Genomic DNA, 60948 nt, shown 5'->3' on the forward strand with positions numbered 1-60948 from the left:
CTGAAACTGAGTTTGAACAAAATGCCAGGCTATAAATTAGAAGAACTGATGCTCTACAAATGGCAAATGCTATTACGAGGTGGTAACCTCCAGCAGAATAGCCATGTTGACAGCTGGTGATGAGAATGTCTTAAACTACTGCAACAAGATTTGCTGATCTTTCAAAGACCTTGAAGGAATTAAATAACAGGCTGAATGGGGATAAGTCACCCTTCACAACAATACAGCATTTAGCTTCACCAGCTGAGTACCAAGCTGCAATCTATTCCCACTGTAAAATATCATTCCCTGGAGCTATCAATTCTGAACGTCACATAAGCAATGACAGTGTTAGATCAAGGATATTTACCGCAGTCTGGTTGAGGCTTGGTTTAGTGATGGAGAAATTGTCCAGGAGCAGGATGGCATACAGTGAAATGAGGGGAGGCATTTGTTTCCCTTCGCTGACCAGTTCTTGGAATCAGGAGAGAGCTGCAAAGAGCAGGGAATGCATCTATATACATTAAATGGTGACAATTAAGATGCTTTATGAAAAAGGAGGACTACTTGTGAAAGTGGTACTGCTGTTATATACAAAAGGACAAGCACACAAGCTTGTTCAGTGAACTTGAAGTTTAAGAATATTAGCCCTGCGCAGCAACTCAGAAAATCCAAATGCAGATGTGGTTTGCCTCTCCCACATATCCATCTCCCCACTCCAGCTAGCTGTGGTTAAAAGTTGTGGTCATTAAGGTGTCAAGTGTTAATGCCATAACATCATGTGGTTTCATTATGGGTCAGTTCTCTAGGAACAAAAAAAAAGTGACCTAATCTCATCTAAAACAGAATCACATTTTTTAAATAAATGTCATAGATGGCAACAACTTGGATTCATGATGTTGTCAGCTATCACCTGTCATATACTGTTAATACTAACACTGTCAAAGCCAAATTGCAAAATTAGACCCCTGAATTCACACATACACACAGAAATATGTATATATATATATAAATGTAATTAGTATATGCATATTCTAATACTAACTTTTAAATAGAGACTTTGCTTCCAGTACTCAGTATATTGATAAATAGGAATTCCTTAGACATAAAATCTTATTCCAATTTATGTATTCTAGATCCTAACTCCAAAACCTTTAAATAGCTTTCCATGAATTGTTTCACATTCTTGTGGTATAACAGAAGCAGAAAGCATGTGAAAAGAGAGACTGGCCCACTAAATATTTAATCAAGCAGCAATCAACCATAAGGAGAGTTTTAATGAGAAATGATGGTTTCTTTGTCAGTCTTTTTTTATAATTATTTTTCCAAAGATCACTTAAAGGCCCAAATAACTGTCAAAAGGATACTTTTTACAGGTATCTCAAGCAGCAGAAAGGAACTGTCAGGTTTGAGTCAATATATTCAGAGTTCTGAAACAGAAAAACTAAAATGACTTATCTTAATTAAAATTTGAAGTATCTAATAAAAGACAATTGCTGCTCCAAAGTACAGAAGAGTAGCAATTTTTATAATATATGTTTAAAATTCCTCTTACTCATTCAAATGGAAAAGAGAAGAGATATTTACATCTGTACCTGGCTGAAACTGTCATTATTAACAATATAGTAGAATGCCTGTGTGAGACGATGGGCTATAACTGCTATATTCTCTGATGCTTTGAACATCTACCTACAGATATAGCATATATATAAGAGAGATTTGATTACTAGTTTCTTTTCATCTCCAAGGTACTTCCAGGGGAACTAGTCATAGGGCAATATATAATTAGAGAAAGATTTAAGGATGTTACAACAACATGAAAATGAGGTGTTGTACCAGTCAGTAAAAGTAAGGTGTTTGAGAGATGAGGTGGAGAATAATTAAATGCATAAACACTTTGTAGGAATTTATAATAATTCCAGTGATCTGATGTCAATGCAGCCGATTAAATGAAGTCCTCTGTTCACAATGAAATTCCAAATGCAAAGGAAATACTATGCTAAGTACACACACAGAACAGGACAATCAGCAGTATAAAGAACGTAATAATGATTTTATATGCAAAAAAGATGCAGTCTTTCTATTATTCTTGCGTGGAATAACATGTAAAGTATGCATAATAAAAAAGCACATAGGGTTCAGAGAAGAGCGATAAGAATAACTGGGTAAGAAAAAGCTCTCGCAGACTCGCAGACTTTGAAAAGACTAAGAAAGCTTTCAGAGTATTTTAAAAGCAAATTTTCCTAATGCAAGAGTTACAGAACATTCGTGCAGCCAAACTGAGGAACCCATTACATACATAGTCATTTTTACTAGAAGTAACAAAGATTCAAAAAGCAGTTAAGGTTTTATGTGTGTACAAATAGTGTAATACGCTGCAAGAAGGAGGTCAAACCATTGCATCAGGATCTAATCCTTTCTAATCATCTCCAGCTCAGACAAGGCCAGAACTGGGTTGAACCTGTATGAGGTATGCAGTTCCGCATCTATTTGCAAGAGGGCTTGCATACCTCTCTGATCTAATATGGCCCGAAGTCAGAAGAAATATGTTACTTTCTGTCATATCATATGTAATAGGACCTACCCACATTTTTTTTCAGGACTCTCTGAAAGCTGTTTTAAGCCTTCTACATTTGAAAAGGTTGGCCATGAGGAAAAAAACCAAACAGCTCAAAAAAACACCAAAATAACTCAACCATATTAGTAGATGTTTCTGTATCAGAAAAGAATTTCCTCTGGGAAATATGTAAGATTTATGCATTACAACAAGCAACAGCCAAAACAAACTGGTTTTCAATACATCAATAGTCTGAATGAGATTTAAGAACAATTAAGTATTGTTCAAAATAAATCAAAAGTACTAAACAACATCAAGATGAAATTCAAAAAGAAAAGGGGTATCTCTTTGAGTCTAAGTAGCAAGCTGCTAGACAGTCTGCTGGCACTCCTTTCCTGAACACACATATGATCATAAAAATGAATGTGTTGGCTGCCTACAGTCATGTCTGTGTTTTCAGATGGCACACAGCCTGTTCACAGATTGGTTGGGAGGTTTGGTATAGGAATAGTTGCCAAGGTATTTTGAGTTTAGATGGGCAGCTTGAGTAAATAACATTGCTGATGCCATATCATTCACAGAAAATCCTGTGAATGTGCCAAAAATTCATAACACCAGTTGGCATTATATTTTATGGAAAGAATAGTCTGCGTTAGACAGGAAACAGAAGGTGAGATTGTTGCATAGTAGCAATTACATGAAAAGCCTACTTCATCACTGGGTTTAGTCCTGGAGCCAAACATGCCTAGGGATGTGTAAGCTTCCATTGCATGACGAATGTTTGCATGGGAAAACTGAATCACCCTCTCTCCAAACAGTGTTGTTTTCTTCAGATCCTTGGCACTATCTAGTATCTCAGTAAGATTTTTGAATTGCTTGTGTCTTTCCCAGTTCTGCATGACTAAGGCCAACTACCATGCAACTACAAAGAATTATTTATCTATTGCCTGTTTGGATGCATTCTGTAAAGGAATGATGTGGGAATGGACCTCGAGAAAATAATACTGGTCATAGAATCATAGAACTGTTTGAGCTGGAAGGGAACCTTAAAGGCCATCTAGTACAAATCCCCTGCAATGATCAGGGCCACCCATAGATCAGGTTGCTCAGAACCCGATCCAGCCAGACCTGAGTGTCTCCAGGGATCCACCACATAGCGGTGACCTCTCCTCTGTCAGAGGTACATGCTATCCCATAACTACGTTACATAAAAACTCCTTTAGCATTTGAGACATGATTTAGTAAGGACTGACTCAGTTAATAGGTAATCAGCTATGCCTTATCACAGCAGCTCACAATTCTGCTAGGAAGGCAAAGAAGAAAAAAAAAAAAACAACAAAAAAACAACTTAATAAAGAGAAGGTGGTTCCTCTGGCACAGACTATGGAAAGGGAGGTTTAGGAGCAGGAGGAACCACACTGCAGGGTTTGACCTGTAGATTGTAGAAGGAAGACTGCTGAGTGGAGCACAGGCAGAAGGAAGGCAAAAGCCATTTAGTTCTTCTAAGTAAATCACACAACTACTAGTAGGTTAGATGTTGACATTTCACAGTTTACAGTTTATATTTTATTTTATTTGTATTGAGAGGATTCAATTATATTTTTCTATAAAATTAGGTATCTGTGAATTGTAGTGAGTTAACTTGAACTTGTATAGTTGCAGTAGGCAGTGATGGAACTTATTTTCCCTTTTCTATTATTTTTTTTCTCTGATATTTCATATTCACACTGATATTTTGGTTTTCATTTTCTCATGTTCCCCACTTTTTCTGAGATCAGATGAGCTGAGGCAGAAATTTCCTCTTTTAGGCTGAGGCAGGAGAGGAATGAATTTAAGTATTTGAAAACATCCAACTTTTTTTCTTTCACTCTGGATATTATTCACTCTGACTGTTATCCTCCCTCACTATTGCTATGCTTACTTTTTTATTTTGTCATCTTCACAGCATAAAATCTCAATCTTTGTGTTATTTTTAGGGGGGGGGGGAGGGGTATTGATTGTTTGTTTGCTTGTTTTTCTTCCCAGACAACAAGTAATTTTTAACAAACTCTTCTCTGAACAAGTGTGTGTTCATGACAATTCTTAAAACAATCCTGGTTCTCACAGATTGTCTTTGTGATCAAGTACCATGCACTTGGTACAAGAGAGCAAGACTTAATGTTAGATCTTGAAATCAGTGGAGTAATCATTTTTAACTTAGTGGAAGTAGGATCACATAGGCTGCTTGCTCTAGTACTCCAAAGATCATGGAACAGAATTGTGAGAGCCATTTTTGCATGCAGGAATTTAAGTTGTCAAAAATCAGGATTTTAGAAATAAATCAGTTCAATACTGGTAATGAAGTCCTCAGAACAGTGCCTTTTACTACTATTTCTTTGTATGAAATCCTACTTATCTAATGATTGTTATTTTCTTTGCCGCAGCACAAGGAGGATACTTATTAAATGGAAGTTTTGGATGAAGATGGATAAGAAGGTCTTATTTTATTAGTCCGGGTTGTTCTACCCCCTTCTTTTCGTTTTTCACTGGAGAATAGATAACCAGTAGTGTTTAACACACTTATTTTTAAAAAACTACACAATGCTCAATATTGTTTGAGGAAGAAGCATTTACTGATTTAGGAAAGAACAAAAAAATCTTCTGGTCTCATGGCCTTCTTAGCAGTTAGAGATATGAAGTAGGACAGACTTGAATTCTTACTGGGATGAGTGCAAAATGAATCACAGTGGCTTGCCTATAAACTCATAATTATGCTATTTATTTAGGTACAGGTTACATTGTCCTAGTTTCAGTGGTGGAGGCAGTCATTTTTCAGAGCGCACTGCAATTAGCATGGTTGACAACTGATTTGTCTGTCTCCAAATCTTTGTACTGACATGTGATGTCTATCTTAGAGACGTGATCATTGTGGCATATGATTTATGTACCCCTACTTTGCATTTAATTGCTGTGACACATCACAATCAAAATCAGAAACCGAAACTTTAATCAGTCTCAACAATATATTCCCCCACAAAATTTATCATTTTTCTAACACTCGTGCATGGGGAATGATGCAGAATCTCAGAAGTGCAATTTAAATGAATGTGACTGCTAAATTTTTTAACTTATTGTCTGAATTTTGTGTACTAGCTGATGTATAAAATCCCTAGCACTCCCAGAAGTGAACGTACTGTTAGTCTGAAGGTAGGAGGCTTCTGAAAGCCACCTCTGCTGCCAATATCTGCATGTCATTAATAGTGACAGACTCCTTCAGTCCCACTGGGACATGTTGTCAGAGCAAGTAGGGCTCAGAAGCTGGTGTACTGTTACCACATTATGTCTCCAGCTGATTTGCCTTCTGGATAGCTAGAACCATACACAGTCATTCTGACCTTTTTTTTCTTTCTCTGCATAAAATGGACCAAATTAGGTCTGAGGTAATGCAGGTGAACTCCGAAGGATGCACTGCGTCTAAGAGAAAGAGGAGAGCTGGATAGAGTTCTGCAGTTTTTCTCTCTGTGAATAATCAGTAGCAGTATCAAGAGAAAGGGAAGCAGCTTTATGAATTGTGAAGTAAATTGGGATGTGATTACCAAAAAATAAGCAGCAGATTTCTTCACATAAAAAGCCATAATAGTGATAATAGTGATACTATAGTGATAATAGTGATACTATTTAGACACAAACATATAATATAGCACAGCTTCAAGTAGCTTTCAGATTTGTTAAGGCTGGCTTGATGTGTGCAAGAAGCAGAGGTGGTCAGTGAATTAATATAACACAGTGTTTCGGGTTTTATGTAAAGATTGTGAGTTTACTTTTTCTGCTGAGGAAAATTTGGAACTCAGGAAATTAATTTAAATAACAGGAGGAGTTAATAAGTAAAGTAGATAGTTAAAGTACCTACACTGGATAGGATTACGCATGCTTGCCAAAATCAAAGCTAATCAAGTCAAATTAACCCTTTTCAGAGATACAAAGCAAGACTTGTGGTTAAAATACAAGTGAACTGAAGTATACTTGGTATCAGGAAGAGATTCCACAGAACAGATTAAATAAGAAAGTAGAAGAATGGGAATTAGATTGTGGTCTTGAAGATAGATACCTTGTGAAAAGAAATCACACACACACATGTGCAAATCAATTCAACTCTTCCCATGGAGAAGAAATATTTTCAAGTGGAGAATCTGAACTACACATCAAGAAGGATGTAAGTTAACAGTACCACAGCATGTTTCAGTTTTATAGTCTGCAAAATGAACTTAATGCCTGCGCTCTGAAGCTGTGTAACACTGATTTCTGACAATCAATGCACTTGACAGAAGGATATCTTCATTTTTCATAAAGGATAAAACCAAGTGTACAGATTTAAAGAGTTTTTCAGAGAGGCTATGTGGCCTGTTAGATAAAATATGTTTCTGTGCTGACAAAGATTGGCAGTTCTAGCTTCCTAAAAGCTAATCAGTGATTTGCCATTCACTGCAGCAAAAACAGAATTTCTTCTGAATATCCTGTGCTCTCTTGCAGAAGTCATTTAAATCTGAATACTCCACAGAAACGGAAGAACCTCTGAAAAGTCATATGAGTATTAACTAAAAAAGAATTAAAGCATAAAGAGAAATTAGAAGAAACTTTATTCTGCTCTCATTTGTGTTGATGAGCCTTAGTTAGATATGCTAGGCCTATTAGCAATCTTAACATTTAGTTTTGTAACAAAGGCACTAATATATGAGGACTGTGATGTAAATCTAGAATGGCTTCAGTTCGGGAAAAGGTATTGAAGGCATTCATGAGCTTCTGCCAGATCTGCTGAAACTGCTCTAAAGACATCTAATGACACAATACTGGGTCAGATTAAAATTAAGGTGGTGAAGCTTTTTTTTTTTTTTTTTTTTTTTGTCTTTTTATGGTGGGAAAAGATTAAGTTTAGCTCTCTCTCTGTTAAAAGAAAAAAGACTATTTTTGTTCTAACTTTTTTAATTGCCCCTGAACAGGAGCAATGGAGAGTGACATTAGAGGCTGTCAGTCAATTCTAAAAGCTCAGTGTTAGAGCCCTTCCACAAGCATGGATTCCATTTTGCCTTATTTTATACTTTTATGTAAGCTCATAAGTACATAATGTGTAACATTATTTACTGTACTCAGTAGTTAGGACTGGCTCCTTTGCTTATGCTCTCTTGGCAGAAATGAGTTGTATCCAGTTTCATAAGAAATAAGAAAGACAAAAATAATAAGAGGGTTTTTTTCCTACTGATATCATCCTATTTCTAGTGTAACAAGAAATGGCTGGAGCACAAAGTGAAAAACAAAAGTTGTCAGCAATTCTGTGTTATTTCCAAGGTCTGCACTGTGCCAACTGTGAGTTAAAGCAAGTTAAATATGAGTGTTACAGATGTATATATCTAATTCAGTCATTGGACTGCAGACCATTATTCTTTTTTTCTTACACAAGATTAAAAATTATTTCCAATTACTACAATGCTTGGCTGAAATGAATCTTCAACTTTGTGTTATTGAAGTTTGATAGAAACTTAAGAGAAATATCCTCCCCTAGGAAAACAAGCCTTTAAGTCTGACTTAGATTTGTCCTTTTTACTTTATTTTCTATTACCTTTGTGAGTTTTTTATTTATTTTTTAACTTTTTCTTATTCTTTGTTTTCTTTTTCTATAACTCTGATGTATTGAAGCTGTAACTGCTAGCAGGAGGCAGGACATAGTATCAGCTACTGAACAAAGCCTGGATTCATTAGATAATTTATTGTGGCACTTCTGTTATTGGAGCAAGAACAGATTCTGGATACATCTGGCCAAGATGGAAAGTTTTATGTATGTATATATATGTGTGCACAACTTTTTCCTGTAATTATTTGTCAATCTACCTCTGGTGCCAGAGAAAAAGAAAGTAAGAAGGAACATGCAAGAATAAAGAGAACAGTTATGAGTATACAAACATGTGGGACTTGAACCCACTTGGGCTTGATGTAGGGCGACTGCTTTGCAGGGGGGTTGGACTCTATGATCTCAAGAGTTCCTTTCCAGCCCCTACAATTCTGTGATAGTGTACCTATGATGATGATGTCTGGTGTCCTTTTACTAGGATTTTGAGTTAGACCAGAGCTCCAATCACTCACACAAAGCTGACTAGGATGAAGTACGTATGCTACCCTTGCCCTCCAGCAGTGTAATGAATAGTCTAGCCTAATAAGTTCCTGTGAAAAATATCCTCAAAATGAAGATCTATTCATATACACTCATTAAAATTGAAATAAAAACAACTCTCATAAAAAATCATTTTCCTTTACTGATCAAAAGACCCTACTAACTTACCAAAAAGTTGATATGCAGTGCCTACAGAAATTCATTTGTAGTTAAAAAAAAAACTTCAGTAAAAGCACTAACTTTTTTCTTTCAGTTCACTGTCTGTCTCCAGAAAACCCTGAATATATGTCTAAGCTTCAGCCTTTTCATCAGGAGTAAAGTGTGGGTATAAATAACAGACATTGATTTGATGAATTATAATCATGAGAATGATGGTCTTGAAAGAATAGAAGCAGAATAATTTTGCATAAGAAAACTATTTTCCAAGAGGTAACACAAAATAATACATCTTTCATTGGCATTTTATGATTGCTACTGAGTGTACTGTGTTTTCAGCATGAGGAAACAGAAATGTTAGTGAGTCCCTTTTGGTCTCAGCTCTCTGTTGACAATTTCTCTTTCAGAGGCTTTTTTTTCCTTTTCATTGTCAGTTGGTGCCTAGGTGATTTTGTACATAAAATTCCATTTGACTTATCTGATCCCAGCTCCAGATAAAAAGCACAGGGGAAAATATGCTATTTTAAAACAATGTTGGAAGACAGAATGGATGGGAAAGAAGGTGAGAAGGTGAGAAGTAAGGAAGGACTAAGTGGATCTGTAATATTTAGTACTGATTTTTATATGTTGATTATATGATAAGCAGGATGCAAGTAGAGAAGTTAGATGCGGGATCTATACACTATGATAGAAGAAATGCTTTTGATGAGAAACCTTCCCCGTGAAAGTGCTGCATTTTTAGTAGGTAGTAGTTGAAAAGGAAGAAGGAGAAACTCCAGGCTGATTGGAAGAAACTGGCAGAGAACTCCGCAAGTCATGAGTGATTTTCTGACTAGGCCTGGTTACAGACTGTAATCATTTAAAAAGCTTTCATGGGAAAAGTACATTTATTAGAAACCTAAGGTCTCTCACTGATGCACGTGAAGAGAAAACAGAAAATTCAGACTCTGTGCTGCATATTTTCAGGTAATTGCTGCAGCACATTAGGAGGCAGATTTTCAAACTTATGCTAAGAAATTATATGCCAATGACCTCTCTTCAGAGTCAGTAAGAACTGCTCAGTTAAGTCCTGATGCATTGCTTTCAAAATGTTTGATTTTGGGGAGGTTGAAGACTACGATTTTCTCCACCTTTCTTTGAAAAGTTCTTTTTAATTCTTTAAGAGACTTTTCCATTTCTGCTCTGTATTTCTCGATTTGTCTCCCAAATAAAGAAGTTGCTTCAGAATATTTAATCTCTTAAAATATGTTTGCAATGTCCTTTCAGAAGGCTGTTATGAGATTACAGGATTTTTGCTTTCTTCAGTCACGGCCAAAGAGATTTTTTCCACTGTGTTTTTTCTACCATTAGCTAATGAGTATTTGTTATGCTTGCTTCAAGACAAACGTCTAAACTTATTCCTGAAATGACTATCTGTGCTGTTAGAATAATGCTGTTGAAGCATTTGGATTGAATTGAGCTTGAGCTGCTAAAAGTGTATCAGCATTTTCATTACAAACCACACAATCACTCAGTTGCTAAAAAAAAAAACAAACAAAACAAAACAAAACAAAACAAACAAAAAAACAAACACAAACAAAACCCACCATCATGATAACATATTACAACATTTAAAATGACATAAAAAAATTTATGAAGTTAAAAAATAAGCAAAAACATAGAATTAATGACATTTTATTCTCTTCTCTACTTCACGCTCCTCTCGTAGTAAACAAAGTCATGTTTCCAACAGATTTTCAAACCTGTCATATAAATAAGAATTATAGTACTTTTGTGTATTGCCCTAATTCATTTGAAACTAATACAAAAAATACAAGGAGCCATTTGCCAGGGTGTTGAGGAGATAATAAAAAATCATAATGATCCAACTATTCCATTGAGAATATTAATAATGAAGATGTTTCCATAATATAAGAAGCTGCAGAACTGACAAGTGGCAAGAAATAAATTTAGCTGGGTACTGTATAAACAGGATGGAAAAATTATCAAACATTTGCCTGTGTTTTTAAGGTTTTTATTTGGACTTAATGTGAGGGTATCTCATCTTGCCATTTTAAGCCTCCAATTATAGTTTGGCTTTGGCCTAGCATCTAAATTACAGCCTGATGAGACTTATTTTCATACAAGAAGGTATCATGCAAGGAAAGATCATGCTCCATGCAGTTCCAGCTTTGTTCTACTTCCTCAGCCTATCATGATATGAAATTTTATTGAACTTCAATCATCATTTTGTATTTTTTCACATATTTAAGAGAATAATTAAGGCCAAATATCATACTACTTCAATTAAAGGGAGAGAACATGAACCATTCCTACCTCTACTGCTTCAGGAATTTAGGGTAACCATGATAAAAGTTTGAAATAAAGGCAAAGCACACTGCTCTATTTATGAAAGAAGAAAAACACCACATTTCCACTTTTTTTTAATATATAAGTTACTTTGAACACTAAAAACATTTTTAAATAATCCCTCGCCTGCTTCTTTCAAAGACAGAGATTAATGATCATGGGCTGGGAACTGCTCTCTCCAACGCACATTCAGGATGAAATAATCTTTACAATGAAAATTCCAAAAATTACTGAGATTTAGTGGAGATTAGGTATTTTATAAGGCTATTTTTAAAATTTCATTCCTGTTGCCTTCTATTTCCCCAGGTATCTAACTCTCATGATGACTCCATGTAAGAGAAAGATTGTCTAAGGACTAGCAGTCTGTGTCAGAAACACATTTCCACTGCATTGTGACACACTCTGGGGACACATCAGTTCCACTGATCTATGCTGGTGTGCAACATCACTTTACAACTTGCAGAGATATTAGTTCGGGCCATGTTACTGACCTCCCTCCCTCCATCTTATAAATAACCTCAAGCAAAGTAAGACACATTTTTAAAGAGATATTTAAGAGCCCAAATACGTATTTAAATTTATTGAAGCATTTTGAGGAATTATGCATCTAGATGATGTTGCAAATCTCATTAAATAATGCTCTGCCTTTTAGACTTTGAAAAATTGAAGCCTAAGTGACTTGCCCAAGTCAAACTGCAGAGGGTACTAGCTTACTAGCTCTATCACAGAAGTATGTACTGGTGCTATAAGCTATGTCCAAAACAAGTCAACTGGGTAGGCAGTGACAACACAGAGAATACAAGAGACTTGTGCAGTTCTCCATCAACAGCTGGAGATGAGGATATTCAAAATGGCAGTAGAAACCTGCATTCAAGTTCTTGAATCATTGATCAAAGCCTGTGACAGAATAAATGAGAACAAAATTCTCATGTGAACTAAATTCATTCTGCTATTAGACATCTTTCCTCATCACAGCTAGAAATGGTTAGGAATAGCTACAGTATATTAGTTAGTATCTTCCTTAGTGTTTTCTATTTATTCAGCTACTTACATATGTTTTAAAACACTTACAGAATTATCAACATCTGAAGGAGCCTAGGACTGATATCATGATATATTAACCTTTTAATCTCACAAGACCTTGTTTGTCAATTCAGTCTTGGGGAAAATTATTCATAAGTGTGAGAAGGATGGTAGAACATATTCCCTACTTAGGAAGAAGCAGACTTGCTAGCATAGCTAAGCCAATCCTGTTACTTTCATGCTTCAGTATTTCCACTGAAATGAATGTAGTATTTATCTACTGAAAGCTTATAAAGTCCCTCAATTTCTGTTGAAGTTCAGTAGTTCCAAGAACACTTTTGTACTGAGAATATTAAACTTTTACTGAATTCTCATTCTTCATTAACATAAATAAAACATTTTGGTCTTCTTCCTACATTACTCATGAAAATGAAGCTCGAGATAACACTTAAGAATAAAACAGCAGTGGGTAGCACATATGCATTTGATTACAAATAAGTATGCACAAACTTGCTTACCACTAAAATGAATCCTTCTTTGGTGTGTAAATGATTAGAATGATCACCACAACAGGTAGAGGTATGTGTATATCAAATCCATATCATTTACAGGTAAATCGGTTTGTTTTCAGCTATTCATTACTCCACTGAAATTTTTTTTCCAGTAATCAAAATAGCTGCCACCACTGATGTGACAAACATATTTCCAAGGCAGGCAATTCAGACTTAGATGGAATGCTGTTATATAAACTGTTCAATAAATACTTAAGAAAAATAAATAGTACATAAATCTAGTCCTGTTTTCATATGATTTGTGAACAAAGGAGAACTAGATATATATCTTGACAAATTGTGATGTGAGAATGCAGTTTCTGATTTAGTAAAGCACTTAAATTTGTGTATAAACTACCACATTCTCAGATCTGATTAACTTCTAAGTTAAGCACATGCTTAAATGATCTCAATATCAAAAGTAACACTACATTCCTTCTGAAATGTAAATTAAGTGTGCTGCTTTCTTCAGGTTTTCATTTCATTTTCTTGGTTCAGTGAATTACTCTGACTGAGTTAAAACCTGGTGACTTCAGTTCCCATGGAAATAAGAGAGTGAGTCGGTTTTTCACTACTAGAAGATACTTGATTTACCTTAGATAAACTTCAGCACAGACAATTCAAAGACAACAGCATGCATACAGTTGTGCATAATAGGAGCAGGAGAAAAAAACTGCCTTAGACTTCAGCTCATGACAACACACATACACAAGAAATTGGTGTAGTGATTCATATCAGCTAAGGATCTTACCAGTATTTCCTCCTCTAATACAGACTCAACTACAAATTCAAAAAAGCATATAAAAGAAATATTTAGCAAAAGTAAAATAATCAGATAAATTATTAATAATATAGGGGCTATTAAAATTGTTCAGTAACCCTGGCTTACTTTCTAGACATAAAACTAAATGCATGTATAAATCTACTTGGGCCCAGAATTAACAGCCTCTACAAATGATTTTCAGTTTTTGTCCATTTTCAATTGGCACAATGGATTAAATAGTTGTAATAACTGCAATCTTAAGTACAGACAAGTACAGACAAGATAATGTCTGTACTTAAGAAAAAGAAGGTGGAAGACATTTCTCTAGCATTTATTTTGAATATGTAACTTCTAAGCTATCAATAAAACAGCTCTTGGTCTAAAATGGAATGAACCTTTGCTTCTGCCTTTGTTCGGAATATCTTTGGAAGAGTTGCATGAGCATGTTGATACTGTTAGGCAGGTTTGCATAACTGTAATGCATGGCACATACTTACTATGCCCACTAATCAAATAATATCTACATGGCAGATTTGCAGAGAGTTTGTTGCTTTCATTGGTAATGAGTTCTGCCCAGAGACAGTGTAGTATATCCAGATATTTTCCTTTCCCATGGAATTCAAGATTCTATGCTGTACCTTAATGCCATGCAAAAAACTACTTCCCAATGACATACTACTGTTCCCTGAGTGAGGTCCTGTCAAAAGACATGGTTCTCCAAGTCTGTTCTCTCAGTAGGAGCAGACAAATTGATCTCAGAGTAGGGCTCATTCAGGTGATACATCTGCTGTGAAATTTCTGTAATAGGTCTTGGCTGAGTAACTGACAGAGTGAAATCTTCTGTAGCAATTTAGATAATGTCTCACTTTTGGAACATCCAAAATCTTCTTACTACTTGCATGAGGACAGCACCTATGCCTATAAATGTAATATGATGCAGCTATTATCTTACACAGGTGAAATAAGACTGAAATCTAAACAATTCTATATCCTATCATTTTTAGAGACACTGATATAAATTACAATTCCCTATGTATGCTAAGTGAGATATATGTTCTTGCTATACTGGTGCATCCAAAGAGCCACAGAAAGCAGATGACAACAGGCACAATCTAAGGACAGAGTGAGTGACAATTAAACAAAAGAGGTCTGTATGCATATACACAGATACAGCCAATGTATCTCTAGAAGCATGAAGTACTGTGCAGAAAAAAAATGGTAAAACCATAATAATCCCATAAGTAATTTTCATGGTGATAAAAAGTGTTTTTGTCTTCATAGAATCACAGAATCACAGAATGGTTTGGGTTGGAAGGGACCTCAAAGCCCACCCAGCCCCACCCCATGCCATGGGCAGGGCTGCCATCCAGCAGCTCAGCTGCCCAGGGCTCCATCAAACCTGACTTTGAGCACCTCCAGGGATGGGGCACCACAGCTTCTCTGGGCAGCTGCGCCCTGCACCTCACCACCCTCTGAGTTGCCTTGTTTTAGAGTTTGGAAAGGAAACATCTTCTTTGTGGAAGATAATTTATTTGGAAAACGTATCATTTTTGGATGGTGAGATTGAAGAAAAGACAACTATATCCTTGGTTTATTATACATAGGAAACCACGGTTGGGAAGAGGATGTATGTTTTACTGGAAGCCCTGCTTTGGGTGAAGGAAGCACCATGTAATTTCAAGCAAAAGATCAGAATTGTTTTTTAATAGTCAAGACTCCCACAGCATGAACTTCCTGAGATGACTTTTTTTACTGAGCAATGACTTCCTAAAGAATTTCTGGTCTCTGGGGGGGATCTTTGGTTCATCAATGATTTCTCCAGTAAAAAACTTCATATTTATGGAAGATTAACAGTTCATGCAGTTAGACAAAATTTTAGAGAAGAACTGTAATAGACTCAAAAAATTAATACTTAAGCAGTATAAAGAAACCAGCAATTTTCTCATCACTGCCTTGAAACCACTAATTTAGTCACTGTGATATTATATCTCTCTACAAATAACAATAAAAAACATTCTTTAAAGTGGATACATATTTTACATGTTAAGAATTGCATTTTCTGGAGTGAATTGATCCTGTATCTGTTCCCTTTATGTAGACCTAAATGAGGTTAATATAATTTAATATGAAATGAATCAATAAGCATTTGCCCAGTATCATTTTATGTCTGTCAATAAAATGATGCTATAGCCATTTCTAATTTCCATAGAAAAGCAATATATTATCATCTCCGTATAATAAAAAATCAATTTATTGTATGATTGTTAACTTGATCATTGAAAAGTAAGCTGGCACATGTTTAAGAAAGTGTAAAACTTTGTGAAATATTACAAGCCAAGAGACTTATATTTAGTCCCGGAAAATGAAGTGACTGTACTCTATTTTATGCAAGTATTCATCACTTCATGATTAATGGTTACAGCTGAAACAAAACAGGGAAGATTTATGATGATATACTAAGTAATTTTACCTGTCAGGTACTTAACTCAGAAGATACCCTCTATTGACAATGTGATGAGAATAACGGTGCAATTTTTCTTTCTTGGTGCCCTGGGCAGACCCACCTAAATCAGCAAACGGACACCTGTGTTATATCCTGCCTAGTCACAGAGTGACTAAAGAGTGACTTCTGCTGCTGTAAAATGGATTTGTTAAAGTTGCAGAAATGCCTTATTTTAGAGAGTTTTGTGGCATTTTATATAAATAAGTCTTTTGCTACAGATTGTCTTTTGACACCGTCTATACCTACTGTCACAAGCAAATATTACTTTTCATTCTACATAAATATGGGAAAAATGTTACTATGCTTTTATTTAAAATGCTCACTCACACTCTTTCTCAGAGAGGCCAGATAATTCAAGATGAATCTACAAGTACGTAGAATTTGACTCAAATCATCTTTTCGTACAAAACTGTATACTTAGTGGTGTTAGAGAGCTTTCCTCCTTTCCCAACAGCCAGATCAGCAGCATCTTGCTTAGATCAGATGTTCTTGATGTAGCCCTTTGATTTGCCTTTAGATATTTTCTCAGTGTTCACAGTATCTCACATACATCACAGGGATGACTAAATTTTGTCCCTTCACAAGATTAAAATCACTGTCATTTATGAAAAGATATAATTCCTCTCTCTTTAAATTCATGATGATTTTGGCAGATTGTCTGTCAATTGCATTCCAGTATCACTGTAATTGTTGAGATATGAGCCAGAGAAAGACTTGGAATGCTGTTTTAATGACCACAACTTGCTCATGTAATGGTATTAACCTTTAGCTATAATTACAGAAATAATCATTTATTTTCAAACTCTCTCTTACATTTTTTTCTACTCAACTTCTGAAAAAATAAAAAATCTCCTTTAAATGTGCTTTGTGTTTTCTATTTATTTGTTTTTCTGGAACTATTTTTTCCCCTAAATGATATTCTGATCCCAGTAGGAGAAAAAAAAAAAGTTATTTCTTGACAGGCTATTGTTCAACAGGTTAATTTATCTAAAGGAGAAGCCTAGCAATCTTGTACCTGGGCAAGTTTTCTTCTGAATGGCTTACTGCATTATTGTAAATCTCTGGTTTAAGACATTTATTGTCCTTGGGAGAAGAAAAAAAAAAAAAAGAAAGAAAGAAAAAATGTTCTGGTTAGTGCTATAAATCAATCATCTGGAAAGCTGAACCTAAATGCTGTAAATTACTATGAATTTAATGTTCTTATTTTCTTTGTACAGCTGCCTATTGTATGTCCTTCACTCTCTTCCTTTGTAGATTGAACAAATTCTCAGCAGACTTGCTACAATCCATTAAAATTTATTGCAAAAAGCTTCCTTAAATATGTAACTAATTACATTAAAAAACATAAGCAAGGCTGCTCACAATAACGAACTTCAGGACCCCAAAGCCATATCTATTGTCCCATTTTAAATATGAAATAAACACAATCATTTTTGAAATAGTTCTGGGACAGCAGATTTACCAGACAGCTCTGATGCTACAACAAAATAACTACAGGAGGTGTGAGTGTAGACATACAGCACACTGAGGTTACAACCCATCTTGTGTTCCCTGCACGTGCACCGAGCTTGCAGGACATAAGCCAGGTCCCATTTGGAGGCCATGTAGCTACAGCAGTAGCTGCCAGGGCAGCTGCCCTGAGGCAGTTCTGCTCTATCTGGCTAGGCTGTATTTTTCACACTAAGAGCTGCTGTATCACCATGCAACAGACATCCAATACTGGTCACCCTTTGCCATGATCCCGCCGTTTCAATCAGTGATAATTGTGGAGGAGAGGACTTCTTGGAGAAGTATTACCCTGGACCACCCTCTTCCTCCTCCACATCTGGCTTCTTTTACACAGGAGCCAGACTTGTTGTGGATCACATCCTGTCTCATATGGTATATTTTCAAAGTTGTGCTGTGCTTTTTCCCCTTGCTGCAGCCTGGGCTCATTATACACAGAAGAGCAGGTGCAAGGCAGCCCCGTGCTGGGCTGGTTCCTCTGCTCACCTGCTACACTTAGGAGCTGTTAAGAGAGTGGACACAGGCTGGAAAACAGTGATGGCACACAGAAGTGTTGCGAGATTGAGATGAGCAGAGCAGGCAGTATGAAGGGCAGGAAGGTGGAAGAGGAATAAGGGAAAGACTCTCTTCCATTCCCATCATGGTGTCAGGAGATGGCAAGATTAAAGGCAGTAGGAAGAACTACATGGGAGGCGGTGCTGCACGCTGAGGGCTGTCTCAAGGAGATGGAAAGGAGAATGTGAGACTCTGTCTCTCTCGTCCCTAAAAGAGGAAGAAAATAAACTGCCAGAAACTTTGGTTGTAATACGTATCTAGAGAGACCAAGGAACATTTTTATATTTTGCTTGACCATTCTTCTTAAAGAATCACAGCTTGGCTTGTGTTTCCAGCGACAGGACTGTTTGAAATACTGATGGCCAAATACTCAGACTGATTGCCTAGTAACTGAGCTGCAATTCCTCTGCATGCACTCTCTTCTCAGATCCTGCTACATTTTAAAAATCTTGTAGGCTTACGTGCAATAGCAACTCAGAGATACAAAGATTAGTTTTGGTGCAGTCTGCTGGAGATATGCTTGGAAGAAGCTTAGTTTTTGTTAGATGTTCATCTTCAATCTTCTTTGCAAATAATGTGTAGTGTTTTTTCATTAACTTTTTTTTTCCCAAGTTATATAAGGCATGTCTGTGTTTAGACATCTCTCATCAGAGAGAAACACTCATCAGAGTGTTTTGCATATCTTCTTACTAAGACATTTCAATCTTTACTCAGGGTTTTATAGCTTCAAACTTTTCTACAGAAAAAAAAAATATAAAAAAGAACTCTAAATCAAAAACTGCAACAATGTGTAATGTTTGGAAAAAGGCAGATACCGCAAAGTTCACCTCAAGTACAAATGGTCCTGAAGCGCTCCGCTTAGTGAAGAAATGCAGATGAAGTTTTGAGATATAAAATGAAGCCACATTTACTGACTTTGAATAATACCTTACCCTTCCAGCTGTCCCACTGAAAGAGAAACATAGAAAATGCACTTCTAGCTGAAACAAGTAAAAAGTTTTTACTCCCAAAATAGCTGTAAAGAGGGAAGAGCACAGCACAATGTGCTGATGTGCAGTGTTCCAAGTCATTCTTTAAGAGTCCTCCTGGAATTTGCATTAAGTGCTAGTCTTTGCTTAGCTTTGCTTTCAATTGTATATGTGTCTGATATATTTGAGGAAAAATTCACACCAGTGTCATTAAAATTCTGTGGAATTCTTAAAAATCTGTTTTCTTCCACTGAAAGTGATCTTTCTGCTGTTGAAGGAAAAGTAAACAGACAGAACTGTTCAGCACTTTTGCAGCACCATGAGCATCATCAGACATCCATCTTGGCCTGGTAAGGGGCTGAGTGGCATGAAGTCCTAACAGGCATGAGCAAGGATGAAGCTGAAACAAAAGTAGACATTTTCATTCACTGCTATGATGAGATGCAACAGCAAAGTGAAAGACAAGGAGCTCCCTGATTGGCTGTAGAGCAGGCATAGAAGACTACGATACTATTACAGGCCAATGCAAGAGTCAAGCATACATAGGACTGATGCAGAAAGATGTCTACAATTACCAGAAAAGAAACTGTAGTGAGGTAGGGCTGGGCCTCTTCTCCCAGGTAACACAAGGTAATGAGAGGCAATGGCCTTAACTTGTGCCAGGGTAGCTTCAGGTTGGATGTTAAGAAAAATTTCTTCTTAGAAAGAGAGGTGAGGCAGTGGCACAGGCTGCCCAGGGAGGTGGTGGAGTCACCATTCCTGGAGGTGTTCAAGAACCATGTGGATGTGGTACTGAGGGACATGGTTAGCGAGCATGGTGGTGATCAGTAGATGGTTGGACGTGATGATCTTTTGTAACCTTAATGATTCTATGATTCCATGCCAGATGTGTCAGATGTGAGTCAAATTCAAGATATTTGAACATCTCAGCTCAGGGAACACACAGCAGACTATGGAAATATGCTGGGCTCTGCTTAGACCTCTGTATAGCCCTTTTGCAAATATAAATAGCACCTGAAGAAAACTGAATTTGAAATAAACACTCATTATTAAAATTGCAATAGTATGTGGTCTTATCTAATCTCATGAGTAAAAATGTACTAGGATTTTATAAAAATCAGTATCTGTCATTATTTCACATTAAAGACAACTATGCTCTAAAATTGCTCAGTTCTTTCCCAATAATTTATGTTGTTAATTGAAATATTGGTATGTAACAGAACAGAAATATATTTAATAAAACAGAAAATTATTGAGAATGTAGATCTGAAGCCCTCTCTCCCTCTCTCTCTCTCTCCTTTTCTGCCTCACTTTCCAGAAAAAAGAAGAATTTATTGTTTTTTAAAAAGGGCAAATTACTGCAATATTCCTTCATCATGATGGTTTCAGTCTTCCTATTTTATAGAAAAAACAAAAACAAACAAACAAAAAACAACAACTAAAGAGAGTGGGTAAAGAAAGATCTTCAGTTATTAAAAACAGATTTAAAACATAAGCAAGGTACCCCGTCCACAGCAGGGGGCTTGGAACTGGATAATCTTAAGGTCCTTCCAGTTCAATTCATTTTGTAATTCTTTGGTTCTAAGATAATGTCATCATTCTCTCCTTTGAGAATGATGTTCTCTGACGTTCAAAGGCGAAGAGAGTTTGCTAAGTGGATTCTTTTTAGTTATTTTTACAGTTGCTGGACATTTATCTCTGAGAGCACTCTAAACTTGTTTGATATGTTTATTAGTCCTGATTACCATCAGCTGATTACCATCAGCTTTTGCCTACAGTATCCTCCTAATCCTGAACAGAACAGAACATCTGCAGCACATCTCAGTGCACTGAAGACATTTTGCACTGCTTTACCAGTGTATGGCCTACCTCAATGAGAAATGCATCCCAAGTTGGAGTTGGCATTTATTTTCATTCACATCTACTGCTAAGTGAGTTCATCTTTATGCTGCGTGCACTATAAAGTGTGGTGATCCCAGTAAGTCATACTCAAGTCAGCAGCAGAACTTAGCAATGTACCATTTTTGGTCATTAGGTCCTCTCATGATATAGCCAGCAAGTGTCATCTCTTCTGTGACATGAAGCGTTTTTTAGGAACTCACTGTAGATTATCAAAACAATTTCAGAAAACAAAAGAACTCAGACAAGATTAAGCTGCATCTGACTTGGCCCATCATGAAAGTGAAATGCTCTAAGCTAAGATCCTGAACCACCACATAGTTTGCATGTTTATTCCCTTCATCTAACTACCATATATCCAGCACCCATTATCTTCTAATTTTTTTCTTCTTTTCAGACTTCATGAACTATTTTATGTTGGTCTTTGACTTGTTTTCAGTCTCCGTCAGTATTTCTATGGCAGTATTTGAACCTGACTCTTATTGTACAGTGCAGAGAAGAAGGTGTTTAGAGGGTTGTAATCAAGAGAAGAGACAACAGAAAAATACAGATAGAAAATTTGGAAGGAACATTCAATATCCCGTCAGAACACAGTATGATTTCCCATATAAAACAAGTAATTCTGATTTTACTGTATTTGTATCTGTTTTTTTAGTGCCAGCTTTCTGAGAAGTCACACTTTCAAGTATAGTCTGCATTGCTACTGCTAATGAAAACTGAATGATGATGAGATCAGAAAACCCTGTATACTCCTGTGTTTTAGACTATGTTTTTACCCTCAGGAACAGTGCAAAGGTTTATCTAGAAACAATTTTTTAACAAATCAGCCTTGCATTTTATAAATATTACAGCAAAGGCTTAGCAAGGAGGTTGTGTAGCTCAAGGGCTGGCAGCAGGAAGCTTTCAGGGGAACACCAAATAGACAAGGAGGCACATTCATTATGTAGAGAATATATGAAAGGCATGTCACTGGAATTTAAAAGAGGCAATTTCTGTTTTTTTGCTTGCTGACATACCTCAAGACCTATTGCAAACATTTACAGTACTAAAAGTTCTTCTAAAATGATGGAACTAAATTTGCAGTATTAGCTTTCCTTATTTCCCTGGGCAACCTTTTACCTTAGATATTCAATATCTGTAGCTAATATTACAGATTCTTCAAGAAAGACACCTATTTGCACAGCAAAAGGACAATGTACAATAGTACACCGTTTTATTATTGAATTATAAAAAAATCAAAGATAGTGTGATTCCTAAAGCAAATGTAAATTAAAGAGCAATGATTGTTTTTTTCCCAAATAAATTGAAAAATGTGTTTATTTTAACTAAGGAAAGATTGCTAAATGCATACAGTGTACCATAAAGTTACCTATAATAATTGAATCATAAAGAAACATTATTTTTTTATATTTAGATAATTCAAACAAAAATATCAATCTATTTCTTCAAAAAAATTCACTGAAAGACAAATGTGACATAAAAATATAACCCTTCTCAAAAATTTGTTCTTACTGTTTGTTTTAATCTCTTATTGCTCTAGCAGTAATCTTGGTATCTTCACATGCTTGTATCCCCACTGCAAGGTAGCAGTACTGTGCTGCACTTTAAGCAAAGATGCAAGACTGGGCAGATGCTGAATTCCCTGAACACTTGCATTTCTAACCTGACGCAGTGCCTCCTGCTACAGAACTGATCAGAGAAAAGGCACAGAAAAGCAAGGTTGGGAGGATTCTGAGCATTTCATTGTGCTCATGGTGCATTTAACCTGCAGCCACTTCCTGCAACCACCTCTGATCTGGTGGTGATGTGGTCTGACTCTCCCCGGGCAGATACAAATGGTTCCTCCTAGAGAGAGACTCAGATTTTTCCTGCAAGGGCAGATGATATTTCGTAGCTCAGTCTGTGAAGGAATACAAAGTATCATATGTATGATGTACAACACTCATTCACTGGAGACTTCTTGTTCATTTCCAAGGCTTACCTCTCTGGAGCATGCATGCAGCCACTGACACCAAAAAACTTGCACAGAGGAGAGAAAGAGCTTCCCAAGTATATCTTATAAGTGTTCTTAGGAATATAAGACTCCTTTGTTTCTTCCTGCTGCTTCTTTTCAGCTTCTTCAGAAAGCTGATGGATTCATGTTAGCACCAATACTTAAATTTGATTGAAATTTTAGTAGTAAAAGGCATTCAAAAAAAAAAAAAAAAAAAAAAAGAGGAAAAAGAAAAAGCAGAGAAACGTTTCATGAAAGATGAAAGCCTGAACGAGGGCAAGCTGGCATGGAAGAGACAATAGCTGCTGTAAAAAGAAATAACGAAGACAGCTGACAAGCCAGGAAATGCAAATAAATTGGGTAGTATTCAGCCACTTGGTCACTGCTGCTTCAGGCACTTTAGAAGAAATAAGAGCATCAGAGACAACTCTTGTAAAGAACGGTTGCTCAAATATTGGAACATACAGCAGGGGAGTATATGCTCTGATAGCCTAAGACTGCACGTCCCAGAAGAGACTATTCAATCATCTATTTTATTTGAAATATTTCCTATTAACAGACAATTCCTTGTAGCTTCTGATTCAGATGTGTGATGTAGATAAGCCCCACTAATGAGTAAGATATGGATGGCCTTCCAGCTGCACATTTAGGTAACAACACATTAGGTTCCTCTTGGAAAGAAATAATAGACTTTATTCAAACCATCATACTAAGCAATGTGATGGTGATATCAGGTGGCTCATAAACATAAATTTTAGATGTATCAATGCAATCCAAAGCTTTTTAAAGCATATCAGCCTTGGGTATTGTGCCCAGTCCCCAGTGCAAGATCATTATGTACTGAAAAAGGATGATGACTGAAAGGGTTGAGGAGATAAATGATGCAGCTGAAAATTTTGACTACAACACATTTAACTGGACTCAGTGGGATGTTTCTTTAGAAGATCTGCATTTAAATTGAAAATAAAAATCTACAGAATTAGAAAAGCTGACATCTTTCACCTTGCTACAGCCTAATAACCACAGACTGTAAGAAGAGAACATTGTGATGCATGGGCCAACGTACACAGGTGAGCTGAAAATGTAACAGATGGTGCCTCTGCCACTGCAAAGCTATCAAGGCTCACAAGACCCATACATCTCCTGAGAGTTTCCTGAGGAATTCATGCTGGTTGTCCATTTTCTGTCCCTTCCTACACCAGTAGACTGAATCAGTGTAAAAATTGGCACCACAGCAGCACAGGAGTTTGTTCCAGGGAATGAAGAGATTTTTTGTGCCAGAGATCAGAGCTATAATATGGGCAGCTCTCAACAGCAAAGCTGTGAGACCAGAAACAAGACAGATGCCAGTATTGGCATTGCTACCTTTATAGACTGCAGATGCCTTTACTTACTGTCAGAATGAATGCCAATTTTGTTCATAGTCACAGCTTTAGTTTCTAGCATATGAAGTTCTAAACAAAAAAACTTAGCAATGAGATCTAAGTTAGCAAGAAACTCTGTGGTAAGACTGGGAAGAGTTGATTCCATAGGGAGCATTTCTAATGATTCGAAAGTTACATGTCAGATAACTACCATATACCCTCACTATATCCTCCAAACATGACCCATGTTTCTTCAGTGTTTCCTCGCCTGGGGAAAAGATCTCTCAATCCAGGCTATATCCTGCCTTGCCATCATTGTAATCCCTTTGGAGTTCATTATTCAAGGAAACCAAAAGTTCTTCTCGACCCAGTGTGCAAACAAACGTATACCTTGGTTGAATTAAGTCAGCAATTTACTCCTCAGCCTGTACCTGCAGGCACATCCATCAGCTGTTGCAGAAGGAAAAAATATTTGACTTTTATCTGAGAAATATTTACCAGATTATCCTACCAATTTTCTTCAAATTCTTACAAGCTTTTAATTTTTAACCATGGGACAAACTTGTTTTAAGGGCTGCAACTGCAGTCTCAGGAGGTAGTCTAGGTTTCAACCTGTACAAATCAATGAAATGAAAGTCTCTGTATTCCGAACAATCAAGTTTTTCTTTGTTTGCTTGTTTGTTTGTTTTTCTGATTTCCAAGCCAAGATATTATAGGTGGTACAGGAGAAAGAATGTACTTGAAATTTCTTTCAATAGTGTTACTATTTTAGTGTTTACAAAATAACAAAAATAACATATCCTTTCATTTTTACCTTCTTGATCTTAAGCAGATTTGGATCATAATTCCCATTTAAAAAACTGAGGCATACAAAAGCAAGACTATGTAATCAAAATTACAGATGAAGAAGGGAAAAAAACAAAACTGCATCCCAATCTCGAACATCCTAATGTCGAGAGCACTCTCTGCTAAAAGTACCTGACATAAATATAGTGATTTAAAAACATGCAAACAAAATAAGGATTATTTCAGTACAAGCCCCATTGCTCTCTGTTGACCACAAGCTATTGCAAATATTAAAAGTTCTTCCACTGTCCAATATTCAGTTCTCAGAGTTAAATGAGCTTGTCTGCCCGAGTGCAATTGAGAAGGCCTCAGAGACATGCCTGATATGTTGACTTGTCTGACATTTACTATGAGCAAATACTTCCTTTATTCACGTAAAACTATTGGGGCTGCAAATCTTTATTTTTAGGAGTTGATGGGATCAAAAAAAAAAAAAAAAAAAGAGACATAAAGAGTTGGTACAGAGTTTAAAGTCAATAGACTGTCACAGCTGCATGTGAAAATTTGTATGTATTCAGCAGCTGTTGATGTTCCTATGCAGCAACTGATGTTCAAGAGCATACCATCTGTAGTAATGACATACAGCACTGCATTGACTGGGAAACCACTTTCTTTGTAGCATTTCACAAAAGTCATTTTAGGAATGGGAGGCTAAAGCACACAGAGAAAGTGTGGCTCTTCCCCAAGAGCCACCCAAAGATGCCGAATAAGAAACAGTCCAGAGCTCTTGATTTCCAGTCCAGGCAATTACTCATTAGGCCTGACTGCAAAACTCAGCGTAATAACATGGGCTTATGCACTCCATGATGTTGATTAACACAAATACAGCTACTTTTGTTTAATGCTTCGAGGCTTTGAGACACTGTATCACTGTTACTTTTGCTAGCTATTTGAGGGTGAAAAATTCAAATCAATAGTTACTTCTTCCTGCTGAAAAGAAAATAACCATTTTTCTTGGCCTGCGCAGCAACATAACAGTTCAGTACATATATCAGCAGTTGTAGCAGAGTCCAAAATGACATATAGGCTTCTATTAAGTTCCTTGCTCACACAGCTGAGAAAAAAATATATTTATGCTTTGGAAACAAAGACTCATGATCCTACTACACCAAAAAGGAAGTTTACAAAAGCTGTGTCAACTGACTTCAGAAACGCAGAACACTGTGTTACAGCGTATAAAGAAAGTGATGCATTACAAAGTTCAGGGTGAGGTGAAGATGTGGATGAAGTATACACAAGTCCAAAGGAGAACACAAAAAGGATCAAGAGACAACATGGCTTAGGGGAGTTTATGAATCATGCAAAAAAATGTTTGTGTAGAATAGCTTATGTGTTCCAAAATTCGGTGCAAAACACTTATTATTCATCTACAGATGTTATATAATAGCTGTACGTTACCAAATGAATTGACTTAAGATTGTGTGTTTACTCATATTTTCAGTAATTTCAAGATGACTAACTACCTCCAATTTGCACCTCAAAGGGATTCCTTCTTTCTCTTCTTTTTTTTTTCTTCCTTGTATGTGCACATCTGCTGTCACTTTTCTCAGTACTGCTCAACCTCAAGAAACTTCTGGTTCCACCAAAACAGAAATATTTGTTTCACATTTAACTTTTTTTCTTTCTTACATTGAGATTTTTTATCAGACAATTATCAACATATTTTTCAGAACAAAAACAGGAGGAGGAGGAGGTAAGTCTTGGTCAGACATACAGCGATTAGTCACCTCCAGAAGACAAGGACTGAATTAGATGAACATTTGTTGTAAACCAGTATGGCAATTCTGGATATGGTCATCAGTTAAAATGATATTGCCGCACTGACAGACATGCCTGAATACCATAATTTTAATACTTTTTTAATTGCGCTGGTCTATTTGACAAAGTGCATTGTAAAGTCTGCATGTATTAGCATCTGAGTCTGCCAAACAATTCTTCATTTAAATCTGTCACTGATTAATGGGTTATTTTTCTAGGACCTGGGATTCTTCTTCCTTTATCTTCAAAGATTGGCTGCTCATACATTTTCTCAGAAGCCATTAGTAGATTTTTACATCTCTGTTCTATTTAAATTTGGAATATTCACACTTCAATTGACTTCTCTTCCTGTGGGCAATATGCTATATACTTATTGTCTAGAAACCATCTAGACAAAGCTTAAAACATTTTTTGTGTTGTATGTTATTTATACAAAAGTATCCAAGCACAGGTAGGTCACATTCCATTTTTTGCTCCTTGCCTGGAAAATATGGAAATGATTCTGTAATTTTTTGGTTTGCAGACATTTTAAAAAATAATATTTCACTGACAGTATCTGTTGAACTGATACTGTCTTTTGAACTCCAAAAAAAATGAGTGGCATTTAAGAGTTGATTGTGGTAAACAATAGTGCAGGATATCCTGGTTAGCACCTTGCATTCATGGCAGCTTAGTAAGATAAAATAAATGTTACAAGTGAGTGTAACACAAACGATGAAGATCACACTGCTGGCAGCATAGCAGTGTTTCAGAGGAAGGTTAATTAAGGGCAGAACATATTGTGACTTGCTCCAAGAAAAAGATTATTCCCTCAATGAGTTTGGACAGTTCTTGAACATCGTAATGTATGTCTTTGGAATTCTTTTGTATTTTCTCCTTTCTTTTTCAAAAAGACCACTCTCCAAGCTGGTTATTTCCTTTGGGGCAATTTTGGTAGAATACTAACAACTGTAAAAATGACAGGGTTGCATAAAGATTTTTAGATATCTAAGGATCAATATACCCCAGCCTTGGCTTCTTAAATATAGACTGCTTCTCAAGGAGAAAGGTATTAAGCATTTTGCTAAAAAAAAAAAAAAAACAAAAAAAAAACAACCAAGTATTTAAAACAAACAAACAAACAACAAAACACAACAACAGAAAAAAAGAGCTCAAGTCTGGTTTTTGTTTCCATTGCAAAGCTCTAACTGAGAAAAGCCAGTATCCAAGTGACATTCCACAGAGAGGACTGCTAACCAGAACATCAAACCCACTCACTTGCTGTCCTGGGATTACAATCACACTTAAGTCACTCACACCTAGTAAACTCAACAAAGCTTCCAGGTTGTATCTCAGAATAACACCATTTTTGTTCATTAAGAAAAGCTTTCTGATGAGTAAAGCCTGTGAGTAGAATTCCCAGCAGAAGAAACACTGTTTTAGACAGAGTTACACCAATCTGCATTTACTTGAGGTGATAGCATTACCTGCATACAGTGGTAGACATGTTCTTTGCTACTCAGCTGAGACATTCTGAGTTTATAAAGAGTTCTTGTGGGCAATGTATTCCAAGTGGATTGCACACATACTATGTAAGAGTACATGCACAGAGCTCCTGCAAACAATACCCTGTGGAATGGCTTCTGCACTCTGCCAAATTAGTTTTACATGGGGGAGAGGGAACTGTCTTGAAGTTGGTGAAGTAATATTAGTAGCAAGCCAGTGTAACAGAAAGGAGAATTAGGGTTCTTGCCTCTCACAAAGACTGTGGCATTATGCAGTTCCTTTTTTAGCCACTTTGCTGCTTCTGTGTATGTGAGATTAAACGCAGGATTAATTGCATTCCTGAAAAATGAGAGGAACACATCTGCGACGCTCACAAAGCACAATAATGCCAGAAAACACTGAAAACAAACACTTTATTGGCTGTATTACCAAGATCAGCACTGTAACATACCATTTCCCAAAGCTATGAAGTCCTTTGTGACTGTAGAAATTGTCTAGGTCTGTTCTTAGATGTGCGTGGTGCCTTTTGATACTGAAAACCAGAATTGGTTCTTCTGGGGAAAGATTGCTCATTCTCCAATGGAAGCATTCTGCTGGGGGAGACAGATGAAACCTTTGTGATAAGTTCTAATTTAAGGCATTACAATAGAGCTAATTTAGAGAATTGTAGTTTAGAAACTTATGTTTTATTGCTGTACTATCCCTTTTAAGAGTACAATACATATGGGTTAATTTCTTTCCGCCTTCACAATGCAACTTGCTATACTAAAGTATTTGTCTCATATATCATACAATGCTGTGCATTTGGATTTTTTGCTGCTTCCAGACTAGTCATGCTCCATTGTAAGTTACACAAAATATGCAGCCAAGCTCATTACAGGTACCCTACTGGCCTCCTAGAGAGGAGCAGGAATCTTATGTCCTATTTGCTACTGCTTGAATAAAGAAGGTGTCTGTCTTTTGTTTTTAGTTTAACATAGTTTTATTTGATTTTCCACTTTTTCCCCCCCACATTTTGGTGAGATTAAACATCCATTAACTGCTACAAGAAAGGCACAGGTTGCAGAATATAGATACCATCCTGGCATACACATCCACAGGAGAGAAAAGTCTGTATTTATATGCCTACACACTGTCATTCTCAAGCTGTTCTGTATGCTGTTTAGCAATCACTGAGATTCTAGACCAGCAGCTTTTGTAATCCTTTTCTTCACTCTTTCTATTGTTGTAACTAAAAAAAAAAAAAAAGAAAAATGGCATTTCTCCAGTGACCAAATTAAGAACAACTCTACTGCATTTTGTCCAAAGCTATTCATACAGGTGCTATTAAAAATGTTCTAATTAAATACAAGGTGGCATATTATATATCTTATTTCTAATTTCAGAGAAGTGCTCACCATACAATTATTAACAAATGAAAATAAAGTATTTTAAAAGCTACTGCAGTCAAATCATTTGTGGCTGCACTTTTATGAATAGCTCTTCATTTTCTTTAGTACTGCTTGATCAAATTCAGCCTTCCCATTTTCATTCCTGACAAAATGGACAAAAAGCATGAAGTTATGCAACAGTGACATGAGGTGTCAGCAGCAAAAGATGTTAAGAGTACTGCCTCCAACATATCTTGCCTGCCAGACATTCAGATCCTCTACATGCAAGGTCAGAGATGGGCACCACAATGTCTGGGCAGACAGGCAACTTTTAATTTCCAGTAGGAAATGTACAGCAGGAATGTACAGCCTACCATTAGGAATGAATACATTTTTTTTATCTGACACATCTACCAAATTGCCCCACTTTGCTCAAGCAGAACACTGTTCTTTGTGGTAACTCCAGGTGACGTTTCTGTCTGAAACAAGGGCTCCCACAAGTCACAATGCTGGTGTTCCACCTGGCCTCTCAAAGCAGCTGCAGCCAGGGCTTGAAGCTCCAGCTTTCAAGAAATTGAGTCTCCTTTTGTTTTGTTCTGTTTTGGTTTTTTCCTGGGATGATAACTGTGATCAAGCAAATACCAATAATTTGTAGGTTTATGTTTATTCTTATTCCCTCAGTATATAAACACTTTTAATCTCATAAGTATCATAGGATATAAGGCATGTTTCTCCAGCAGTACACCCCTCTAACACCAGCTGCTGTCAAAGCACTCCAAGTGGCAGGAACTCATCAGGAACAAGATACCTTGCACCCTACCCACATTTCAGTGGCATTTTCCCACCTTATTATATAGCAACAATGCTGCAGAAGTAGAACCTGGCTCCTTGATATGCAGACCCAGTTCTGAGACTGCCTTGACAAGGACAAATAAAGGCTTCATGGTTGCATGAATCCAAGAATCTGCACATTACAAGACTAGGACTTTTTTTTTTAAAACAGTAAATTATGAATTCCTATGTTTGTGTTATTTCTGCCTTTCATTATGGAAACCTTTTGTTTCTGAAAGAATAGCACCTCACCAGTCTGACACAGTAAACATATCTATAATATATAGAGACATTTATTTATCATCTGATTTGTATTGTTTACCATCTGCCTTAACTGCTTTTCTTTCAAAAAAAAAAAAAAAAAAGCACTTTGAACACTCACAGAAACTGACCTGCCATTTCACTATAGATATTCTCTATAGCCACAGATTACAGTAACGAGCCCGCATGCTTCATGAACACATTGTACTTACATTTCACTCTTCCCTACCTGCCAGTTTCTTTATAAAAGCATTTACTTGACTTTTTCCTTTTCTGAATCAAGAGATCTTGTATCTTGTTGTCAAATCCTTGTACAGAGAGATAATCTATTCACATAATAAAAAAATCAATATTGGGCAAATCAGTATTAAGGCTCCATTATTTCTGCAGTATAAAATGTACATGAACCCAACAATTTTGTCTTTTTTTTTTTTTGCCTTTTCTTTTCCTGTGTATGTACATGAAATATCTATGTGAAGACATTATGCAATGTTTTAGTATGTTAGACAAGACCAGATAATAGCCTTTTAATAGGGGCTATAATAAAGAGGGGGACAGACTCTTCGGTAGCGTCTGGTGTGACAGTACAAGGGGAAACGGTTTCAAACTAGAAGAGGGGAGATTTAGATTGAATAGGAAAAGATTTTTTAAAATAAGGGTGATGAGGCACTGGAACAGGTTGCCAAGAGAGGTGGTAGATGCCCCATCCTTTGAGACTTCCACAGCCAGTCTGGAGAGGATTCTGATCTGCTGTAGGTGTCCTTGTTCATTGCTGAGGGATTGGATTACATAGCCTTTAAGGGTCCCTTCCAACTCAAAACAGTTCCATGATTCCACGACGATTGGCAAGCATATTCATATAATAAAACTTTGCGATTACTAATGGGCACAAAAAAAGTGGAGAGTCTTACGTAAAGTATGTGTCAGGCTCATTGTCTAAAATTTTCAATTAATTCAAGGAGGGAACATTTGCATAATAGCTGCTTCATAATTTCAGACCCAGTTAACAGTATACAAACCATCGTAATAGGCTTTGAATTACAACACTGCTTTGTTTAATTTACTGAATTCAATAATGCAACTAGAACACAGACTGCTAAAAACATTTATAATTTTGCATTCAAATAAGTTAGATTACCCTAAAATACTCTATAGTGAATAAAGTATAAAGGCAGCCCATGTTGCATCCCTCATCTGAAGTTACAAACTCTGCAAGCATGATGTGACTCCAGCATATTTCTTCTGTTATATCATGTACTGCTTGGTCAACCGTGGCAAAAGATACAAGGGTTGTGATTCAAAATAAAAATCAGATTACTACTACTTTTGTGGAAAATATCCAGCCTTTTTCATAAACTCTATCCCACATCTTCTGCACATGTATTAAGAAATTTATGGAGAAGATAATTTTTGATTTTCGTTTTTTTTTTTTTTTTGCTATGTACTCTCTATTTTCATCCTCTGATTCTCTCACTGACTCAGTCACTCACTTTTTTTTTTTTGAACTTCCATTAATCCCAAATTTAACTACTTCTTATTGCATCAAGTGTTTTATTTCGTTTATAATTTCTTTTCTTTCTGAATTTTGTTTTTGCGCAGATGACAATAATGGTCAGATAATTTCAGACAGAGTCCTTTGTAACAAATTAGCACTGGTATTAAAGAAAATAAACATCTTCCATAGTTCTAGAGAAACGACTATCTTTCCCTTACTGACAGAAACCACATAATAGGGCTTGGAAAAGGCAGAACAATTCCAGGAAGAGGAGTTGTCTGCAGAGGTGAAGTACCTCTCCAGTCCTATCTTCTTCAGAATTTCCATCTTTAGGGAACATAGCATTCATCTCATCCATTTGCCCCCCTGCCTGTTCAGATAAAGCCTTGCTCTTCCTCAAACCTTCCATTCGTCATCAAACAGAACAGTAATCCACTCCTGTGTTTGCTTAGAACTTTCCCAAGGGAGGTAGATATACTATTATTTACCCTCAGTAGTATCTCATATGAACTAGGCACTTCCTTTGAAAAGGAAAGAATCAGTGCCTGAAACACGCTTGTTGCTTATGTTCTATGCATGGAGTAGAAAAAAAAATGACAAACAACAACACACAAAAACAAACACACAAAAAAATTATGTTGAGCACATCAGAATTGCCTGAGGCTATACAAAATGTAACACAGAAAAGTCTGTGTTATAATTAATTTTTTAATTAAATTTTGCTTTGCCTGATAGACTTCTGTCTTGCTGTCAAAAAACATCATTCTGTGTCCATTCTCTGTGGGATGCTTTTCAAATCAGTTAATAATATTAACAAAGGCAATAGTTCTTCCAGCCATTAGGTAATGTCAATATCTTTAAGATTCAATCTGAAGGAAGAAGGCAGCAGTGTTTCAAACAAGCCAGGAAAGACTGTCATTTGATAACTCGGAGGCATGCTCCCTCCTCACCCTGCTTCCAGGTTCCAGACATTTGTGACATCCAGGTCAGACCTTCTTGAAGAATCAGGTCCATTCAAGGACAGGCTAATGACCACACTGCATTGTTCCATCAAACAGTACTCCCTACTAAAGATACATGATACTTGTCTGATTCTTTGTGTAAGTATGAAGCCCATTATCACCAAAAGTCTGACCTTGTTCAGTACCTCCCCCATTTGCACCAATTTTGACTGGGACAGATATCCTTAGCTCTCATTCACTCAGGACCTAAAATGCGAGAAGTAACGCGTGACACTGTAATAAACATTTTTTATGTTATTGTTGATTCTTTTAATTCCTGCCAATTTCTGTTTCCCAGGAATTTCAACAGTATGGAACAGTTCAGGCAGAAATACTCATGTTGGATTTTCTTTTTATGCAGAATATCTAGTTCTTCAGTTTTGTATTACTTCATGGCCTTTAAAAAAAAAAATAATATCTCCTACACTCAAAGTATGCTTTTTGATAGCAAACCACTAACTGCTGCTTGAATTATATTTGTAGCTACATCATAGTTTGCATCATTTCTCATTCAAGGCAATTGAACGAAATTGCCTTGCAATGAAAGGCCAAGGTCCAAGGTTTGTTAGAGAATATTTTCCACTAACCTTGGTTTTCATTCCTTTGCATTTTATGCACCTGAAATCCTTTGAATTTCACACAATCATAAAAAGATACAGATTCAAATGGGCCTTTGTGTATCAGCTGGTTTAAACACTATGAAAATCAGAGCCCATTTAGAAGACCCATAGAAGTGTTCATGAGAGCTGTGAATATCTCCCAAGACGGAGACACCGTAAGTCTCTGGGCAGTCTGGTAACGTTTGGACAATGTCATAGAGAAAAAAAATATCCTGATAACTAAACAGAAATTCACCTATTCTGAGCTGTGTCCTTTGCTGCTTATCCTTTCACTGTGCTCTTCTAAAAAGATTAGAAATTATTTAAGACAAGTATGTGTGTATGTGTATATATATATATATATATATATATATATAAAACAAAACATACATTTCTCAATTTCACTTGCAATTAAAGAGCTTAAAAGTAAATAAAGTCTGTGTTCTGCCATGTGAATTACTCCTTTAGTTTTCTTTAAATTCAGAATGAACATTTAGAGTAAACCTATTTTTAAAAGTTTCAGCGGTTTGACGACTATTCTTTTCAGAACTAAGACTGACTGAAGAAATTAACCTGCATTTTCTTCACAGTTCCTTCCAAGCTAGCAAGCAAGGCTTTTTTTTTTTTTAATGATATTACTGGCTCATGTACTTCTCTATAAGGAAATTTCAAACAACGACTTTGAAAACACTCTCTACTTTATGTATTCTTCCTTTATTATACTGTATTTGCAATGTCATCTGTAGCGTTAATATACACCTGTATCCACATTGAAGCAAATATTTAAAAGATGAAAACAAAAACCCAATAAAACATAAGTTTTCAAACATAACATTCTAAATTAATGAGGATAACATTATCAATTTCACCTTCTATACAAAACTACAGTGATACATGCACACATTCACAATAACTAGCGTTGAAATGGTAAAACGTAAATTGCTGAGACTCATACTGACCAATGTTCTTCCAGACCTGACACTAGGGTGAGGTTCATATGACTTGGGTATAATGGTTGACTATGAAGCAAATGTGAGGAGCTGGTAACATCCATGGAGAATGAAAAGGGTAGAAATGTTAAACAAATGGGTGCTCTCTAGTAATATGGGAGAGGTAAAATGAGAATCCTCTGGGTGGAATGTCTCTCAAAGGCAGCCAGTCTTATGAAGGTGAAAGTCTGACATTCAGCTTCCCATGTACACAATCAATAGGTATACAGAGGTTAGATTTAATAAGATTATTACAGTGGAAAGACAATCAAAATAAATGGAAATACTCACCAGTATCATAGGCTCACAGTAAACTCCACAAGGAGCAATCTCCAGAAAGACACTCTTCCTTAGTGACACTCAGCACTTAAATGGGATCTAGGAGAGGTGGAGCCAGGCTCCACCCCTTCCAATCACACAGGTGAACTCCTTCACCTGTGCTCCCACAGACTCATTGCTTATCTCAGGTGATCAATCAGAGGTTCAGGCCGTGATCAACAGTTCCCATAGAGCAAGTCATGGTGTATCTCAGCTCAGTTTGGTGCCTGCTGAATATTTTGTCTCTTGATATAAGAGGGGACTAAGCTCTGAGAACTCTGGGCACCGTTCTTGAGCTTTTACAGCACTGTCAGCTGTATAGTCTTTGGGCTTTTTTTTCCCCCAACCTGTATCTCAGTACCAAAGCTACTTTTGATCTCTCTCTTACTAAGAGGCAATTTTGGTAAGGGAAATTTCAGACGTCCAGAGCGTTCTAGTTTCTTCTTTCTTTTTGTTTCAACAGAAAACAAAATTGAATAAGTAGGCAGCAATACCAAATTGGGGAAATGGATTTGATCACACCTAAGCTATTTGAACTACCATACTTCATTATATTGGGATCCTTTGGGCATTGCATGAGGACAATAGTTTTTAACTGCAAACTTATTAATCATTAGAAAGAAACTAAGAATCTCTTTCCAGCCAACTTTCCAAGATGGGAGAAAAACTGAAGGTAAAGAAGGAAAGTGAACAAAATAGAGAGAGATTAGGCTTTTGTTTTCTACTATCTCTAGAAAATTATTAAACAGAATGCTCTTACTTTCACAAAGGTAAATTTTAACCACACCATTTAAAAGCCATTCGGTGAGATGCTCCAGGAGAGAAGTTAGGGAGCATAAAGTAGAAGAATATTCACAGATGCCTATGTATCTTTATCCCTGATGTAAACTCCACAGCAAGATCTCAAGCTGGTGCTGTTACTCAGACATATAGCTAAAACTATTATAACCTTACTTTATAGTGTTTCATTGCCAGAATAGGTCCACACACAGTGATTGGATTATAACAAAAGAAGAAATACATTCAAATCTGTTTTAGTTGAGGGAAATGTACGTATCTGAAAAAATTGTCTACAACACTGCTGTTTACCAGAAATTTTGCAGACATAACCAAGCTGCCCTTAAACTAGCTCCCTTGAGTGGCCATTTCACCTTGCAGTTTCTCATAACCATTTGCAGTATTGATTTTGCCAGCCTAAGGAGAGCCTTGTGTCCAGGGCTCTTCAGAAATAACAATGAGAGCCTGGAGGAGAACTGTGTGGTGCTCAGAAGTAAAACTGCCTCTCTTGCTACTGACAAAAGGGTGACAAATTGGGAACAAGGGCTCATGTTTCTGGGATAATCACAGAACCCTGTAACAGCCACCACCTAAGTGTCTTTTTTCTCCTCTCAGCAGCTCCAGCGATTTGGAAGTTGCAGGGCTGCTTCAGAATGCTTTTTCAGATTGCTCAGACACAGTGAAAGGTCCATGGTCCTGTTACTCACGCTGGCTGTGCTTCGGCGCCTAGGTGCCTCTCACAGAAAGCACTGTGCATACTTTTGGTTGAGTTTTGTAATGACTGCCACTACATGTGGACCTTAGGAAGTACCAGATGCACTCAGGGGAGATAAAAGCCTAAGAGCCTAAGAGATACACCCTATGTATACTAGTAGATAAAATAAAATGTTGGTGTGCTAATCTCTATCAAAAGAGATACCATATATTTAGCTAAGTACAAAACTGTCTGTGATGTATATCTATCTCTCTGTAACAAAAAATGATGATAAAAAAATTCACAGTATTCTATGCAACTTGGTCAAAACTGTGAGGGATACTCTTTGAGACCAAAATAAAACAGCCAGACAAGAATCTGCCTAGCAGTTGGCTGGAAATATCCAAAGGGGCATTCAGCACAGTGTCCCTATTATAGTCAGTATATGGTGTCTAGGAATACTAAGTAACTGCAAGTTTGGCAATGGCCCTTAATACTTTAATTCCCTGCCTCTGCCAGACTACTTAAGTATTAGCTTCTCAGTCACCTTCTCATTCTGTTAATCAGTCATAACTATTTTAAGGCAATCCTTGGTCTATTGCTTAAAATGGAAAAGCCACCAATGCTGAGAACTTTAGTCACCATGTGTCACAACAGACTTGAAACTTGTAACATCAATTACGAGCACAGTTAATTGGAGCAGTCAGGGCTGGCTGTTCCAGCAGACACTCCCACCATTAGTTTTACCATGAATCATGGTGGCTTCAAATGACTCACCCTCACTGCTCTGAAATGGCTTGGTTCCAGAATGTTGTTAGGCCTGTGCCATCTGTTCCTATTTTATCAGCTCATTGAAAAGCCTGCACCTGCACGAACCCTCAGTGCTTAAAAACATGGCACAGACCTGTAGGTGGGAAAAATCATCACACCTCGTGAACTGGTGAAAAGAAATTTGAACTCCTTCCCTGCTTTCTCCTGAATTTTTCCCTCTTGAACCTTCCATTATGGCCCTGCTTTCTCAATGTGGATCAAGCAACGTAAGCATAAATCCAACCGTCACAAGTTATTCTTGAGTTGTTCAAGCTTAGTCTGCTGAGGATCAGTGAGGTCACCCACTAGAATATTAATCTCCTCCACAAAGATACATTGGTGCATAAAACTCACTTTCTGTAACTCAGTGTACAGACGGTACACTTGAAGTGATGCAGACATTCCCACTGTTCCTAGTGCAACTCATGTGCACTTGTACACCTTGTGATGCCATCCTTCCATTGTACATTAGGCCTAAGCATTCCAAATAAATCACATTGAAGTAAGTGTTGTTCTCTGAAAAGGGACCTGGGGAGAAGAAATACAAAATACATAAAGCCATGTCAGGGAGAGAAGCAAGTGCCAATTTTGGCATGAGTGTGCAGTCTAATCAGAACTCAGTTAAGTATGAAGAAAAGGCATTAGCACAGTCCTTTTGCAAGATACACTTAAGGAACCCAATGCTGCCATTCAAAATACGTGAGTGTAATCAGGCACAGCTCAGAGATTTGCACTGTCACAGAAACCAGGGTATTTAGTATAAACTATTATGACTCAAATAAAACCCATTGCAAATCACTGCTGTATTTGCAACATTGGCTATGTGATGGCTGAAGTACAGCAGGGTTTCTCCTTGAGCAGTATGTCTTTACATTGCCAAGTATTTTAATCATTTCAACTAAACCCTGAAAACTGTGAGTTGTCAAGGCCTAGGCCAAGGTGCGGCATTACAAATGTTACTACTACATTCACCAAGTGAGGTGATGGCAGCTTGTTTGTTTTGCAATGAGCCTTCAGCATGCTTTCGCTGACATGTCTGGATTGGCTATGTCTGTCACAGGAAAGTTGGGTCTTCTGTTAATACAGAGGTGCACAGACACCAAGGAACACAGCTGGCATTTGGAAGGTACAGGGCTGGCATGTAAACTGATTCTTAATATCATTTTCTCTTCCAGGCCTCACGCAGGCAATTGGAGAGGCATCATGTGCTGCTCCCCAATGCCCTTCCACACACGTGACTTTTAGCTTAGTTTCTCCCCCAGGTGTCACTGACTCATCCTATCTCTGATAAAAGCTAGCTATTTCTAAATCCTAGATGTTAAACCAGTGCTTTTCTCTAAGCTAATTAACTTTAAAATTTCAAATTTAATCCCATTTAAAGTGCCAGCAACTGACTATTTCTCTAACTTCTGCCCCTAACACTTATCTTTAAGAATATACATTATTTTGATCACATCTTCCTGTGTAAGGTTCCTATAGGCATCATTGTAGGTCACCTAGGTAAGAAATATGTGACAGTCTTTTGAGGAAGGTGGGAGAGCTGAAGGTCTACGGCTGGCTGACAACAACTGGAGAGAAATTCAGGTGCCCAGAATTTCATATTCATGAATAAATTCAATTTAGATGTATGAAAATCTGGTCAGGAAAAACTGTTAGATTACCCTGGACAAGATTTTGATTCAGTGCTTGCAATGGCCAAGATAAAAAGTAGTTGTTTTTTAAAGGCAAACAGCCTGACCTAGCTTATCCTTTAGCCATCTGTGCATATTTAAATTAATCCCATTTCTAGCATTAAAATATTTAGAATCACCAAAACTGATAGCAGAGTGCATCCCAAACTTATAGAACCCAAAATGCATAGAAAGAGAGACACGAGATATCTAGATTTCTGGCAAATTTTTAGAGTTCAAAAAGTACTAATGCTAAAGCCAGTGGCAAAAAAGAATTCTTATCTTGGGATGAGGCCAAAGTAATCACATGTATTTAGTGTAAAAGTGCTACATATACCATTTAAGGCCCTGTCCCCATCTTAATCCAAAACCGTTTACAAGGAAGTACATTTTATCAGTGAAGATAAAAAATCCATAATAGCCCACTTAGAAAATATAATAGTTGTTAGAAAAAAATGTTCAGTATATACTTTGATGGATTAGCCCCTCTGGTCCTACTCGGCTTTTGCAATTATCAAGATATTAACATTAAATTCACTCTTGGAAGACTCTTGGGGACCTATACTGGAGAGTTATGTAAGCTGAAATCATGTGGGCAATACTAACTTACTGCAAATATTAGTATAGAACTGTTCACTCAGTGGTGACCTGAGATGAGCAGAGGTGGACTGTCTGGAAAGTACTATTAAATCATACAGCTATGTTAACAGTAGCTAATACAATATTGTTTATGGAACTGAAGAATTTCTTATAAGACTGCCAATGCTAGCCAAACATTGAAAGACTTCTTAAAGACCAGAGTTCACCAAAACAAATGTATATGCCTGAATGCATGTGGTTTACTCGTCTATAAGCTTGACTGCTTTTTCCACCTCCAACAGTTGATCTTGTCTCTCTCTCAGAAGTCTTATGGGCAGTGATATCATACAATTATTATGGCTACAGCACTTCTCATCTTCATCCAGCTAAATAGCAGTTAAGTATTCTCATAAAACAGAGATGCTCTTTGTTAACACTGAAGAGAGTGGTGAGGCCCTTGAGGGCTCCTGTACGCATTCATCCTGCATCTGGGGGCTCCCAGGAGTGCTCTGCAACACTATACAGTTCTTAAGTATGTCCACGGATTGAAAAGCAATCCATGTACTAAACAATGCTATCCCTATACAATTGTAGGCCAGAGTATGCATTCACGAAACAGTAAGAATACAAATGCATTTTTATAAGCACATTTTACCTTTATTTGCCTAAAACCTGTTCCTCATAAGAAACATATTCAAGTTTCTACCTGCTCCCAACCAAATTCAGAATGTTTTGGCAGTGAATTTCCTTTTCACTGCTGAAGAAAAGCTTGTAAAACATTTTCAACGCATATGAGGACAGGTACAGTTTTCTTCCACTGGTATTACCTATAAACACTATCCTTTATATTCCTTATAGCCTTACAGGATTTTGATAGGCAGAAAAATAAGGACTTTTACTACAGTCTCTTATTCCCATGTGGGTGGTATTTTCTAGAGTGCCATTACCACCTGTAAAAATAGTAGCATTACTGCCGGTGTAATTTGAACTGCTGTTGCTGTGTACATTCAAAGCACAATTGAATAGTTCTTGTTTTGTTCACCTATAAAATGATAACTGCAGTCACCTGGCATTTGGTAAATACATTCAGCAGTCTCAGTGCTTCAGAACATCTCCCTAATTTACCACAAATAAAGAACACTGAATAAAACCTGGCATACTATGTGAAGCATCTTGTAATTGCTAGCAGGAGGGAGCACACAGCATAGTCAGATGCCAATGTGCCTCAGCTGCAAATATCCACAAGCATTTTTTTATTACATAAGCTTTTAGTCTTGAACAAGAGTATTTGTACAGCACTGTGATTCTCTGATGAAATTAGAGAAGGTTGTGCCCTAGTAAATATACAGAATAAAATATATATTTACAGAGCTTAATTCTTAGACTGAATATCAATTAGGAAGGTTGAAATTTGTTTTGTCTTCATTCATTGGATATCATTTGTTACATAATGGCCTATACCCTCGTGTCAGTATTTCTGAGAAGAGTCATTCCAGCATTTCAAGGGTTGTAACCCATGAACAGGAGCATTGAAGGCTTTAAAGGGAAATGTATTCATGCCTAGAGTATATTCTTAACAAGAGTTGTGTGGTTTCATGGAGATGCATATAAAGAAAGAGCTATGTCCTTATACTCCTTATACCCTAAAGAAATAACATTACATTTGTAATAAACATTGATTCAGCATCATTACAATAGTCTTTATCCATACAGTGCCACTAAAGAACAGAATTCTTGGTATTCTTATTTTCCTTTCTTCATTTTAAGAGCAGCAAAAGCTTTATGTCATGAAATTATTAGAAGAACCTAACTCATTGAGGGCAGTTATCTTTTAGTCCTACATTTGGGGTATTCGGTCTTATAATGTCAGGAGGTGTATTACATCATCTTTCATCTTCCACTTCTTCCATTTTTTTCAAGTTTATCTATTTGCCACTGTAGAATATGATATCCTCCTATGAAATATTGCCTTCCCAGATGGCTCTTTTCTTCACCAGATAAAGTGAAATATTTGGGATATAATACCTGTGTGCTGTTGGAGTTATCTGCTTCACAGATTCAAACTGGTTTTGACTTTAGTTTACCAAAATAAATCCATTTTTCAGTGTTATGATGAGTCAATTAATTACCCTAAAAGCGACACTTATGTGATTACATTCTTAAAATCTTTGTTTCACTGTAGATGTTAATACTCAAATTAAGAAGCCTGATTGCCATATCTTTGTCATACTTGCAAGTTTACTGAACTTATTAAAAGTATATTATAATTGATGTAATTTTAAAAGTGATTAAAGCAGCTTCGCATAAGGAGAAAGACACTTGAAACATCTGTGTGCTTACATCTACAATGATTGTTTATAATTCAGCATTTTCATTAAGTAACAACAATTAATGTTCTCTTAGAAATGAAACTCTTACATTTACAGTATTTTCATCTCTGTTTTAATTGCAAAGATAAATCCAGAGTGAATTCAGAAAAATACAATCTATCAAAAGGAAAATACAAAAAGAAGCTTTTCCATTTACTTTAGTGGATTGAATTGCACCCTATGACCTTGTCAGGTAGAAGTGGAAAAAAAAAAGAAAACCAAAACCTCTGTTTTTCTTTGTAGCTGGAAATGTATTATATGTGACATAATAATTCAATATTACAATATTCTAAGTATCCTTCTCTTACATTATTTGTACTTGTTACAGCTGGCTAGAACATAGACTATTTTATCCAAGCAAAAATTTTTAATATGATGCTCTCTTTATGCAACCTGGAAATAAACATTAGCAGACACATAATCTAAGGAAATGCATTTCTTTTTTTCCCCTACACTGTCCAGTTGCATTAGTCATTAATTCACATTGTTATTTTCCAATGGAACTGAATTGTGTACTTAGAGAAATATTTGCAGTATTTCCAAGGAAACCCAAGTTTCCACAAGTAAGTTTTAGCTGTCCAGATCTAGTCTAAATATCTGCTCTTTTTCATAGGTAGATAATCCTCTCTGTCTATGACAAACAAGACATTTCTTGTTTCCAATCTTGTAACAATACCTAAAATTCTTCAAATGGAATGATAAATACATTACTGTATGCAACGCACTTTTATTTTAAGAGATTAAATCCTGGATGTTTTTCCTTTCTGCATCTAAATGAATCTCCACAACTTTCTGCTTTGGAAAGCATGGAGGTCAGAACAACCTTGTTCTATTGCTTCCCAAGGATTAGCCTTGCTTTATCTGTTCCAAATACTGACTCAGACTATATTTTAGATTCTTCATTCTCTGAATAAATACTTAGGTATGTATTTATTAAACAAGTGATGCTAGGTTAGTGCTTGAATTTTGCTTGTATCATATAAACTGTCCATAGGACAGAAAAAAATCTGGCTTAGAAACACTTGGAGCAGAGTCCCTCATGGATGGTGGATTTCCCTATTAACTGACAGATTTCTTCATTAGCTTACATACTCCAATCAGATGAACAGCTTTTGTTTCCCACAATTTTACCTGCTCCTGTTACTATACCGGACTTTTCTCAGACTCAGAAATCTGCCCCCATCTACGTGACATAATTCACCAGGTTTAAAGTTTTCCAGGAAACTCCGAAGGGAGTTTCATGATACAGCTGAAAGGTAACTGCAGCATATTGATCTTTTGCTTAGCAATCTGTTCTTTTATTTCAGATAGTGTTTGCAGCTCCTAATAAAATTCAGCATGTCAGTTGAAGGAGTTAGTAGCTACAGTTCCCCATTCATTTTTTACTAGGAATCAATGATGTTCGGTTTTCATTATGGGTTCCTGAGAACATAGAGTAATTAGAAAAGGAATTTAAGCATCTCAGCCACACATCTCAGGCAAACATGTCACTAAATTAACTGAGTAAAACACATGTATTTGAAGAATTAGCAATGAGTTTAGCATTGCTAACAGAATTAGCAAAGCAGCAGGCATATAAAAATAAGAGTACTCAAAGAAAACCTGTCTGTGAGGATATATATGCCAAATGACAGGTTCACAGAGAGGTTCAAGACTTTGAAATTTGTATGAAAGTAAGTCAGTTTTATACCACCTCTGAGATTTTGTGTTACGCAGTTCCTATTATATAGTTTAGTGAGGCATCATAATAAATAGAGCCATGTCGTTCTTGGGAATGGCATCTTCTCATGGAAAAGACTGGGGTACCTGCCCTGTGCAGACTTGGGTGCCATGTGCCATTACACATTGTCATACCAAATGGCAGATAGCAAGGAGGAAGTACATAATGGAATAATACAGAACAGAAATTGGACAAAGTGAGGAAAACTCCATGTTATAAGCTCAGTGCCACTTTCATGAAAGCCACGGCAAGAATTGAAGAAGAAATAGATAAATTACCACTTAAGCATGCACATAAAAATAAAAAGAAACAAAATCAACTCAGAAATATTTATTTGCAGTGCTTTTGAAAGACAATAACAAAACATAGAAAGAAGTAAAAAAAAAAAAACAACAAACAACCTCTATTAGAAAGTGAGTCTGATGTCTGGACTACTGCAGGAAAGATGTCTGAGATCACCTTGTATTGTATTTAGGAACAAAAAAAAAACCAACAACAATAAAACAACAATGAAAACAATCCTAAGAAAGATTTCTCATCAAATGTGAAAATTGAGGGGGAAAAAAAAAAATAGAAGTAAAAAGGGGCTGAGTGGACAATTAAATAATTAATTGAAGTAACTGAAATTAGATTGCTTGTTTTACGAGATTTGTATTAGGAGAATAGACATAAAGGAGCACTTATTACTCTACACTTAGGAAGTGACTTACAAGGGAAATCTTTTGGAAAGAGTTTTGTCATATGTGTTGGAAATAGCTATGGCCCAGAACATGGGTCCCATGGGATAGTGAGAAAAGATGTTACAATTCATCCGACACTAAAAAATACTAGTTAGTTTCATGTACAAGCATCCAGCATTCAAGATCTGAATTTGTGTGTATATGTGTGGACACACACATGTATTTGTACATTTTGGTTATCATCTGAACCTCAGGAATTTCCCAGATTTTATTCCTTGACTATTCTGTAGTGACTAGGCAAAGTTTCTATTCTTTTGAGTGATTCTAATGACCATGAGCCAAAAACAATTAGGTCTACACGTGCAAATGCTTGCAGTCTTTCGTAAACATTTTTTAGCTGTGATGCATCATTGTGAAAAGTCAAGGCATAGTAAGATCTACTAGAAAGAGATTTCATATTCTTTACAAGAAAATCCTAACCTGAATGAGTAGTAAAAGTAGTTTTCATATATATTTTCTACAGTTTTGTTGTTGTTGTTGTTGTTGTTTTTAATCAGCATAACAGAGTGATGCTCAGGTTTTTTTCCATCTGGATTGGAAGGAATTTTCACTTACGCACTAGGTAAAAGGTAGGAAAGCTCAGTGTTTTAGAAATAATTGAAGTGAGATATGTGTGTGTGCTTAGAACAGTGGAAAGTGTTTATTTCATATCACATGAATAAATCATATGTTCTCATTTTAACTCCTCCTTTGTTCCAGTTATCATTTCTGTCACACACAAGAACTGTCCAGCCTGGAAATTGGATGGAAAGTTTGACGCCTCCAAATATGAAATCATGTGGATGTTTTTCACTGAAGATCATGACTCGGAGTACTTTTACACAATAGGCATATTCAAACCTAGGCAGAACAAAACAGTATAAAGAGAGAGACGTTTTCTTTTAAATTTTCCATTATTTTAATGGAAAAATTTGGAGACAGTTACCTTAGGCTTGTTTTTTTGTAGACTACAGATAAAATCACCATTTTAAGTTACTGACTTCTCTCACATTGTCCCCATAACCACCTTATCCCAGTGTATCTAGTGCAAAATAGAGGCAAAGGTTGACTAGTGGGTATCCGGACTACAGCTATCTTACCCTGTAAAATTTCTCCCACATTGCCTCTTTGTCCCTTCCTACAATCTGCACCTTCAAGATACCTCTGAGGAATCTTGAGAGCAATTCAAATGGTACAGTCCCAAACAATAGACGTTAAGTGTTAAAAGACAAAGCAGATCATTCTGTACCTTCAGTTACCATCCAAACCTAGTCTGTTATCTTGGAGAGATTCTTCTGAAGTATGTTCATATTGTATCCCATTAACAGCCCTTTTCCAGCAACACATCCTCTCTTACAGATCTCAGCAGCTCATTCATCCCCTTCATCCTTCTTCCTAACAAACATTTCCACCCCAAAAGCTTCTTCGCACCCATATGGTAGACCTTATTTAAGTCTAGCAAAGATGTTTGAATACCAATACCTTTGTGTGGGTTTTTTTTCCTGCTTCACTCTCGAACTTTTGAAAAGGTCTTTTTGTTTTTATCACACAGGGATTTCTATTACTTTTCAGGATGTGCCAACCCACACTACTAGAATATTCCACTGCAAATAACAACCAAATACTCATCATAATAATCCAGCTTTGATTTTCTTTCATTTTAGATAAGCCACATAGTTATCAATGTCTGCTGCTATCTGCAGTCACAGCAAAAACTAAGATGTAAGCTGTCATTTGTAAGTATTTCACCAGCATTTCAAAGAAGGCTGCAGAGCCAGAAGGCACCATCCAGCAGCTGGCCTGAGTTTTCCATGCATGGTTTTAAGGCACCACCCTCAAGTAGCAGGCTTTCTCCTCCTTCTAAAACAAGTCTATTGCTTATTTTTCTTACATGCTTCTCCAGGCACCCGCTAGTACTGAATGTGTTTGTAGACACTTGAATTTTACCTGTGTGCTGTGTATAATGAACATGCCCAGACTGATGTATAGAGGGAAATCTCAGTGGGTTTTATCTAAAGAGATTTTAAGGGATGCCAGCTAGTCCCAGTGAGTCAGAAACAACCTGTGTATCATCACTGCGGTCAGCCTGGGTCTGTGCTCTCACTCCTTTACAGATATATAAAAATATATGAAGTTTGATTAATATACACAAACCACAATAAGACACTTACTTTGCATGTAAATAATTACAATTGCTTTTCAGTCTTCTAGCAATGGAAAAAAAAAAAAAAAAACCACAAACAAACACAAAACAAACTCTCCAAGATTAAATATACTGAAGTAGGTGTTCCAAAGGAAAGACTTTAGAGATAGACTGGAAGATAGACAAATTAAGCTTTTTAGATCTATATCAGTGTATTTTCAAACAGGGCAATTCCTAGTCTCTTCTGGTTCACAGAAACCAAACCCAGAAGCCTCAGGGAGCTGCATGTCCAGAACGTTTACTCTTTAGTGGAGCTGGGATAGCTTCCTATAGGGCCTGAGATGTATTAGATGTCACCATGTTCTCTGTGCTAAGATGCAGACAATCTTACTGGCAGTCCTAATGACCTTTAACTTGCCCTGAAAATACACCCAGTGGTTACTTGATAGAAGCAATTACTTGAGTGGTAATGCACACACAGAGTTCACCATAAGAATCAGAGTTCAGATACTAGGGCATCAACCAGTAGTTGGCAATTTGCTATGCAAAGATGCATGCAGGCGGGTGGCTTCATGATATGAAAGTTGATATTTTGTAGGGCAAACAGAATGCTGGTGGTGTTGGGAGGTATATGGAAAAGCTTCAAACGAGCCATACTCTTCTAGTGTTACTGACAATGTTGGGAAATAGCTGACCTGAAGACTTGTGAAGTCACTGCTGAGGACTCTCTTACAGTTATAACAATTCTGGGTCTTTTGATGTGTATTATTGTGTATCCTATTTACGACTGGAAATAAACACTCTGTCTTTGGTACTACTGACACCTTCTGAACACCCACAGAATGCTTTAGACATTGTGGATGTTTATGAGGGTCAATCAGCTGGACTGTTCTCACACACTTCACAGCAAGTGTATTTATAGGTGAATTTGACTTGACATCTATCTGCATGAGATTGCCATGGCCAGCTTCCAGGAACTGATGAATGCTCATTCTTGAGCTATTGTAGAGGACTGGAAATGGGAGCCTAGCTAAAATAATTGCCTGTCAAAATGAGTCACTTACAGAAGCGCAGCATCAGCCACATGTTAGGAGGGAATAGGATTCATTATCTGGGCCCTGCTATCCCCAGGGAGTATCTGATTAGAGAACAGTTAACATAGCTTCTTTGCAGTGTAAGAAAGGTCAACAAATATGTAGATAAATGTGATCTAGTTGATACACATGGAATTCCAATATGTTTCCAACAGTTTATCAGAGACATAAAGAAATAAAATGTGTATAGAAAATTAAACTGGACACAAAACTGGAAACAAAATGTTAGTGTAATCATCACTTCTCAGTGCAGTAACTAGTCAAAATCAATATGGATTTGTGCTGGAACCTGTTTTGTTTATCATATTAGAATATCACTTAAAGAAAAGAATGAGAAGTGAAATAACAAAAGTTGCAGCTGATACACAGCTATCTCAGGCACTAGGGGCAAGAATTAACCATGATTTTATTTTATTTTTTCCTTAAGGGACCAAGTGACTGGACAACAAATTAGTGTACAGTGCAGATGAATGCAAAGTGATGCACATGGGAAAAGCAATTTCATCTTCACACAAAAAGAGCTCTGAGCTGACCATTACCACCTAGGAGCTAGATCTGTTTGTTCTGATATATGAAAAACCATCAGCTCAGAGCTTTGTAGCAGTAAAAAGAGCAAAACAAATGGTATGAATTATCAGGCCTGTTCTGAAAAAACATTTCAATTTTCAAGCTCATCTTTTCAGTATACACAAAAGGTAGCGTCCTTAAAAAGCCAACCCTTGCTCATACCAGTGCTGTGAGATAGCACAGTTATTGCTTACTCCAGGAAAATGAAAAGTTTGAAGTTCTTCAGGAATGTCACTGCAGTGACACTTTTCATGTAGTCACTCCCATTTTGCTACACTGCTTGTTCTGCTCTATCTTTTAAGTCTATTACTAGTGCATAGATTCCTACTGACATATGAATGAGCATCAACCTCCTTCTGTGATTTTCTTATTCTCTTGATTGTTCCGGACACTTCATCTCAGTTTTCTGTATGCTAGACTTAATTGGCATTGGACTAGAGTCAGAAACAGAGAGTCTCAGCATAGCAGATGGCAGCCCTGGATACATCTCTGCTAGAATTGGACACTGTCTTGTAACCCCACCAAAGCTTCACTTAGTATAAAAATGATACCTCTATTCTTATTTTTCAACATATTAAATTTTGGCACTAAGCCCAAGGAAAGTTTGAGATTTTAGGGTATCATTCATATCTATTATCATTTCAGGAGTGAAATAAAAGAACCTGCAAGGAGCACCACAGCAGGGGGCTGATTCATTTTTAATATCAAGAGTAATGAGCTAACACCTTTCCCTGCTACAGCAAGCAGTATAAATATATATGGAAAAACTTGGTTAAGAAACTTCTAAAGATAATGTTAATTTACTTCATTCTTTTATGTCGAATAATATTTCTTCCTGTCTAAACATTGAGGATGAACAGCAATGCTGGATCAAGAAGATCATGAAACGTACTCGGAGTATGAATTTTATTAAAGGATTCCTTCTTAAAGGACCAGAAAAATACAGGGGTTATGCCACTTCACTGAATTCAGGTAGCTTAAAGATTTCCAATGTCTCACTACAAACTTAAAACTGGACTGCATCTTCAACCAGCACAACTTTGTTGGCTTAAAAGTGAAAGTTCAGATCCATCTCATACATCAAGTGATCTTAGTCCAGAAATGGTTCCACACAGATTCTAGTCTCCTATCTGGTCTGTGAGCCCCTCAACTAGCAAACAAGAACATTGTACACGGCAGCCTCGTATTGTGCACCTTGTCTGTGATGATCATTCTCCCAAACTCACCAGTGGAACAGATCCAGACCCACTTCTCAGCCCCAAAACCTCAGCGTTTTGTGCTGGGGCCTTGTATAAGGGGCTGGCCTAATCCTACATAATGTACTTGCAGCAGCCCTTGTATCAGCCTCCAGCTGACATGTTTAGCAGGATTATTTAGAACTGGCAAGCTTTGCCTGGAAAATTTGGACCTTTTATTTTCAGATTTAGCCTGGCAGATTTACCAGCAGGAATGATAAGCAGTTTCTACCTCCCATATTTCCAGTTCAGCAGAAACCTGTATCTAAAGGCGTAGCTGTTGCTTTAGCAGAGCCTCACTGTTTACACTAGGAGTGTTTACACCATTTTCTTCTCACCCCATTTCAGCTGCTCTTTGGGTATAGTTCATGCCTTACAAAAGGTGCCAAAAGGAACTCCTTTCTCTACTTGAACAAAAATCACCACTTTGATTTTTCTTTTTCCTTTCTGTTTCATCTGTCTTTCAGAAGAAACCTGGCATTTTAAACAGCAATTTGGAACCAGTGTTTCCTGCTGTATTTCTCTTTTAGGCAATGCTGATGTAGGTACATTTTGAAAGGACAATCCTCCCTTGTCTCTCATGCTGAACATTAAACACTGCTAGAGCAGCAAAGCAGAGGGCCATCGGGAGGTGAGCCGAGGCTGCAAGCCAGGCAATCTGGAGGAAGCAGGATGAAATTTTCCTCTCTGTTACATTGCCTGCCTGCTGACATCTAGAATATACTTCCAGAAGTTGCTTGTGGCATTCAGTCATATATCATGTATACTCTTCTGGAAAGTAATGGCCAAACAACACAATATTAAAGAGCCTTTTAAAATTATAATGGTGCATCTCAGTCACAAAAAATATTGCCCTTATCTACTCTAAACGTCCCTGCTGTTCATTACAGCCACTTGACCATAGTTCCATATCTTATCCATATGTCATATATTCCCTCTTTTTTCTCTCTTAATTTATATATAGGTATAACATAAATACAGAAAAACAGATATGGTTACGTACACACAGTATTGTAGAGCATACACTGTATTTTGTTATATCATGTTTTGTAGATGTTTTGAAATTCTATAATAGATAGGAAGATCAATGCCAGTATTATCCTACAAACGGTAAAGCCAAAGATGCAGCAGGTCTAATGAAGGGATCCTAGCTCAATTTGTGACTCCTGATGTGAACCTGAGATCTTCAACTCCTGACTGACCAGGCTGCAGGTCTTGGGGTACAACCCCTGACTGTCTGCTTCATTAGCACTGATTTGTTCTTCAGAACCCCACTCCCAAGAATAGCATTTTTAACTGCTCTGCCCTTCCCCAGCAAAGTGTTATAGACATTATCCACACTGCAAAGATTCTGTTCCCTCTCCACCCCCACAGAGCTCTCTCACCTCCATCCGTTTTGGTCTCAGTGGAACAAAGACCTCCTCATCCCCATGGTCAGTTCTCTCTCTGCCTAGAGGAGGCTTCTCTATGGATGCACATGCCCTATCTGCTGCATGTTGATGGATCCAGGCAAGGTCTCTGAGTGGGAGTCGGTGAATCTGAGGATGCTGCAGCTGCTGTTTGAAGCATCAGCTGTTACTGTTTTCTCTCTGCAGGCATCAACCTCTGCTGTCAGTCTTGTTCCCCTTGATGACTAAGTGCCATCCAGTGCCACATACACTTGGTGTCAGCTGCTTTGAGGAGATAGGAGGCACGGTGAGAGCAGTATGGAGAATTTTCTTGCGGATGTAAAGCCCAGAAAGCCTATATAAGAGTATAACACTGACTGCTACTGCCTTTCTTCTGACTGTAGCATGGCCTTTGAGATATCCTTTGAGGCAGGGATTAAGCAAGAAGGGGTTTTGCAGAAACTAATTTCAAGCATCTGATTCACTCCCTGGCTCTGCCTCTTTCCTTGCTCTTTAGAGAGCTCAGCCGAGGAAAACACCTGCAGCAGGATCCCAGGCCTCCTACAGCAGCACCCAGGATGACCTGCAGTAAGAGTGGGCACACAGCTGGCATTTCCCATACACTCACCTTGGTAAGACACTGCTGCAGATATCTAACACATTTGTTTCAACACAGGGAGCCCAAACAGTGACTAAACAATCTGCTTTTGGGCCTCCTGCATTACTAAGAGCTTGGTTAGGGACACTATCCCCAGTGTGGGATGCCATCATGCTGCCCACACCAGCGTGCACACCCCTGTGTCCACCATGAAAGGTGAAGCCCTCACACCAGCAGCCGATGACCAAGCACAGAAGGTTCAGGGACTGAGGGACTCCTAAGTGTGACATACCCCAGTGCATGCACCTGACGCACACAATGCAAAATGCATGGGTAAAAGCCAGCCTTCCTGCTTCAAACTTTGCATTTCCAAATCATGATTTAATGTTTCTTATTTTCTGACTAGATTTGTCATGTTTATGATGTAAACAGCAGGTACTTGAAGATAGGAAACATGGTGCACACTGTCTTATTCCAGAAGCACAGTAAGGATTTTTTTGATCAAGTAGTTGTCACTAGTCAGTCAGAGCTCTGTCATTTTTTACTGAGGATAAATATGGAACTAAAATTTATGAAGAGCTGATGCAAAAAGAAACCATTCACCATGACCAAAGGAAAAAACAGATATGCTACATTTGTTTACACCTCTTGATTAGAAAAATATAAGTATTAGTAAAAGATCTATTTGCTTATATGTCAAAAGGGAGATTACTGAGCATAAAGTACAAATTTCAAAGCAAAGTACAAATAAACATAGCATGCATACAGCCAAAATCCAAAAGAACAGTGCTCACAGAGTCTCCAGATGGTGAGTCTTGGGACACGTAACTATCAGTTTCTCCTCAGACCTAAGCATCTGAGTTCATTAGAGCAGAGAGATGACAGTAGATGCATTCCATTTTCTGATGTCCAGCTTCAACACAATATAATGAAGTAAACAGAACATCTTGTAGCAAGTAATAACAAGACTAGAACAGTAACTTTGGAATGATTATAAAATTGTTCCCAAATAGATTATATAGGCATATATATACACATATATATACATACATAAGTTTATATATAGATATACACAGACGTATATTCATGTCTTACTGGCATCAGGTGATAATTAAGAAAGAGGAGATCAGATATACTTCTTATCTTATGAAAATGATTTAAATGTTTTTCTTCCCAGCACTTATGTATTTTATATTACTGATTCACTGAAAATTCTTATAATTCAGAGCTCCAAATTGCCCCACACAGTGTTGGGAAACCAGTAGACTGATGTAGCCCTTTTATAATCTTTGTTTCTGTACCTAAAACTAGTATATTCTCCTGCACTTCAGCCAGTTCTTAGCAGCACCATAAACTTGGCACATATACTCACTGAATTTCTTTCTCTAATGTTTCTTGCACTCCCACATCTTGAGGGCGGTCACGTATTTCAGGATTGATCTGCAAACCAGAAATATCCTTTTCCCCCCCTCCTCAGACACTCTGAATGCTAATCACCAGACTTTCCTTGTATAGTTTGGTCTTCAAGAACCAAAACAGTCCTGTTTCGCTTTCAGCTTCCATTAAATGATGCTATTACAAAATTCATTGCTTTTTTATTTTATTTAGACCACCTACTGAATGTTTGAAGTAAGGAGAAAACACAGAACATTCTCCCAAAAATACATGCTGATAAGGGAGAGAAACAGAAAGAAAAAGCCATACAGCCTCTCACTGTTCCCAGAGGATGAGGTAGAGAAAATGGTCTTTCTGTTTCTCTTCATTAGGTGCAATATTTTAGTCTGTGGCATAGCCATATGAAAATCTAAGTCTGCAGTGCTTCAGCTCCAAACAATGCTTAACTCATTAAAAATCTTTCCCTTTAGTAGCCTTGTGACAATGAAGGCATGTTTGTATTTCTAATTCAAATGGTTTGCCCTCAACAAAACTACAGGCTGTATAAAATTGGGAGTTAATCCTAAATATAAGATCCCTTTGTCAACTCAGCAAACTTTATTGAAGAAATATGTGCCTTAATGTCTCACTGTACACACAGGAGTTTATTAAATATATTCTCAGGCAACTAAGCTCTGTCAGAGAAAGAAGCACTCAGATATCTGGAGACATCATGTTACCTTTCTCTGTCAACCCAGCCACACTTACTCATTCACTTCCCTAAGGCTTCCAAACTGATTTGTTTCTCTGATACTATTGTATACTGTTTTAAGTAAAATATCTTAAAATAGTAGGGTTTTTTTTACTACCCATAGCAAATGACTGACTATAAGCCCTACCTCTGAATTCCTAACACATATACATCAAATAACATTTCTTTTCCTGATACTACTCTTGATGAAACAGTGATTTGTCCAATAAACTCTGGACTGCATCAACTCTAGCTGGGTATTTACTTCTACTTAAGACCATATTGGATCTCATTTCTTATGTTTAGTCAAAAAAAATAAAGCAAGAAATTCTGAGTTTTCCCAATCCACTGGTAGACAATTTTTAAAACTTGTCTGTTTAAAAAGGAGTGCACTTTTCTTTCTGTAGATAACATAAATGTAGACTTTTTTTTTCCCAAAAAACCTTACTTCCTTGAAGAAGGACTAAGGTAGATAACCAGGCTCTACCAAAAAAACAGGTATCAATTTTACTTTTTGTAGTAGAATCAGAATTACTAAAGAACAATTGGTGTATAGCAGTACCCAGGGTTTGTTATCCTCCACTCAGTGCCCTAGTAATTTGAACTTATCCATGACACAAAAGGATGTAACTACAGCAGCAGAGCTTTGGCCAGTACTACGCACAGTGATTTTGTGCTCCTAACACATTATATTCCCTGTCTACTTACAAAAAGACATGAATAAAGATTCTTTGGTATGAAAGCTTGAAGTTCCCTGTGGTAGAATTAAATTTATATCATTTTGTAAATTGTTGAAATAATAGAGAAGCAAATCTGTGGTTAAATAACTCAGGGAACTGACCTTAATTTTTAGTTGTTTTCTAATCTACCGTAAGATTGTCCCTTGGGCTCATTTGCACATAACCTTAAGAAATGTATCATGCTTCCCACTGCTATAGATCTTTCCATCTAAGGAGTTCAGAAGAGCTTTTCAAACATGAATGCACTACACATCACACAGCTCCTGTGGTTCTGAGAAGTGCTGGTATCCTTTAGCAGTAGGCCATCAGGCAAACAGCATGACTTTCTCAAGACTACACAGTAAGCTTAGATAGATGTATGCCTTGGTCACGAGGTAATTTTTCCTCTATTCTCAAGTATCTTAAGGATCAATCCTAACAAGTCTCAGGAACAGTAATGGTTCAAACACCATGCTTTTGTTAAAAGAATCATTTAATAAAGAAAAAAAGTGTCCACTGTTAAGGAATTTGAAATTAAATAATTTCCATGCCCTCCCCCTACTCTTCTCATAAGCAACATTAAAAAAATGAAAAAGAAGGAGGAAGAGTAAAATGAAAACACAACACACAATCACTAGAAAAGCTAAATAAGCTAAAAAGTCACACATTTTTCACCATACTTTTAAAGCATACAATGAATGTTAAACTGATATCTTAGGTTACTTAATAAGAATTTTGCTAACATTTGACCAACTCACTTGCTAGTCCTAGCTTACTGATTGAAGTCATGGGCATTATCAGTGGAATGTGCTTCTAATCCTGTGTCAGGTTGTCATGTCTTTGCAGAAGGAAACTTTTAGACACAAAACAAAGCTGAAAGTTCCATGATTACTGAACTGATATTACAGCCTTTATTGCACAGTACATTAATAATGGAAAGCTTAAGCCAACCATATTTTCTAAAAATTTCTGATTTTCCTTGTTTTCACAAAAAATCAAATATTTGAGGTCAGTGAAAATCATAAGAGATTAGGAATGGAAGGAGATACAAATCAAAAGGCAAAAATCTTATTACTGTGATACATTTTTAAAAGTCTGTCTCATGTTCACATTATGGAAAAAAAGCAAGACATACAGAAACCAAGGAGGGAGAAATTCTTAGCAGGTATTTTGAGGACAGCTAAGAAAGATTGTCCAAATAATCTTAAGAGAACTATTTGCTTTCCAGGCTCACACAGAAAATAAATAAAAAAAGGAGAATAGTCTTTTAATTTTTATTTTAAAAGAGAGAATATCAAAATTCTGATTCCCTGTTTCAGTTCACATGGTGCTTCACACTAAGGTATCTAGACTTCACAGAAGAACAAAAGAAAGAGTAGATAATGAAATGCACTTCCTAAGAAGCAGATTAAAAAAAAAAAAAAAAAAAAAAACAAAAAAAAAACAACACACAACTCCACAAATTTGTTAAAGGGACAATAACTTCCACTGATTTATTTAGAGCTATAAGTATTTCCAGAAGCACCTCTCTGCTCTGAATCCCATCACACAAATTAAAATATCCAGTAATATGCAATACAGGAAAGACAGCTCATACAACTCACCCCATAAGTATTCAGCAGTCATCATGAAGAAAAAGAAGTTGAAAGATGTTCATCTCAACCCAGTCTTCCCAGTGAGCTTTGAGGAAAAAGCAGCTTTGGAAGTTAAAAAGACAGACTAAAAAAAAAAAACAACTCTAGAAAATGCACCAAAACATCTTCAGGAGTATGAAAGTCAAGGATAGCGCATAGAGAGAAGCATTCAAAAGGCCTTTTCAGCATGATACCTATCTATATCTTCTGCAGTGAATGAGATGATGATCACAAAGAATATTCAAAGTCATTCACCTAAATGTCCAACATGGCGCTCCTCAATGTCAAGTTTAGAAATAAAAGTCACAGAGAGGAACTTGTATTTAAGGTATGCCTTAAATTTAAGCTATACTCTTGGTGCAAGGGAAAAAGTGATCCTTAATGGGGATCAGCCAGATAGTTTTATCATCTGTTTTTGGCAGTCTCTTACACATAGAAGGTGAGTAGAAATTTAAATTGAAAGCATTTCCTACCTTAGAAGCAAAAAAGAACAGTTTTCTTCTGACCTCAAGTCACCATCACTAAGAAAAGAAAATTTATGATTTTGTTGGTTCTTCCCGCAATCCATTTCAGTGGTAATTCTGAGTAACCAAATTATGAGTCATCTTTTCTGATGATAACTGACAATGCTTTTCCTCAACAAATTCTCACCTATCAGTAGACAAACAGAAGAAAAATGCATTAGAAAGCAGCACAAAATCAGTTGGACCCTTATTAAGCAGCCCAATTCTAAGATCAGCTATATATCAAGAGCTATAACTTTAATAACGTGAAATGAATAGAAAATATATTATAATTCATAATACATTACCCAGTTTGGCTTGGATTCCAAGGTCTCACAATTATGTTTTGTAGCAGAAATAGTAAGTCACAGCTTGAACCAGTGATTGAGCACCTGGGGGGAAGGCAGGGCCAACGCAGCAGAGCTTAGTTGCAAGCAATGCCCTTGAGTAACCAGAAGGGGTGGAACCAGGATCCATCCCTTCCCAGACCTAATTTGGGTTGGCAGTAGAGACAAGTATGTCTTGCTGAAGATCATTACCTACCTGAAGCCTTCTAAAGGTCAGCAGCTTCTTTTCTTTATATATGTGCCTACAGCTGTTATGTTCCTTGCTCCAGCCTAAGACTTTGCTGCTTTGCTGTCATTACTCTGCATTTCATTTCATTTCATTACATTACAGTTTACATCCTCATGTAATTATAGGAGCTTCTATTCATTACCCTATATCTCAAACTTCAGCAGATTCTGCTAAGGAATCGGAAAAGGAGCACTCAGCTAGCTCCCTGTTGCTCTGTAGCACTAGTTTGCTCTGTAGCACTAGTTTTGGCAGTTTCAGGACAGTTTTTCTATCTTCAGGTGGAGGTGAGTTTCCTTTTACTGCTATGAGCAGTTGTGATGAGGTTGTCCCGTCAGGCAAAAGGAAAACTTAGAGAGCAAGCTTGGTATTTGACAGCTCATCTGATAATTTGCACTTGTATGCATACAGTTCTTGCTTTGAGTAAATTGTCAATTTTTCTCCACCTTCTCTCTTATTTACTACTGGCTTCCTATTGCATCAAAGTCCAAGCAAATATTTCATGTTTGTTTTACTAAACATTACAAAAAGGTACAGGAATCTTCTCCATAGAAAGTAACTCAACCAGTGCAACAATAACTTTCTATCTGCTTTATTGTGACCTATTACTTTTCCCTGATTTTCTTATATACACGTATATATATGTGTGTGTGTGTATGTGTGTGTATATATATATATATATATACACGTATACATATGAGAAGCTTAAATCAAAGGGATTGCATCAATGAATACTGTCAAATCAGTGGAGAAGAACTAATTTTAAAGTTACGATGAGATAAAAGAAAAAATGCTCTGAGACATCCTATCTAAAAAGCTACAGGAGGAGGTAAAGGAAGAAAAGTCAAAGCCATGGATATGTTATCCTCATGGAAAGAAGACACTGGTATTTATATTCCTCCACAGTTTCTTGTAGAGAAGGATTAGCTTTCTGTTAATACCAGAATTTACTGCATTCATGGCTTAATGCAAAAGTTCCTGAAGGAATGTATTTAAAATAATCTGTGGCATTGTGGGGAAAAAAAAAAAAAAACTTTTCAAATTTCCTTAGCACTTTGCAGCACTGCCCAAGCTGTAGTTCTTGAAAGATCATAGCAGTTTTTTACTAACACAAATTTACTTGTTTGTTTTCTTCCATAAAAAAAAATGCAATGCAGTTTCTACTTCTGGCATAATTCCAAGGGTGAATTTGTCTGTGTCTTTCAGATTGTATTCTCTCCTATTTAATTTTGCTTGTATGCAGATATCTGTAGAAATAATGTCATTGTCCACTTGTATCACTCATGTTATTTAAGTAAATAAAGTAGGTCAATGGTCAGATAAGTCTGAGCCAAAAAAAAAAAAAAGATATATACCATCTTTTTCTCCCTCATTTCCTTTCCAATCCTTGGAAGGAAATCAAAATTCAATATTGCACTGATGGGGACATGAATAATGTATAAAGACACACTTCAAACAGTGTATAAATTCTGAGTCACAAAATGTCTAACAAGGCTAAACCAAAAGCTTTGTAAAAGCTACAGAAGAACCAATTGGTTGCGTGCCATCCTATCTCATTCAACAACAAACAAGACAGGATTTCTTAGCTAAAATGACATATCATCTCAGTAAATCAGAAGATAATATTAAAGACTGTGAATTTAGACTAACAAAAAAATCTTTTAAGTTCATACATTCAAGGATATTCTCAAAAATCAATCTGTTGTGTCAGGAGATTCTGAAAAGTCCCAATAATAAGGCAACATGTATTGATGGGTAAAACTCCAGTAATGCAGAAAGCTTGAGTTTATGTAAATTTCTATGGTCTCTTCTACACCTTGTTTACTTTCTCTTCCTTTTTTCCCCTAACTGAAATATCTGCTGAATTTCCAGCACAATTCTTTACTGCATTGCTTATCTTGGTCTTTGAATGGTTCTTGATCAAAAATAATCTTGAAGGGTCTCACAGAGTTGTTACAGAAGAAATAGCCTCTCTAAATATGAAGCATGAAGAGAAGAAGCAACACTTAGAAAAATGAATCAAATCTCATAAATAGACATTGACATAGTATAAAGATAGTTACTTTCTCCAAAACATCTTCCTCACATAATTTTAATATATTGAGTAATAGACATTTACTCAACACTGTACAGAGAACAGAGGCCCTTCCTTCTCTTTAGCTCTGTACTCACTTCCACTGACAGACATGAATATTGCATAATGCTGCACATTCAGAGTCATGGATGAGTGGATGTATATTTTATCTGAAGCCTTTCAAAATTCTGTGCTTTAAATCCCTTCACCCATGCATACATGAATGGGTAGGTGAGCATTTAGACTCTGTTATCCACCAAAATATCTCTTTGTCTTTCTTTGTTTTTGAAATAGTGAATGGGTATGCTCCAAATACAAAAAGTTATGTTTCATGAAAAATGATAGACCATTTCTTTTGTTCAACACATAGGTGACATGCATACTTTACCATTACAGCTTTTCATCAGAATTCTTGAATCTGACTATATTGTTCCTTGTGAATTAGAGTTGCAGTGTGAGATGGACACTTAGGCAGCAGTATGGGGACTCTGAACCTTATCTTGGGCCTGCTTTCTGCAGAGCTTAGATTTACTTCCACAGGAGTGAATGAGAGTGTATAGACCTGGAGAGAGTAAGAAATATTTTTTTAAAAAAGGAAGAAAAAATAAAATTACCCCCCCCTGTGAAGCACTTGTGTACATCCCACATACTTATACACATATGTGCATTGATTAGCACTGCTTGGCTAGTTTAAGGACTAATCATGTTCACTGCTACACAGGTTTATCGCAATTTACCATCTGGATGAAGGCAAGGCCGAGGAAAAATATGCTATTGCATAACATTGCAATATCTCTGTCTGAAGGCTATGCCTGAAGGCAGAATGCAGAACTAGGAAAATAAATATAGATGATATTGTAAATATTGTGAACCTTCACAAGATATCACTCAAGGGAAACAGCCAGAAGAAAAAATCAGTAATGTGAGGTGCAGAATATGTTCTGAGGATGAAGGAAGTCAACAAATTAGGAATCTACATAGTAATAACAACGAGCGAGATTGAACATCCTCAAAGAATTGTATCATCACATTCATGGAGCTGTCATCAAGGGTCAGGAGCTGTTTCCTTTATAAACAGTGTCACTCGCTATTTCACTATTCAGCTGTTTTCAGCCATTGTAGGCTGAAACTTGGCATTCACATAACCAGCTCAAATGCAAATCTGTCTCTAAAAATGACTTAAATGGGTCAGCCCAAATTTAGTACTGAAACAGTAAAAATAATAATTTAGGTATGGTTATATTTGGACTGACAGTAGTGATAGTGTGCTATCCAAAAGAAGGCTTGAAAGTTCAAATTTTGAAAGCCAAAAAGTGCAGAAGACACACAAACTTTCTACATCACAATGTAAACTAATCAAAAAAGAGGAAAACAAGCACATTTTTTCTTTCCCCATTCAGTAAAAATAATTCTACAGTTTACATCAAAATTGACACCAAACTGTGCCATTTTCCTATGTAAAGCAGTTCCCTAAGCCCACAGGATTATGGAACAAATGGAGCTGCACGAGACCTCTTGGGTTCAACTCCCACTCAGAGCAGGGCCAACCTCATGTAAAGTGAAGGAGCTCTTCTCCAGGGAATGCAGTGCTTAGAAACAGATGTGGTATTTAATATAATAAAACTGAGCCTGAAGAAAGAAAACAACTCAAGACCAGCCTTTGAGCAGACTTGGTTTTGTCAGTTAAGAGGTCCAT

At 36.8% G+C, this 60948-nt stretch overlaps 1 long non-coding RNA gene across 2 annotated transcripts; it reads right to left on the reverse strand.

Annotated features, from left to right (window-relative positions):
• Nucleotides 1–42925: 42925 nt before the first annotated feature.
• On the reverse strand, nucleotides 42926–60694 carry LOC146544688 (uncharacterized). 2 transcript variants are annotated; one of them, XR_014882430.1, is made up of 5 exons: nucleotides 59641–60694; nucleotides 52419–56753; nucleotides 51024–51308; nucleotides 46547–46705; nucleotides 42926–45460 (listed from the first exon to the last, which is right to left on the reverse strand). It is a non-coding gene; the product is annotated as an uncharacterized LOC146544688 (long non-coding RNA). The 2 variants fall into 2 exon arrangements; XR_014882429.1 differs by having other exon boundaries at nucleotides 42926–46705.
• Nucleotides 60695–60948: the final 254 nt, after the last annotated feature.

Source organism: Meleagris gallopavo, chromosome 3 (assembly GCF_905368555.1).
Source record: "Meleagris gallopavo chromosome 3, MGAL_WU_HG_1.1, whole genome shotgun sequence".
NCBI classification, from domain to species: domain Eukaryota; kingdom Metazoa; phylum Chordata; class Aves; order Galliformes; family Phasianidae; genus Meleagris; species Meleagris gallopavo.